At 47.7% G+C, this 55311-nt stretch overlaps 2 protein-coding genes across 9 annotated transcripts; both read right to left on the bottom strand.

The window, feature by feature from the left end:
* Positions 1-11001: 11001 nt before the first annotated feature.
* On the bottom strand, positions 11002-21740 carry LOC112629037 (putative alpha-1-antitrypsin-related protein). Its single transcript, XM_025392476.1, has 5 exons — positions 21606-21740; positions 15340-15992; positions 13646-13916; positions 12111-12258; positions 11002-11269 (listed from the first exon to the last, which is right to left on the bottom strand). Exons 2-5 carry the CDS (start codon positions 15986-15988, stop codon positions 11078-11080), a joined length of 1260 nt encoding a protein of 419 aa, XP_025248261.1. The 5' UTR covers positions 15989-15992; positions 21606-21740; the 3' UTR covers positions 11002-11077.
* A 5946-nt stretch (positions 21741-27686) lies between these two features.
* Positions 27687-40114, bottom strand: SERPINA1 (serpin family A member 1). Of its 8 annotated transcripts, none has more exons than XM_025392482.1 (7): positions 39651-40066; positions 38018-38208; positions 37759-37862; positions 31794-32443; positions 30195-30465; positions 28811-28958; positions 27687-27964 (listed from the first exon to the last, which is right to left on the bottom strand). In XM_025392482.1, the coding sequence occupies exons 4-7, from the start codon at positions 32437-32439 to the stop codon at positions 27773-27775; spliced, it is 1257 nt and encodes a 418-aa protein (XP_025248267.1). In that variant the 5' UTR covers positions 32440-32443; positions 37759-37862; positions 38018-38208; positions 39651-40066; the 3' UTR covers positions 27687-27772. The 8 variants fall into 8 exon arrangements, with proteins under 8 accessions (XP_025248267.1, XP_025248263.1, XP_025248266.1 ...); XM_025392478.1 differs by having other exon boundaries at positions 37759-37859; positions 39651-39875; XM_025392481.1 differs by having other exon boundaries at positions 37759-37859; positions 38000-38208; positions 39651-39875.
* Positions 40115-55311: the final 15197 nt, after the last annotated feature.

Consider the following 55311-nt stretch of genomic DNA (forward strand, 5'->3'; position numbering starts at 1 on the left):
TGCTCAGTGAAATAAAAGAGGACACAAACAAATGGAAGAACATACCATGCTCATGGATAGGAAGAATCAATATTGTGAAAATGGCCATACTGCCCAAGGTAATTTATAGATTCAATGCCATCCCCATCAAGCTACCAATGAGTTTCTTCACAGAATTGGAAAAAACTGCTTTAAAGTTCATATGGAACCAAAAAAGAGCCCGCATCTCCAAGACAATCCTAAGTCAAAAGAACAAAGCTGGAGGCATCACGCTACCTGACTTCAAACTATACTACAAGGCTACAGTAACCAAAACAGCATGGTACTGGTACCAAAACAGAGATATAGACCAATGGAACAGAACAGAGTCCTCAGAAATAATACCACACATCTACAGCCATCTGATCTTTGACAAACCTGAGAGAAACAAGAAATGGGGAAAGGATTCCCTATTTAATAAATGGTGCTGGGAAAATTGGCTAGCCATAAGTAGAAAGCTGAAACTGGATCCTTTCCTTACTCCTTATACGAAAATTAATTCAAGATGGATTAGAGACTTAAATGTTAGACCTAATACCATAAAAATCCTAGAGGAAAACCTAGGTAGTACCATTCAGGACATAGGCATGGGCAAAGACTTCATGTCTAAAACACCAAAAGCAACGGCAGCAAAAGCTAAAATTGACAAATGGGATCTAATTAAACTAAAGAGCTTCTGCACAGCAAAAGAAACTACCATCAGAGTGAACAGGCAACCTACAGAATGGGAGCAAATTTTTGCAATCTACTCATCTGACAAAGGGCTAATATCCAGAACCTACAAAGAACTCAAACAAATTTACAAGAAAAAAACAAACAACCCCATCAAAAAGTGGGCAAAGGATATGAACAGACATTTCTCAAAAGAAGACTTCATACAGCCAACAGACATATGAAAAAATGCTCATCATCACTGGCCATCAGAGAAATGCAAATCAAAACCACAATGAGATACCATCTCACACCAGTTAGAATGGCGATCATTAAAAAGTCAGGAAACAACAGGTGCTGGAGAGGATGTGGAGAAATAGGAACACTTTTACACTGTTGGTGGGATTGTAAACTAGTTCAACCATTATGGAAAACAGTATGGCGATTCCTCAAGGATCTAGAACTAGATGTACCATATGACCCAGCCATTCCATTACTGGGGATATACCCAAAGGATTATAAATTATGCTGCTATAAAGACACATGCACACGTATGTTTATTGCAGCACTATTCACAATAGCAAAGACTTGGAATCAACCCAAATGTCCATCAGTGACAGATTGGATTAAGAAAATGTGGCACATATACACCATGGAATACTATGCAGCCATAAAAAAGGATGAGTTTGTGTCCTTTGTAGGGACATGGATGCAGCTGGAAACTATCATTCTTAGCAAACTATCACAAGAACAGAAAACCAAACACCGCATGTTCTCACTCATAGGTGGGAACTGAACAATGAGATCACTTGGACTCAGGAAGGGGAACATCACACACCGGGGCCTATCATGGGGAGGGGGGAAGGGGGAGGGATTGCATTGGGAGTTATACCTGATGTAAATGACGAGTTGATGGGTGCAGTAGACCAACATGGCACAAGTATACATATGTAACAAACCTGCACGTTATGCACATGTACCCTACAACTTAAAGTATAATAATAATAAATAAATTTAAAAAAAAAAAAAAAAAGAAAGTACCATTAAAACCATAAGGATTATGAGTAATAGTAGTATGTCAGAAATTTGACTGGTTTATTTTGAAAATATTGGCTGTACAATTATTATTATGTTATTTAAAGATAATTTGTATTTACTTTTTTTAATCGTAGTAAAGTACACTTAGTATAAAAATTATCATCTTGACTATTTTTAAGTATATAGTTTAATTGTGTTAAGTACATTCATTGTTGTGCAATCAATCCCAGAACTATTTTCATCTTGCAAAACTCAAAATTCATATCCATTAAACAATTACTCATTCTCCCCTGCACCCAGTACGTGGCAATCACCATTCTACTTTCTGTCTGTATGAATTTGACTATTCCAGGTACCTCATATAAGTGGAATCATATGCTTTTTGTTGACTGATTGATTTCACATAGCATAATGTCCTTAAGGTTCATCTGTCTTGTAGCATATGTCAGAATTTCCTTCCTTTTCAATGCTGAATACTATTCCATTGCATGTATATACTATATTTTGTTTATTTATTCACCTGTTGATGAATTTGGGTTGTTGTACTTTTTACCCATTGTGAATAGTGTTTCTGTGAACCTGGGTGTACAAATACTTCATCAAGAGCCTGCTTTCACAGTTTGGAGATTTCTCAAACAACTTAAAATGTAATTCAATCTAGTAATACCATTACTGAGTATATACCCAAAGGAAAATAAGTTGTTCAACCCAAAAATACCCATGCACATGTATGTTCATTGCAGCACTATTCACAACAGCACAGACATGGACTCAATGTATGTGCCCATCAATGGTGGATTGGATAAAGAAAATATGGTACATGGAAGATTCTCCTTCTGCCATAATTGGAAGTTTCCTGAGGCCTCCCCAGAAGCTGAGCAGATGCCAGCATCATGCTTCCTGTACAGCTTGTGGAACTATGAGCTAATTAAACTTATTTTCTTTCTTGTGTGGAAACACAGCTGATTTTTGTGTGTTGATTTTGTATCCTGCAACTTTGCTGAATTTGTATGCAGTTTAACAGTTTGTGTGTGTGAATCTTTAGCGTTTGCTACGTATGAGACTATGTTGTCAGTGACCAGAGATAAATTTATTTCTTCCTTTCCCATGTGGATACCATTTTATTCTTTTTCTTGCCCAAGGGCCCTGGTTTGAACCTCCAGTTCTAAATAGAAGTGGTTAAAGCAATCATCCTTAGTGAACATTATTATGTTAGGATTGTACTTCTGCAGAAATTTGAAAACTAACAGGTACAAAGTGTAGAAAGGAAAATACAAAATAAAATTAATACTAACATGGCAACCCCAGTTTGCATAACGGACTTGAACTATGAACATAGGCTTAAGGGCAACTAATTGAATAAATGAAATGACCATGAGAAATTAGGTGAGACCAGTTCACCATGTGAACGGTTTTTCTTCATTTTCTGTATATGGGTCTTAACTTCCCAGAAGAGTTTATTCAGGTACAGCATATAGTATTAGCAATAGCACAGACATTTCCTCATTTAGCCAGTAGATACTAAAGGATCTCTTCGGTCAGGTTCTGTCAAGTTACCTACAGAAGCTACTTACTGATTGTGAAAGTTCAATTACGCCATTATTCTGTCAAAAGCAAAAAAGGTAGGCATAAAAAGGGAAAAATTAAAGGGCCAAGAGTTTCGTTATGACGGGTAGTCTTGTTTCTTTGTCTTGGGAAAATTGCCTACAGCATGAGCCCATCAACTTCTTTTCCTGGTTTGCAGTTTGAATGTCCCTGGTATGGTGTTAGGCAGTTTGGTGAACTCTCTGTGTGGCCCATACATCAGGCACAAGACTTGTCCCTTGAAATTTATACTAAATTGTCTGCTTTCAGGTTCTAGGGCTTTAGGAACAGAGCAATTCTTTTTCTTAGTTGGATAATTATAGCCAAATATTGAAGGAAATTAGGAAGTTAGGATCCAGTCCAATTTACAGGTAGATGACAAGAACTCAAAATGTTAGGAAAACAAGGCACAGAGCTACAATCTAATAACAGGTGTATTACAGGGATTTTGTCTCTAGAAACATAACTTTTTCTCTCTATAGTCATCCTGATTTTTACTAAAGATGGTCAGAGTAAGACGAATTTCTTTACATATAGTTTAATTTTGCTTGCAAATGTAGGGATTTGTCCACATACCAATCTCAGATTTAAAAACCTCATGAGGCTAGGAAGCCAAACCAAGGTAGACTACAAACATTGTTGGTAGTACCTATAACAATTTAAACATGACATTCCAGGCAAAACCTTGGTAATGTAATCAATGTTTCCAATTGTATTCTGTTATAAGGAAAGCAGATTCTTAATGACTTACGTAAATAATTATATTGTCATAAAAATAAGAATACTCAGGAATAGTTTCCGAAGTCTGGAGGGATCAGGCAGGAAGAAAAAATAAATGTTTTCACTTTTGTTCACAAATATATACTTTATCAAATTGCTGTAAACTATAATTTAAGACAAAAAGTATCCTTAAACCTGGAAATAATGTTTAAGAAAAGAACTAACAGTATTTCAAATAAAGAGGCTATACAAAGCCAAAATTACTTTTTATCAGTTCACTTGGTTTCAGTTCACTTAATTCTTGTTTTGCTTGATCTTGATTAGCAGTTTTATGAATTCATGTTTCTCCATTAGAATTCTGAAAATTTTTATTTAGCCCTTTTATCATAAAGTTATTAGAAGCCTGGAATAATCATGGTTAAAAATCTGATAAAAGTTCACCATAGCCAGAAATTCAGAAGGAAATTTGGTAATTTAGTGGTATATAACATGATAACTAGAATTATGACTAATAACATACTTGATTTCTAAGAGTTCTATACAATTTTAAAACATTCATATCAATATTATAATCATAAATGTAACTGAAAGAAGATCTAGCATTATTTATCATTTGAAAATGCTTCCCATACAAGTTACCAAATAAAGCTAATCATTTAGTATCTCTACAAGATGAGAGATACACCCACTGAAGCCCTCCAGGGGTTCAACTGGAAAATTTCAAAGATAATTTTAGGTCAGAAAAATTTAATTTAGAACTTAATCCTTAGGAAGCCTGTCAAAGATGTCAAAGGTTCAAAGCAATCAAAACAGAATCACAGTTTACCATGGAAATAATAGTCACTCATTTAACTAGAGTGATCATCAAAGACATCAAAAGCAATAAAGAAAGTTACATGGATGTGAAAAAAAAAAAGCCCTTCATCCTTTCAAAGCTCAGTTTCCCTAAGTAACTCAAAAACAAACAAACAAACAAACCAAAAACTAATAAAGACAACATGAAGGACTGGAAATGACGAAAGTATTTTTTCCTAGGCCAATTGCCAGTAGGTAAAAATAAACCTCTTGCAGTGTGATTGCTTCCCCTTACAAGAAGCTCATGTAGATAAACTGGAAGTCAAGCTTTATGAAAGGGTACTTGAATTTAGTCAGAAGAAGAATGTGTTCAAGGTTATGAGTATACACCATATCATAGAATAAGTAAACAAAAAAATCAGTACCTCAAGCAGGGGAATACATGGCTCTTAGAAAAAGTGAAAGCATATGAACTTGCCTGGTTACAGGAAACAATTCAGACACATCAAGAAAACCCAAGAATTCAGAATTGAATTATACTGGAGAGAAACATTGCTTTTCTAGACCTTCAAGACAAATATTTTCATGTCAGGCCACAACAGCAGGGTTCGAACCAGGGAAAATGATTATAGGAGAGAAGAGGAAGAGTGGAGAAAGAGGAAGAGTAGAAGTCAATGATGTATGGCAAATCCCAGACTTTAAGGTACAGCAAAAGTTGAACTGAGATATGAATCTGAGAAGCTTCAAGAGGAAAACTTTACCTTGAGAAAGGAAATTACCATTGTAAATGAAGATGACAACATTTCTCACCTGAAACCAGGAAATAAAATGAAGACTAAAAAAGAAAAAGTCTTCAGTTTAGAAGATTGCTGAAAATGTTCAGAATTCAAAATCAAAACCTCTTGCAAATTTTACTAAGATCAGATTGATCAGATCAATACTTCAAGATGATTTTGTTGCTCTAACATAGGTGACCAAAATCTTAGTTTTATATCTATCTATGTATCTCTATCTATCTATCTATCTATCTATCTATCTATCTATCTATCTTTCTATCTATCCATTTTATCAAAGCTCAATCTTTAGAAAGACTTATAATTTATTTTTAATGGTAGCCAACTTGATTGCATACAAAATTCCTTTCATAAATTCATCCTTTAAAAACCTTTCGCGACCAGCACAGACCTTTGATGACACACTTAATAGTTTAGTTTTATCCTATACTTCCTCTTTTTTTAAAAAATAGTCATTTTACTTTAGGACAAAAATTGATTTTTTTTCTCACTATTTTGAAAAGTTATTCTCTTCTCTTTTTAAAACTTTCTTACCAATAATGCATCTTTATACTTATAACTTTCTTCACATCTCTCTTCTACTTACTGGTTTCTTTCAACCCCGTTAATATTTCCTTTCCAAATCCATATTTAAAACAATCCTTAAATAACCTTTTTTCTCAATAAAGAGCATAGTTTTATGCCTGTCATAATTTTTCTCATCAAATACACATTTTACTTTTTTGTACATTTTGTATACAAAATTATATACGTTAATTAAAAATTTAACTCTTAGTAACTTTATTTCTAATGAAAACCTAGAAAGCAAGAAATTTGGAACTGTCTGTTACATATCAATATTTCGTAGATGAGAACCATTTTGTAATTTTAGAAATCTGTTTTCCCTTAACATGATTTTTTACATATATTAATAAACCCAAATATATTTAATCTTTCTATAGAACTTAAGAAGCTAAGAACAAGCTTATATTTGTGTTCAGAAATTTATGTTTCAGTATTTTATCTTATTTGAAAATAACCCAGACATTTCATAAATATCTATTACTTGATTTAACATAACTTTAAGATTTAAAATCACCAACAAGATTTTTGAAACTATGAAGTTTGTTTATAAGTGTTTATGTCATTTAAATTTACCTTATTTATTTTTTAATAATTATACCTAGATTCCTTATGAAAACTGATATATTAAACAAAGCCAGTTATTATTTCAAGCTATTTCTTTGTTAACCATTTTTATGGCCTATGAATATCAGGCATTCGTCTTCCAAGTTAGTACCTTGCAGATTAATTACCTGGGTATCTTGCCCAAAAACTGGGGATCCATAACACCTTTGTTATGGATCCTCATAGCCAAGGATAGTTATCTCAAAACATTTATGTAATCCTCCATATTTTGCCTTTAAAAATCCTTGTCTTCCTTTACCTTTCTGAATATGCACATAGCTTATGATTGTATTCCCATTGCAATGCCCATTCTTGAATACACACCACTTTCTTTTAGAGACTCTCCGTCTTTGTGTGTTATATAGGTTGGCATAACTGGAGTCAGAAGTGGGACCTGAAGCAAGATCACCTTCAGTGGGCCTCTGCGATTCCTGAGACTGGTGTTCAGTACTCACTTGAGCCCTCTGAACTCTGGTCTAAGGACTCCAGACCAGGAGTCACAGACTGGTGTGTCGTCTCTCAGGCAAAGCCTCCATTTTTGTAGAAGCTCTTTGACTTTACTTGAGATCTGATTCCAGTAAGGCCATCTTAAATAAAGAACCTCATATTCCTCCCAGGATGATAAGAGACTTTTTGGCATTTCTGACAAGCCTTTTCTGGTACAAAGACATTCATCTCTATGGTGAGTATACTCTTCTGGTTTCTATAGAACTTACATTCTGTGAGGCATGTCTTTCCGTGAATTCACTTTTGGTGAATTCTGCTTGCCTGATTTAAGGTTTTGTTTCATCTGCACACCTGGCTTAAAATTTGTGGGCAATCTGATTTTGGTCTCATTTTGGTTTGGTTATGCACATATATAAATAATTTAGATCTTTTACTTTTTTCCCCCCTCGCTTGTTTCTGAACATCTTCCAAGAGCAAAAATTAACATTCTAAATGGTAAGCATGAGACAGCAAATTAAAAGTCATTCAGGCAGTTGCCACCATCTAAAACAAACTCCTGACGTTACCTGGCAGGATTTACAGGACTTTCTTTGCTCTTGAGAGAGTAAAAGTAAATCAAATCTAATTCAGTTTGCATTTTATAAGGGTAAATATTATCAGTACTTGCTTTATGATTTTTGGGTTTTCTGCCTTCTTTAGAAAGGCTTTATCCACTTAAAAAATCAAGAAAATAAATCACCTCATACTTTCTTCCAGAACATTGATATTTCTGTTTTAATATTTGATATACCCAGAGGTCTCAACACCGTTATTTACCCTGGACTTTATCCCTTAACCCCTGAGCTCATTGTGGTCCACAAGAATACAGATCCCAAAGCTTTCTCCTCATTGTGTGGCCTCCCCAATTTACCCTTTTGTTACTCATGTCCTCTTTATTTATCTCTCCTAAAAAACTCTAAACACTCAATTAAGTGTTCTGACCCGCCTCCGGAAAGGTCTCTCTTTTGTCATTGCTGGCTCTATCTCTTAAATTTCCTCCTAGGAAATAACTACCTTTTATATCAGATGAGCTGTAGAGTTAGAGATACACGCCAGGGAAACAGCGAGGGCCCCAGTAGGTAAAGGATGGGGCCATGAACCCAGATAAGAGAGAGGGAGAAGGTGATGGAAAAGATCACCAGGTCATCTGAAGAGTTAATGAATACATATCTCCTTTTCAGGCCAGGAGTTCTAAACAAGAGATCAAAGGTAGAGTCCCCTTGGGACGGAAGGGTGGGGCCCAGAGAGCCGTGGGGAGAAGACAGAGTGTCCTCTGGAATCTGGGTAACAAGCTCTGAGGGGCCAGAGCTAAAAGGACACGCTTTCCTCCTCTGAGACCCTTAGGGTGGGGGGCATGGAGTCCACCGAGGTCTTGGACTCTGGGGTTTCTCAGGCTGGAGTTTCGAAGGAGTTGCATAAGAAAGAAGAAGCCTGAGGCAGTGGGGCCTGTTGCAGAGCTGGGCGGCATCCCCAAGGCTGAGTCCTTCCTGGCTCTGCAGGTGGAGACACAGGTGAACACCAGGACACCACAGGGGAGTCCCAGCCCGGGGAGGGCAGGAGAAGGGGAAAATCACACCCGACTGAGCCCCGCCCCCCAGCTGTTACCCTCTGTAGGGGCCCACCCTGTGCTGGGCACTTTGTGAGAGATGCAATTCCATCCCCCAACTCACTCTGCCCCTCAGGATCACCAAGGTTCAGACGCCTGGGTTCAGATCCTCGCTCTGGCCAAGAGGAGCTAAAACTCTGTGTGCCTCAGTTTCCTTCTATATTAAGTGCAGATAATAATCCAGGCAGGGAGGCTCATGGTGCTCTCTCCAGTGTCAGCTCTAGAGGAGGCTGAGGGAGAACTCCTCACCCAGCGCAGCCTGTGGGCTCTGCAGAGAGGCTCGCTGCGCTGCCTTGCACACAGGCCACCCCCACGCACTCTCAGGGCTTCTCGTGCTCATGGGCCAGTCTCGGGGGGCGTGGGGATGCTCAGTGCCTGTGTCCAGGAACCCCCAGTCCCAGAAATCAGCCTGGGGCTCCTCCAGCTCCTGCCATGCTGTTTTGTCTCCAGTGAGTCCGATCTCACCCGAGGGTCTTGCTGTTCTTCCCTGGATGGGCTCAGTCCAGCAGAACCAGCCTGTGCTGTGCAGCCATGTGGGAGTGTGGGTGGAAGGAAGCCCCATGGCCATCCAAGATCCGGGTTTCTCTCTCCTTGACACGCCCTCTGAGAAGTGAGGAGAGGAGTCAAGGAATTCGTACACGCTAGGGGCCTGGAACCGTGCCTGACCCTTGGAAGATGCCCAGTAATTGCCAGCTGCCTGAAGTCACCAGGCTTGTGTCTACCAAGACCCTGGCCTGGGAATCTCTCACCAGGAGCTGGAATTTATGTTGCTTGGGCTTCCTAGTCCATTTGTGTGGGCACTTAGGGTGGTGACACCAGCTGCCAAGCGCCACCCAAGGGCTCCTGGGTGTGACTGGGAAGGACTGGTTCTCTCCACCCCAGTGAGGGGTCCTTATTTCAGGATAAAGAGAGTTAGACCCCCTCATTCTCACTACATCTGCTTCTGTTTCATGTAACACACACAGTCACAGACGCACACCGACTCAGAGACACACAATCACAGAAACACACACACACACAGACGCACTCACAGCCGCAGACACATCTTCAGTCTAGATAGAAACACCTAGACACACAGGCACATCTAGACTCAGACACACACTCACACAAACAGAGAAACATCGTACACACAGCCTCACCCACAACCACCTACAAGCACACAGGAACACCTAGGGACCCTAACACACATAGACTCAGACACACAGACTTAGATTCATATTGACTCAGGGACACACGAACACACAAACGCACAGACACACACATACATATCCACAGCCATATGCAGACACACACAAAGACAGAAATACCTAGACACACAGACACAAACACACACACTCACAGACACTGACACACAGACACACATGGTCACACATACAGAGACACACGCACACAGACATACGCACACAGAGACACACACACACACACAGACATACCCACGCAACCACACACATACACACAGACAGGTGCACACACAGAGAGACGCACAGCCACACACAGAGACACACACATACACAGACACACAGACACACACAGAGACCCACACATAGACACAAACAGATATACCCACACAGAGACACACACACACAGAGACACACCCACGCAGCCACACACACACACAGACACACACAAACACACACACGGTGGAGCCCCTCTCACTCTGGGCCACACGGACGCCACCAAAGGCTGCACATCTGGCTTCCCCGACCCCTGGGTTAGGGCCTGGCGGGGAGGGAAGGTGTGGCAGTGGCCCCGCCGACACCTCTGACAGCCTGCTTTGCACTCACAGGGTGGGGGCGTTCTCTCCTCATGCTGCCTATGAGAACAGGAGGCTCAGCAATGTGGCTTCTCTGGGTCCCACAGTGCCACAGCGTTCTCCTAGCACTCAGGCCCAGGCCCGGCTCTCTCCGGGTGACCCACACTTGGCGGCCACTCCTGGTAGCCCCTTGCTCTTCCATAAGCTCCCAGGTCCAGGCCCTTAAACTGAGGATTCAGCCCCCTCCATCCTGGCCCAGCACGTGCCTGCCCAGCCAGGTGCTCCATGAACACAGTTGAGGGGGACCTGGAGTCCACACACGGCCTCAGCGCACAAAGGGAGACTCAGAAACAACAGGGGAGGGGTTTGCAATCACACGCAGGCAGGGGGCAGGTCAGCCTTTCTTTAATGTCATCCAGGGAGGAGGCCAGGGATGGAGGGGAGGGGCTGAGGCGTGACAGGCAGTTATTTTTGGGTGGGATTCACCACTTTTCCAATGAAGAGCAGAAAGTTGGTGATGTCATCCTTGATGATGACCAGGAAGGGCCGGTTGAACATGATTGTCTGATACTTAGACCAGGCCTTCTCTTCCAAATGGAGGGCTCCGGTGGCTTCGGTCCCTTTCTCATCAACTGTCAGCACAGCCACATGCACAGCCTGGAGCGGAGAGAAGCAGAGATATGTTCCGAGGCTGGGCTTTGCCCCAGCCCAGGCCTGGAGCAACGCCCATGTGGACAGCCGTATCCTGGGAGGTGAGGCACTCACTCCAGCCTTTCTCCACTCGGGTGGCCCTGACCCTCCACGTCCTCTCCCTCCCTGTCACACAGGCCTTGCTCCCCATCAAGGCTCTGGGTGATGGGGCTGGCTCCCCGCTGTCCACCTTCCCTACAAGTGCCTCTCCCCTGCTCAGGATGCACCCACAACTCCCCGCTGCACATCTGCCTCCAGGGCTCTCTCCTTTCTAGTACCCGGCTTTAAGCTCCTTGGGGACGTGGACTCTGACAGTGACCTTCACGGTGCCCAGACCCCGAAAAAATGCAGCCATTCACGGAACTGCAGTTGCTCTTTGGTCACCTTTAGTTTTCCTAAATTAGTGTCATCTTTTGCTCAAATCACTCATTGGTTCAGGCTTGGTGATGCACCAAAAACTCCAAATCTCACAGATGAGAGGGGCCAAAAAGGCTTTCAAAAGGACTGAGCCTAAGCTTTTTTGTATCAATACGGATAAATTAAGGCCCAGAACTAGAAGGTCCTGGGCAAAGGGTCAGTGACACAATAGCAGGCGAGGCCCTGAAAGTGGCAGCTGCACAGGAGGCACCTCCCCAGCTCCGCCGTCTGGCCGTGGCCCGTCTCGGTGAATCTCGGGCATCCTCAGGGCTCAGCCTGGGTCTTCATTTGTGTCTCTTAGCCCCTTCCTCAGCCTCAGGATGGAACTGTGACTGCCACACAATCTGCCAGCCGACACCAGGGGACGACACGGTCTTCTGGGTGACGTCACCTTGGAGAGCTTCAGGGGTGCCTCCTGACTGACTCCAGAGAGGTCGGCCTCGTTGCTGAAGATCTTGATGATGCCCAGATTCCTGAGGACTCTCTTGAGTTCGTAGGTTCCAGAAACGGACAGTTTGGGGAAATGTAGACTGACAGACCTGCCATGCAGGAAAGAGAATCAAGGCATGGAGCAGCATTTCTCCTGTTCTTCTGGAACCCACCACAGTACCAGCGCTTTCTTTCCTGACTGTTTCTACCGCTTAGTGCCGTGTCCTCACCCATATCAAGATCAGAAGTCAGAGGGAGAGGATCAGAGAAAATAACTATTGGGTACTATGCGTAGTACCTGGGTGACGAAATAATCTACACAACAAACCCCCAGGGTTTACCTATATAACAAACCTGCACATGGACCCCTGAACCTAAAAGAAAAATTAAAAAAAATAAAATAAAGCAATCGGAAGTTGACCTTGGTTTGTTTTTCTTTGAGCTCCTCTATACCCAGAATCAAAGAATGTTAATACCAAACTAATCATCTTGTTAAGGCAGTTTGAAATGCCACCTCCGTTGAGAAGCCCTCCAGGCAGATTCTAGGTGTCCTGGAAGCGTGTCTCATCCTGTAGTGTTGGGTCACCTGGCCCCCAGCCTGGAACATCCCCAGGGCCTCACACCCAGGGGAACATGGGGCTGGCAGCAGTACCCAGTGACATCCATTCAAGGTATGATAGAAGACTGACCACACCAGGCTGAGTGCTCCCCTCTTGTTTTCCATGGGGAGACAGAGCCGCCCCGGGCAGGGTCTGGTGTGACCGGGCAGCCTGGCTCTGGGCTCTGATCAGTTACTCTCTCAGCCTCCTTGTTCTTTCTCAACCCCTGAAGCAGGGACCTCAGGAGGCATTTGCATGGGACAGAGAAATTCCAGCCTCCATACTTGCTATGAACCTGAGACCTTTCGTATTTTCATCTTGGTTTTACAGCGTAAAAATAAAAATAAACCAGATCAAGAGGACATGGGCATAATTACGAATGCACAGATACACTAATGTGTGGCTTATGCTCAAGTATCGTTTACTACAGGGCACCCAGTCTAACAGCACCGATAAAGTGACAGAGAAACTCAAGCCTTCTGCTAACATGCCCTGGCTGTTCCAATTCCGACCCTTGCTTTTCTGGGTCTAGCCACACGGGCTCTTCCCCCATCCCCACAGGGACAGTCTACCCTTGAACTCCACACTCCGCTGCTGCCTTTGCCAGGAAGCCCATCTGTTCCTTCTTGGTTCTGCCAGAATGTGTAGTGGTGCTGCTGTCCCTGCCCTGGGCACTGGATATTGGGAAGGGAGAGTGTCCACGCTGGAGTGACAAGACCTTTACCTCCTCATGGACCATGGATGGCGCTACCTGAACTCAGTGGTGGCCTCTGTCGGCTGCAGTAGCTGTGACCCAGGGATGTGGGGTCCACCCTCCCCAGCCCTCTGGCCAGTCCTGATGGGCCTCACTCCTGACATGGCTCAAAGGTCTGAGCTCAGCCCCTGCACTGGAAATCACCTTATGTCAAAGGCTCTCTGGATATTTTCAAGGTGGCTGTAGGTCAGTCTCTCTTCCAAGTGCCACATCTTCTTTGGGTCGGGCAGGATGAAGAAGGCAGTGGCGTTCCCCACATAGTGCTGTGCCAGCACCCAGCTGGATAACTCCTTGTCCCGGTGGATCTCAAATCTGCCCAGGTGGTTTATCATAGGCACTTTGATGATGGTCTTATCATCCACATGGAAGCCCTCTATCGTAATGCGCTCAGCCTTGAATTTATCTTTCCATTTGCCTGGGAAGAAAAAGGAAGGTGGGCATCACCCAGGTATGCGATAAAAGGGTGGAAGTGTGTGAATGAAAGGAACCCTGAGCCCCTTTGACGAGACACTTCCCTCTGCTTCACCTTCATCCTCTGTAAAATGGGATTCAAATGAAACTATCCGGCTGCTGGAGAGCTTTTGTGAGAATCACCTGAAGATAAAGAAGAATCCAGAGTTTCTAAGCAGCATTTATATTTGACTCTGTTTATCCTATAGTGGCTTGGGAATGGTTAATGAAAGTTAATGAGGAAAACCGGAACTCCTTATGCCTTGCCACCTCTGCCTGGAGGCTTCCTGTCTCATGCAGAGGGCTGGCTCCCTCGAGATACAAGGACACATTCTGCTTACTACTCCTGAGGCCTTTCCCTAGAGCGGCAGGGGAAACGCAGGTGCCTAGGCAGCCTCCCCTCTGCCAAACCAAGAAAGCTTCACCATCGAGGCATGCCCAGTGGGCAGGCGCCTCAGGGACCCCTGATCCCAGCTTTCTCATTGGACAGAAGGAGGAGACTGGGGCTGGAGAGGGATGGGGGCCTGCCCTAAGGCCCCAGCGGAGCCAGGACCTCAGTTGTGCTGACTGCAGCCTGGCTGCTCTCTACTGCCCTCCTCTGCCTCAAGAGCAAGGGAGCCTCAGAGTGGAGGAAGCAGCCCCTGGCCCTGCCTCCCACCTCCCCTCCCCTGTGCTGTTTTCCTGGAACAGTGGGAACTGGCTTAGAATGCCCTGGGGCCCCCAGGACCCAGACATTTTAACCCTTCAGGGGTAGGAAGGCAGCCTGAGATACAGAAGAGTCTATCACCCGCTGTATGCCACACATTGTCCCCACGGTCTTTGTCACTTGTTTAATCCTTAAAACAACCTGACAACAAGGATGCTATTTTGTCCATGCTAAGATGGGAAATTAGCACCTCAGAGAGGTAGAATGCATTGTCCTTTATCAAAAGCTAGTAAGTGGTAGAGGCAGGGTTTGAACCCCAATATTTTAGACCACAAAGCTGACGCTGCTTCTGGGACACTAGAGCCGTCTACAGTGTTTCCATGGAACTATCCCTTTATGCATGTGCCACAAAACATTTTTCTGGCTTTAGCATGTGGGAAGCATTTCATATTCTGTTCCCTACCTGTTAGGGATTTCCAATGAGTATTAGGACAATAAAGGCTCTGACAAGGTCTGTAGGGAAGATGATGGTTTGGCTGTCTTGAACTCATCATTCTTCAATCTTATTTGATCATGGAAAGTATTTTACTGTTTGTGTTTGGAAAATTGCAGAATCCATGTTAAATGCCCTGCCCTGCCATATCTCATAGTACGTTGTCTAGGAAAGCTTAAGAACTAGTAGTTTGAGAATATGTTTGGATTATTTCAGTGGAACGGGCTTGGGCAGGTGGTGCCACCTTACCGTGAAAGGAAAGGTAATCCACCAGGGCAAGACTTGTGTTTTTTTTCAGATGTTTGACCAAATCCACTATTTTTCTTCCAGTTCTCTTCTCCACATAGTTGTTGATCTGCTCCTTGGCCTCCTCGGTGTCCCTGAAGTTGATGGAGGAGGCTTCTGAGTGGTACAGTTTCTTGATATCCTCCAAAAACGTGTCCACTAGCTTCACACTCTTGTTGACAAACAGGCTACTGCCGGTGGTCAGCTGGAGCCGGGTGTCTGGCCTGGCTTGGAGAACTTGCTGAAAGCATTCGTGGATCTTGGCCTCAGGCGTCTCCGTGAGATTGAAATTCAGGCCTTCCAGGATCTCCGTGCGAGTGCCAGCCTTACTCCCCAGGGAGAGCATTACAAAGGCCATAGCCACGCTCGTTGGGGCGACTAAGATATTGCTGGTTTGTGATAGATCAGCCAGCTCTTTGTACAAATCAAAGGCGAGGTCGATGATATTATAGGAGATCTTCCGGCAAGCAGGGTCCTCCCAGTCCCCTTGATCATGGTGGGATGTATTCGTCTTCTGGGCAGCATCTTCCTGGGGATCCTCAGCCGGGGAGCTGGGGACCAGGTAGCACAGGCCTGCCAGCAGGAGGACACCCCATGAGACAGAGAATGGCATTGTCCTGCAAGACAGAGACAGAAGGCCAGGCCCCAAGTCAGGGCACAGGATGACTCCCAGTGACCAGGGACTGACATCGTGTGAATGCAACCATGAATTATTAAACATCCACCATGCGCCCAGCCCGTTGCAAGCACTTTCCTACATCATCATCATTGAAAGAATCAGAAAGATAGCAAGCATGTAGAAGGTGCTTAGCATATGCCAAGAACTGTTCTAAGCACACACGTGTGTTAACTCATTGCTTTCTTGTAACAATCCTGTGAGGTGGTAATGCTACTATCCTCCTTTTACAGATGAGGAAACCAAAGCCCAGAGAGGTTAGGCTCATGCCCAAGGTCAGCAAACAGGAAAAGCCAGCATCCCTCAGCTTGGCCAGCTGGGTCTTGAGTCCTTGCTCTCTGCAGCTCCACTTAACTCTGTAATGACCTTGAGGTGCAAGTGCCACAGCCCCATTTTGTTTTATTTCATATTATTTCATTTTTTTGGAGGCAGAGTCTAGCTCTATCACCCAGGCTGGAGTGCAGTGGCATGACCTCGGCTCACTGAAACCTCCGCCTCCCGAGTTCAAGTGTTTCTCCTGCCTCGGTCTCCCAAGTAGCGGGGATTATAGGTGTGCACACCATGCCAGGCTAATTTTTTGTATTTTAATGGAGACAGGGTTTCGTCATGTTGCCCAGGCTGGTCTCAAACTCCTGACCTCAAGTGATCCTCCCTACTTGGCCTCCCAAAATGCTGGGATTAGAGGCATGAGCCACGGCGTCCAGCCCCCATTTTAGAAAAGAGGAAACGGGGGCACAGGAAGCATAAGGAACTTGCCCAGGGTTACTAAGGAAGTGGGTTAAGTCAGGATCAGCAATGACTTCCACACACCACAACAGTCCTTGGAGATCTCCATTAACCTCCCTTATTTAATGGACAAAGAAGCTCTGTCCCCAGAGGGACAGGATACTGTGCCGTGACACACCGCCAGGCTCAGAGGCGCTGTGTAAATCCAGCCTGCCTGATTTCTGTCTAGGCTCTCCCCAGGTTCCACACACTTCATGCCTCTCCCTCACCTCCCAACTGCAATAGCCTTCACCTTACAGGACCCTGGAGCCTGGTTTGATAATTGTCTGCGCCCTGTGGCATTCCTGGCCTGGGGAATGCTGCTGATTAAAGCACAGGACAGCCCTGTTTCTAGAGGCAATCGCAGACTTTGCCTTTCGTCTAAAGGTATGTCTTGTAATTTCTATTTTCATAGGATGGGAAAGGTGAACTCAGAGGGGTTCAGTAACTTGTTCATTTTCGTAGGATGGGAAAGGTAAACTCAGAGCGGTTCAGTAACTTGTTCAAGGCCACACAGCTGGTCAGGCAGAACCGGGAGCCGACAGGCCACCAACTGCTGGCCAAGTGCTCTGCGTAGAGCTGTAATACTGCCTCCTCAGAGGCTGGGACCTTGGATACTGCTCTTGGCCAGACCCGGAGGATGTCAGGGCTCCTGATCCTGGCCGTGTGGACATACTGGGCTGGGCAGTGCTATGCTGTGGGGGACTCTGCCATGCATCCTAGGATGTTTGACAACATTCTCAATAAAACCACAGTCATGTAGTGACCCTCAACTCACAGGGATGATGACAAACCATCCCGTGGCCTTGCTAATTGCCCCCTGTGGAGCTCCCCTGGGGTGGGGGCTCAGATCACCCTGGCTGTCTTGAAGGTCTCCTCTTGCCTGATTGGACAGAAGCTTCTCTCCTTTCAGACCGGACTTAAGTCAAGTGAGGCCCAGCTGAATCTGCCTGGGCCCAGGCCGTGTGGGATGTCCATTCCTCCGGGATGGGGGCCCTGTTTAGGGTCCCCAGGATTGCATTGCGCCTGCTGTCCCAGGTCTCAGGAACCTACAGCCACTCTCCTCACTGACATGATGGAGCTCTGACATCCATAAGGTTCCTCCTGGACCCAGGGCTTAACGACAGCCCCCAGGGAGAGTCAGGCGCTGTGCCCACAGAGGAACCTGTGCCCCAGCCCCTGCAGCCTGGCCTGGACTTGCCCCACTATGGGTCGGGGGTCCCTGCCACAAACATGGGCTGAGGAACCTGCTGTCAGCTCAGGGGAGACTAAGGTATTGCTGGTTCCAGCCCTGGGCCTAACAGCAATACAGGACCCGGAGAGGTTGTTCTCTCCAGAAAAACATGAGTGTGTGGGAGAGGAAGTGGTGACAACAGGCCTGGCTTCTCATCCAGGCTCCGTCACTCACCAACGATATGACCTCGGAAAAAGAATTCCACCTCTCCATCTTCCTTTTGAAATGGGAATATTGGGAGAATGAAGTGGAATCAATGTAAATATGAAGCTGGACAACGGGAAGGGACCTCAGACGGGGAGGAGAGGGCTGGGTTTTGAACCCGCAAAGGCTTCAGGACCTGTGAGGGCCCCAGCAGGTAGAGGAGCGGACCATGAACCAGGTAGGAGAGAGGGAAGAGGGGACTGAAACGGTCCTCAGGCCATCAGAGAAGTTAATGAATTCACCTCGCCCTTTCGGGCCAGAAGTTCTAACCAAGCGCTCAATGGCAGAGGCCCCTGGGGGAAGGAAGGTGGGGTCCAGAGAGCAGTGGGGAGAGGACACGGTGTCCTCTGGAATCTGGGTAACAAGCTCTGAAGGGCCAGAGCTAAAAGGGCACCCCTCCTCCTCTGAGACCCTTAGGGAGTGGCCGTGGGGTCCACCAGGGTCTCGGACTCTGACTCAGGCTGGAGGTTCGAAGGAGTAGGGTAAGAAAAAGAGAGCCTGGCTGGGCGCGTTGGCTTATGCCTGTAATCTCAGCACTTTGGGAGGCCAAGGTGGGTGGATCAGCTGAGGTCAGGAGTTCAAGACCAGCCTGACCAACATGGTGAAACCCGGTCTCTATTAAATAAAAAAAAAAAAAATTAGCTGGGCTTGGTGGCGCATGCCTGTAATGCCAGCTACCTGGGAGGCTGAGGCAGGAAAATCACTGGAGCCCGGGAGGTAGAGGCTATAGTGAGCCAAGATTGTGCCATTGCACTCCAGCCTGGACAACAGAGGGAAGCTCCATCTCAAAAAAAAAAAAAAAAAAAGGAAAAGAAAAAAGGAAAAAGGAGCCTGAGGCAGAGGGGCCTGTTGGAGAGCAAGGGGGCATCTCTAAGGCTGAATCCTTTCCGCCTCTACAGTTGGAGACACAGGTGAACACCAGGACTCCACAGGGGAGTCCCAGCCTGGGGAGGGCAGGAGAAGGGGAAAATCACACCTGACTGAGTCCCCCAGCTCTTACCCTCTGTAGGTGCCCACCCTGTGCTGGGCACTTTGTAAAAGACGCAGTTCCATCCCCCAACTCACTCTGCCCCTCAGGATCACCAAGGTTCAGACGCCTGGGTTCAGATCCTCGCTCTGGCCAAGAGGAGCTAAAACTCTGTGTGCCTCAGTTTCCTTCTATATTAAGTGCAGATAATAATCCAGGCAGGGAGGCTCACGGTGCTCTCTCCAGTGTCAGCTCCAGAGGAGGCTGAGGGAGAACTCCTCACCCAGCGCAGCCTGTGGGTTCTGCAGAGAGGCTCGCTGCGCTGCCTTGCACACAGGCCACCCCCACACACTCTCAGGGCTTCTCGTGCTCATGGGCCAGTCTCGGGGTGTGTGGGGATGCTCAGTGCCTGTGTCCAGGAACCCTCTGTCCTGGAAAACAGCCTGGGGCTCCTCCAGCTCCTGTCAAGGTGTTTGTCTCCAGTGAGTCCGATCTCACCCGAGGGTCTCGCTGTTCTTCCCTGGATGGGCTCAGTCCAGCAGAACCAGCCTGTGCTGTGCAGCCATGTGGGTGTGTGGGTGGAAGGAAGCCCCATGGCCATCCAAGATCCAGGTTCCTCTCTCCTTGACACGCCCTCTGAGAAGTGAGGAGAGGAGTCAAGGAATTCGTACACGCTAGGGGCCTGGAACCGTGCCCGACCCTTGGAAGATGCCCAGTAATTGCCAGCTGCCTGAAGTCACCAGGCTTGTGTCTACCAAGACCCTGGCCTGGGAATCTCTCACCAGGAGCTGGAATCCTTGCTGCTCTGGCTCCATAGCCCATTTGTGTGGGCACTTAGGGTGGTGACACCAGCTGCCAAGCGCCACCTGAGGGATCCTGGGTGTGACTGGGAAGGACTGGTTCTCTCCACCCCAGTGAGGGGTCCTTGTTTCAGGATAAAGAGAGTTAGACCCCCTCATTCTCACTACATCTGCTTCTGTTTCATGTAACACACACAGTCACAGACGCACACCGACTCAGAGACACACAATCACAGAAACACATAGACACACCCTCAGTCTAGATAGAAACACCTAGAGACAGAGACACGTGTGCACTCAGGCACACACACTCACAGACACACACACAAACAAGGAAAGACATTACAGTTATGCACCAACACACAGAGACACACACACACAAAGGCACATTGACATATAACATCACACAGAGACACAGATACTCAGATGCGCGCTCACACACGCGCGCGCGCACACACGCACACACACGGTGGAGCCCCTCTCTTCCTGGGCCATACAGACACCACAAAAGGCCACACACCTGACCTCCAGCACCTCAGGGCCCCTGACTTCCAGCACCTCAGGGCCCGGGCCTGGCAGGGAGGGAAGCTGTTGCCGTGACCCCGGCGGTCACCTGCAGACACCCTGTTCAGCAGGCCAAGGACAGTGATTCTCTGCTAACGAGAGCGGGAGGCTCAGGATGGTGGCTTGTCCATGTCACTCAGTGTCACAGCATTCCGCCTGCACTCAGGCTGGGGTGGGCCCTCCTGCGGTGACTGACGGCAGGCTACGTCTCCTAGCAGCTCTGTGAGCTCCCCAAATCACCGATTTCTCTGACCCTCTGTTGACCACCTGTAAGCGAACCTGATAATACCTGCCCTACCTCCCCTCATGGGGACATAGCTTCTAAGACAGTGCTTTGTGAGTTGTAAGAAACTGCAAACATTCTTAGCCACCTTGATGGAGAAGATAATGAGAACGAGCATCTGCCCCTTGGGAGGGGCTCCCAATAAGCCCGGGTCAGCCATGTTCACTTCAGTATAAGGCAGTCTGTTGTATTCCTTTCCCTGGGCTAAGAGAGAAATCGCAGCTGTGCCCCGGGGAAGGAATAGAATGAAACGTTGGTGGTGGGAGTGCTCGGGAGAAGGTGCCTGCTGTACAGAGAGACTCCAGGCTCAGCGAGGGGCCTGTCCTCCTGCTGCCCCTCCTCAGGAGGCCAAGGCCTGTCTCTGTCTGGAACAGGGGACATGGGACCCAGACACCGTTGCAGGGTGAGCTTACAAAGGCCACCTATATCCCGTTCCTGAGGCTACACACAGGTCACCTCTGAAGTCATTTTTGCTGCAGAATCTGCCTGATAGTCGGGGTTTTGCCCTCTTTTCCACTTTGCTCTCACCTGGAGAGGCTCCCTGTTGGAGGGGCTGTGAGTCTGCACCCCCCGGGGGCACACCCACCTCCAGATCTGGCCCTGGCCCTGCTGTGCCACTCCCTGAGAGAGCGACCCCACCATTTCTCTCCGTCCCCTGGCGGGGGAGTTTCTCCCTGGCTTGGAGCTTTGGTGCTGCTGGCCCTCCACCTCCAACCCTCTTCCTTCTCCTTCTGCACCTTGGCCCTTCCCGACATCCCGGTGCGGTCTGGGTTCGGCTTCACAGCTCTCCCTGGTGGCGCTTCCTTCACACTCATTTCATTCCTTCCCTCTTCCGGCCCCATCATCCCCTCACTGGTAAAGAAGGGCCTTCTACAGGCTCAACAGCGCCCCCCAGAGATATGTTACCATCTGTGGGAGAAACGTCCTTGCAGATGTCATTAAGGATCTTGATAGGAGAAGACAATCCAGGTGGGCCCTAAATGCTATTGCAGGTATCCTCCTGAGGGGAAGGGGGAGGGAGACCTGACAGAGATGGAGGAAGAGGGGGCAGTGTGACAACAGAGTCCGCCACTGGAGGGGCAACTAATCAAGCAACGCCGGCAGCCACCAGAAATTGCAAGAGGAGGAAGTGGCACATCCCCTAGAGCCTCCAAGGGCACTCGGCCTTCCTGACACTCTGACCTTGTCCTGGTGACACTGTTCTGGATTTCTGGCCTCCAGAACTGTAAGAGAATGCATTTCTATTGGAAACCACGGAGCTCGTGGTAATCAGCTACGGCAGCCACAGGGGCTCACACGGGGTCCTCACCTCTGCTGCTTCTGCCGCAGTCTCCACGCGTCGGTCTCAATGTGAGGTGTGATTTTTAAGAGCAGCCCGGGCCTTTTCCCTGTGCCTCCCCTGCCCCAGATCAGGCGTGGGCACAGGGCACACAGGTGAAAGGCTGACGTGGGGCCGGCCTGAAGCCCTTAGAGCTCTATAGACTGTCAGGACTCCAGGGACCTCAATGCTCACATTCTCTGGTGAGGAAACTGAGGCTCGGGGAGGGGATGTCCCCAGTGTCAGGTGGCACATTACTGGTAGACGTGGTAAAAGATCCCAGGCTGACTCCCAGCTCAGGATCACTGGCAACAAACGCGTGATTATCTGTAATTTATTCTTCTGTTAGTTCCTTGCCAGAGCATTGGGCATTGGAAGAAGGTAGCCGCACCACTCAACTAATACTTTTGGAATCTACAGTATTCATTAATGTTTGATGGTCATTTAAGTAGCAGCACTTTTTTAGGGTGACGCTTTGCACATTAATCCACAAAAGTAACCTAGGAGTTAGGTATTATTTTACCTGTCTTGCAGGTGAGGGCGCTGAGGCACAGACAGCTGTAACAGCCCACTCAGGATTGCATGCTAAGGAGACAGTGGAGTTGGGATTCCTGTGTTCTTTCAACTTTGCTAAGAAGCCCTTAGCAATTGCATCCTAATATTTTAATGCTGAAGGACACTTACTTGATCAATCAGAACATATTTTGAGGGTATTAACTGCCAATTAAAAGGAAAAAAAAGTTTTTTTACTTAATACACACTGCTGACTTTTTTTGCTCCCCATGCCCTCTGTCAAGGAAGCCCAACAGAGTTTAAACACAATTCTATTAGCCCTGATTGTTCATTCGCTTTTGCTGATGTTGTTCCTAAATCATCCCAAACAATGAGCACTTCAATTCTGGAAAATCAGCTTTGACTTCTGAGAGCAAATGCCCCGGAAGCTGTTGGCCAACACTGCGTGGGGTGGTGGCCGTCCCCTTGCTGGCTTGAGCCTCCATTAATCTCTCCTGTGTGGCTCAGCACTCACATCCCCACCCTTTCCTGCTCACCACCGGATCTGGGCTTATTTCTGCATGGCCTGTGCTGAGTACCTTGTAACTAGAACTTTCTAATGGAGTTTCCTTGTGGGAATTCCTTTAGCTTTCCTTGTGTTTTTCAGATCTTAGTCACCCTCCCAGGCTTGCATAGTAGTTGAAGACTTATTTGATGCATTTCACGAATTCTGGTTATATCAGTCAGGACGGGCAAGGATTGTGCTGCAGCAGTCAAGAAGCTCACAGCTCAGTTCTTCAACCCTTTAGCAAGGACTGATTCCACTCTATTTGTTCCATGTGGGATGAACAGAGGGGCTTTACCCACCCTGGGGACACAGCAACCAGGTTGAAGGAGGTTTCAGCTCCTCACTTCCCTGCTCCAGACCATGTGACTCTAGTTCCTTGCATCATTCCTGATGTCACGATTTCAATAGTAAGTGTGATACCAATGACAGTTATCAGAAAACTCCTAGCCTGCCATTGAAGCGTCTGCTGTCAGCATCTTCCCAGCTTGGCTAATCAGCCCCTCTGCCCTGCCCAAGTGCCACTCATTTAAGGAAAAGGACAAATGGATATGACATGTTATTTTTTTGTTTCTGACAAAGCTGATATTGGAGGGTGAGGCTTATGCCTGTTGGGATTTGGGCTTCTAAAACCTGACCTCTCATGCTGGTCAGCTTCACCATCTCCAGCAATGTGAGATTCAGGCCCGGTCTATCCTCGGCTCCACAACTAGGCCAGAGGAAGATTTCTAGGCTGCATGGGACAAGGACAAGGAACTTTAGAGAAATAAGTCATTTCATCAAGACCTCAAATTCGATTTACATTTTGCAGATGAGGAAACTATGGCACAGAGAAGTTGAGGAACTTCCCTGAGATCACACAGCCTGCCCTCTCCCATATGATGAAGAAGTGAGACTCCTGCTTTTTTGGGTTGCTGCTGGGTCCCTGCTGGGGAGGGAGTTTGCCTCAGTGAGGGTGCCCTTCTCTGACTTCTTTACTCAGGGTCGTTCCATTTGTCCTTTTAGAACTGAGCCGGGTTCCTGCAGAAGCTGTCCCTGGCTCTGAGTCCCGCCGCGTGCCTTGTTCACTCCACTGCCTGTGAATTTTCCAACCAAGAACAACACAAAGGCCTCAGCCTTTCAAGGAGCCCTTGGGGTGTTTGAGGTCATCTGCGGGTGTATACTGACCATTTCTCACGCCTCTGGAAAGGTCGCGGGCTGCACCCTGACCCTCTCCACCCAGATCCATGGACGCACGCCTCATTTATTCACCGTTCCCCACCGCCGTAGACCAGCACTCTCCCAGGGACGGACCTGGGTTTCATCTCTCTATCCCCCATACGCAGCTCCTGTTTGCTTGTTTGTTGTTTGAATAAATGCTGCCTGCTCGGATTTATGGGAGGATCAAGTTGCTCCTGGGAAGGAGATCAATGTATAATCTGTATTTCCCATTTCTGGTGTGAGAACCTAGAAGCTCCCTGACTATTGTCCTCTTAACAAATGGGGCTCACAGGGTGCCCCCTGTCTGGCAGAGCTTGCACTTCAAACCAAGGCTTCCTTTATTTAGGCTTAAAATCTAAAATTCGTGTGTCCTGTCCCCTGCAAACTCCTAGGTGGGGTAAAAGGTCATGACTCTGAGGTTCCCGGCTGAGCTCGAAGCTGTTTTCTGTGTTTCCCTCTCATCTGTTTCAGAGCGGGATGAGGTTCCTGCCTGCAGTGGGAAACTGACTCGGAACACCCAGGATGCCCCGCAGCTTGGTCTTCAGCTGCTGTTAGAGCACAGCAGGTTGACGCAGTGCGGTTCTGGAGGATGGAGTTTTTATCGTGATCCCATAGGGACTGAGGAAGTGTGTGCAGTTGGGGACAGCCAGGCCTAAGAGCGGAGAAGTCCTGCCTTCCAGGCCCACACTGGACAGAGCATTTGACCTGCTGGGCCTCAGTTTCCCCATGTGTACTTTGGGGATAATGATTCCTAGGCTGAGTCCTGCAGGAGCTGTCTGGAGGATCACATTAGACAGCGAATACATTTCTTAAAAAACTCTGGAAGGTACGGTGAAGCTGAGGTCTTACGGCTGTTGCCTCACGGACTTGTGACATGTATTTGTCTTCCTCCTGATGAGGTTGTCATGACGCTCTGCCCACCCCTGACTGATCCCTGTTGGTTCCCACGGGAGCTCGGGAATTCCTCTGGGAGCTTATGCTGGTTTGAATGGAGTCTCTCCCAACCGGACTGTCAACTCGTGTGTGACAGACGATTCTTCAAAGTAAAACGATGGTGTCTAAGGTGATGCCCTCAACACTGCAGCCTCCTTCCCTGTCCTGGCTGCTCCGGAAAGCCCACGTGTCTTTGACTCTGCCCCTGTTCTCCTACCAAATGCCAGTTAAATAAGAGGAGTCCTGTGGGTCACCCAAGGCCGCGGGCTGTGTCAACATCTGGTGGATGAGCTTCTGCTCACCACCTTCAGCTCAGGGCCTGCTCCACATTGGGTGGAGGGCGTTTTTCTCATGAAGCGTGCTAGGCGTCAGCTGTGGGCCACCAGCAACCCTTATGGTTTAAGGAGGAATTAGCTCTGCAGAAGTTTAGCATGACCCTCGAAGGGGAGAGTGTGGTGAGGTGGTGTGGTTCAGAGGAACGAGTAGCCCATCAAGCCAGCTTTGCCACTTATGAACTATGTGACATTGTGGGAGACCAGCAGCCTCTCTGAGCCTCAGTTTCCTCATATGTAGATTTGGAGTTTAAGAGCACAGCGGATCTACTCACACATCACAGTGCTGCTACAGTGATTAAATGAGAAATAGCCAGGGAGGTTCTTCACAGGGATGTCTGATTCACAGAAAGCTCATCAATGCAAGAAATGTAGCTCTATTTATTCTCTGCTCTAATAGGTGTAAACGTTGTTTTATTATCTGACTTGAACATCGTACCAACTCAAAGGCAGGTCTTACTGGCCATGGCTGTGGCTCAGAGAGGTTTGGCGACTTCACGAAGGTCACACAGCTGGCAGGGGGAAGAGTCAGAACTTGGATAGCGGTCTTCAGACTCTCAGGTCTGGTGTCATCCTAGGGGGCTTGGTGACGGTCATATCTTAAATGTATTTCTGGAGAGTGAAAGGCTGTCACTGAGTAAGCTTAAGAGAACAGGAGACTTGTGTGGGAAACAGTTGGTATCCATTGATTAGACTGAATCATGTTGAATTGCTAATTTCACCATTTTAAACTACAAAAATCACTATTTGGTATGACTCAACCTCATCCTTTAAGCACACATTCATGACAGTGAGTGGTTAGACAGGGATTCCAAGATTAGTTTGGGATGGGTCAGTGCCTTCCACAGGACAAGGCAATTCCTGGTAGAGACAGAGGGAGCAGCCTGTCCTTCAGCTGGGGGCTCAGGGGACCTCCTGGCTGCTGTGCCCTTTAGCAGAGCCTCGGAGGATGGAAGGACCCTCCTGGCCCTTACCACAAGGGCTATTCAGGAACAGCCTCCTTCCATGGCACTGGAGCTGCGGCTGCCCTCTGAAGACTGCAGGGACAGCAACAGGCACAAAGAAGTCAGGCTGCATGTGACCCCAGTCAGGACTCAGGGGAGAAAGAGAGGGGTTGCAGGGGTCAGTGGGTGCTGTGCTTCCTCTCCCATAGCTGGGGAATCCTTGCGATGGCCTTCGTGAGCCATCAGCAGGCCTATGGCCACATGACTAGGGAGGAGAAGGGATATAGGGTAATGGTCTTGTGGGGACTGCTGGGCCTCGTTGAGTCTGAGGAGGAGATAGAGAAAAAGAAGCAGAGACCCTCCTCTTCATCTGAGGAGAAGGGACCTGATTCTAAACTGAGACATGTGAGGCTTTACGGGGCAGCGATGGAAGGACAAGGGCAGAATAGGTGTCCTTGTCGCCCCATGGAGAATGGGCTTCAGGAGGAATCTGCTTCAGTCATTTTCCAGAAGTGCCCAAGAGGCGCAGGGCCCAAGCCTGGTTAGGTGACAGTGGGACAAGAAGAGGACACAGTCCTCTCTCTTTTGTTGTTGCAGATGCCACAAAACAGGGCTAGGGCATGATCAGGCAGTTCTCAGGCTCCCAGGAGGGCAGCCTTGGGGTGGGCACAGCCAGCCCTGGCAGGATGAGGAACTCTGGGTGGTGGGGAGTGGGGGATGAGCAGGGGGACATGAAGATGCTTGGAGGAGCCTGGGGTCATGGGCTGGTATCTGATTCCTCCCCTGTGATTCCTCATTAGGGACTCCAAGACAGGACAAGGAAGACTGGAGCTCTCCAGAAACAGATGGGCCCAGGTCCGTAAGCTGAGGATTCAGCCCCCTCCATCCTGGCCCAGCATATGCCTGCCCAGCCAGATGCTCCACGAACACAGTTGAGGGGGTCCGGAGAGAGCACTGTGACCTGGAGCCCACACACGGCCTCAGCAGGCAAAGGAAGACCCAGAGACAACACGGGAGGGGTTTGCAGTCACACCCAGGCAGGGACCAGCTCAACCCTTCTTTAATGTCATCCAGGGAGGGGGCCAGGGATGGAGGGGAGGGGCTGAGGAGCGACAGGCAGTTATTTCTGGGTGGGATTCACCACTTTTCCCATGAAGAGGGGAGATTTGGTATTTTGTTCAATCATTAAGAAGACAAAGGGTTTGTTGAACTTGACCTCGGGGGGAATAGACATGGGTATGGCCTCTAAAAACATGGCCCCAGCAGCTTCAGTCCCTTTCTCATCGATGGTCAGCACAGCCTTATGCACGGCCTGGAAGGGAGAGAAGCAGAGACATGTTCTAAGGCTGAGTTGTGCCCCAGCCCGGGCCTGGAGCAAGGCTCACGTGGACACCTCCCAGAAAGTGTTCACTCAGGCCTTTCTCCCGCTGCACAGCCCTGGCCCTGCACATCCTCTCCCTCCCTGTCACACAGGCCTTGCTCTTCCTCAAGGCTTTGGCTGACAGGGCTGGCTCCCCTCTGTCTATCTTCCCGACAAGCGCCTATGCCCCTGCTCAGGGTGCACCCACAACTCGGAACGGGGAAGAGCATCGCCACTCCACGCCTGCCTCCAGGGCTCTCTCCTTTCTAGCACACAGCTTGAGGCTCCTCGAGGACATGGACCCTGACAGTGACCTTCACAGTGCCCAGACCCCAAGACAACGCAGCCGTTCACGGAACTGCAGTTGTTCTTTGGTCACCTTTAGTTTTCCAAAGTAAGAGTCATCTTTAGCTGACATCATTCATTCATTCAGACACCAAATCTCACAGATCGAAGGATTCACAAAGTCCTTTGAAACAACTTAGCCCAAACCTTTCTGTGTCAATATGGATAAATCAAGGCCCAATGTCTAGAAGGTCCTGGGCAAAGATGAAATTCGGGGTCAGTGACACAACCTCAAGGGAGGCCCTGAAAGTGCCAGCGGCACAACAGGCCCCTGCCTGGCTTTGCCGTCTGACCACGTCCCGCGTCAGTGAATCACGGGCATCCTCAGGAGCTCAGCCTCGGTCTTCATTTGTTTCCCTTGGCCCCTTCCTCAGCCTCAGGACAGACCTGCAGCCCCCATACATTCTTCCCTACAGATCCCGGGGTGCAACAGGGTCATCAGGGTGATCTCACCTTGGAGAGCTTCAGGGGTGCGTCCTCCGTGACCCCCGAGAGGTCAGCCCCATTGCTGAAGACCTTAGTGATACCCAGGTGGCCCAGGACTGTCTTCAGATCATAGGTTCCAGTAATGGCCAGTTTGGGTAAATGTAAGTTGGCAGACCTGCCGTGCAGAAAAGAAATTCAGGACATGGCACAGCATTCCTCTTGTTCTTCTGGGACCCACCGCAGTGCAAGTGTTTTTTTTTCTGATTATTTCTGCCACTTACTCCTGTGTCCTCCACCCACTCTAACATGGGAACTTGGCTTTGGTTTGTTCTACTATTAGCTCTTCTACACTGAGTCAAAGAATGTGAACATCAAATGAATCATGAAAGCTTGAAATGCCACCTCCTCTGAGATTCTAGGTGTACTGGAAGCATGTCTCATCCTGCCCTGTAGTGTTTGGTCACTGGGCCCCCAGCCTGAAACATCCCCAGGGCCCTATACCCAGCGGAACATGGGCTGGTGGCAGTGCCCCCAGAAGACTGACCACACCAGGCTGAGTGCTCCCCTCTTGTTTTCCATGGGGAGACAGAGCCGCCCCGAGCAGGGTCTGGTGTGAGCGGGCAGCCTGGCTCTGGGCTCTCTGATCAGTTACCCTCTCAGCCTCCTTGTTCTTTCTCAACCCCTGGAGCAGGGACCTCAGGAGGTGCTGGTGTGAAACAGAAATTCCAGCCTCAATTCCTATTATGAACCCAACACCTTTTGTATTTTCATCTTGGTTTTACAGTGGACAAAATAAACTAGATAGGAGGGCATGGGCATAATTACGAATGCACACAGACACACTAATGTGTGACTCATATTCGAGTATCATTTACTACAGGGCACCCAGTCTAACAGCACCGATAAAGTGACAGAGAAACTCAAGCCTTTTGCTAACATGCCCTGGCTATTCCAATTTTGAACCTTGCTTTTCTGGGCCTAGCCACACAGGCTCTTCCCCCATCCCCGCAGGGACAGTCTACCCTTGAACTCCACACTCCACTACTGCCTTTGCCAGGAAGCCCATCTGTTCCTTTTTGGTTCTGCCAGAACGTGTGGTGGTGCTGCTGCTGTCCCTGTCCTGGGCACTGGATATTGGGAAGGGACAGTGTCCACGCTGGAGTGGGAAGTCCCCAAGGACGAGACCTTTACCTCCTCACCCCTGGGTACTGTCCTCCTCATGGAGCATGGCCGGTGCCACCTGAACTCAGTGGTGGCCTCATTCTGGAAGCCAAGTTTATGCAGAGTAGCAGTGACCCAGGGATGTGGTGTTCACCCTCTCCAACCCTCTGGTCAGTCCTGATGGGCCTCAGTCCCAACGTGGCTAAGAGTTGTGGGCAGCTTCTTGGTCACCCTCAGGTTGGGGAATCACCTTCTGTTTTCATTTTCCAGGAACTTGGTGATGATATCATGGGTGAGTTCATTTTCCAGGTGCTGCAGTTTCCCCTCATCAGGCAGGAAGAAGATGGCGGTGGCATTGCCCAGGTATTTCATCAGCAGCACCCAGCTGGACAGCTTCTCACAGTGGTAGATGTTAAACATGCCTAAACGCCTCATCATGGGCACCTTCACGGTGGTCGCCTGGTCCACGTGGAAGTCCTCTTCCTCGGTGGCCTCAACCTCAAAGGGTCTCTCCCATTTGCCTGGACAGAGAGGGTAAGGTGGGCATCAGTAGGGGTGGGTGAAGGTTTGGAAGAGTGTGGCAGAATAAAGGAGCCGTCAGTCCCCTCCCTGAGAAGCCCTGAACCCCCTTGACGACACACATCCCTCAAGCCTCAGCTTCATCATCTGCAAAAGGTGCTGAAACCAACCATCCAGACTGCCAAAAAGGTCTGTGTGGAGATAATTCAAAACTAGAGGAAGATGCAGAATTTCTACATCGCAGAGATGTAAGGCTAAGAGAGGCCATCCTGACTGTGCATTTTATTGGAATCGTATGTTTATTTGAGGGTGTCTTGGATATGACAAATAAAATGTTGGAGCATCAGGCATATTTGTTACCTCCCTGTCTAAGGCTCCCTGCCTCTTGTTAATTGGCAGCTCAGTTATTCATTCAGGGCAAACATTCTGCTTACTATTCCTGAGGGTTTTCTTTATCCCCTGGATTGGCAGGGGAAATGCAGATGCCGGAGCAGCCTCCCCTCTGCCATGCCAAGAGAGCTTCACCATCGAGGCATGCAGAGTGGACAGGGGCCTCAGGGACCCCGATCCCAGCTTTCTCATTGGACAGAAGGAGGAGACTGGGGCTGGAGAGGGACCAGGGCCTGCCCTAAGCCACAGCAGAGCCAGGACCCCAGTTGTGCTGACTGCAGCCTGGCTGCTCTCCACTGCTCTCCTTTGCCTCAAGAGCATTTTAACCCCTCAGGGGCAGGAAGGCAGCCTGAGATACAGAAGAGTCCACCACCTACTGTATGCCACACTTCTCCCAAGGTGTTTGTCACTTGTTTAATCCTAAAAAAAACCTGACAGCAAGGATGGTATTTTGTCCATGCTAAGATGGGAAATTAGCACCTCAAGGAGGTAGAATGCATTGTTCTTTGTCAAAAGCTAATAGTGGTAGAGGCAGGATTTGAACCCAGGTCTTTCAGACTGCAAAACTGATACTGATTCTGGGACACTAGAGTCGTCTAAAGTACGTTCCATGAAACTATCCCTTTATGCAGTATATTACAATTTGTTCTATAGTTCTAAGCATTATATATTCTACATATACAGTACACACAAGGACATTAAAGGCTCTGGAAAGTTCTGCAGAGCTGTCAGCGGTTTTGACAATTTAATCTATTATTCCCTCAAATTACTCAATGATGGAAAACATTTTAGTGTTTGTGTGTAGAAAATTGAAGAGCCCACACTGACATGCATTTCTATAGCCCATAATGCATTGCCAAGGAGAGTTCAAGAGATGATGGTTTGAGAATATTTTTGGTTGTTTCTATGGGAACAGCTCAGGCTGGTGTTGCAACCTTACCTTTAAAGAAGATGTAATTCACTAGAGCAAAAACTGTGTCTCTGTCAAGCTCCTTGACCAAATCCACAATTTTCCCTTGAGTTCCCTTCTCCACGTAATTGTTGATCTGTTTCTTGGCCTCTTCGGTGTCCTCAAAGTTGACAGAGAAGGCTTCTGAGTGGTACAGATTTTTGACATCCTCCAAAAACTTATCCACTACCTTCAGGCTCTTGTTGAGGAACAGGCCGTTGCCGGTGGTCAGCTGGAGCTGGCTGTCTGGCTTGTTGAGGGTACGGAGGAGTTCCTGGAAGCCTTCATGGACCTGAGCCTCCGGAGTCTCCGTGAGGTTGAAATTCAGGCCCTCCAGGATTTCACTGTGAGTGTCAGCCTTGGTCCCCAGGGAGAGCATTGCAAAGGCTGTAGCGATGCTCACTGGGGAGAAGAAGATATTGGTGCTGTTGGACTGGTGTGCCAGCTGGCGGTATAGGCTGAAGGCGAACTCAGCCAGGCTGGGGGTGATCTTGTTGAGGGTTGGGTGGTCCTGATCATGGGGGGGTGTATCCGTCTTCTGGGCAGCATCTCCCTGGGGATCTTCAGCCAGAGAGCCGGGGAGCAGGCAGCACAGGCCTGCCAGCAGGAGGACGCCCCATGAGACAGAAGATGGCATTGTCCTGCAAGACAGAGACGGGGGCCAGGCCCCGAGTCAGGGCACATGATGACTCCCAGTGACCCGGGATTGACACCACGTGGAAGTGCCTAAGGCTTATTAAACCAGCCTGTGCCAAGTACTTGCCGACATCAGTAACATGGAAAGAATCAGAAGAATAGCAAAATGTATGTAGTGCTTACCATATGCCAAGCACTGTTCTGTGTGCGCACATGTGTTAACTCACTGCTTTCTTGTAACAATCCTGTGAGGTGCTGATGCTACTATCCTTTTTCAGATGAAGAAACCAAAGCCAGAGAGATTAGGTCACCTATTCAATGTCACTGAGGAAGTAAAGTAGCAGAACCAGAATCCTACATCTAGGTCCTGCGCCCAGGCTCTGGACAGCTCCACTTACATCTGCAATGACCCTAAGATGCAAGTGGTACAGCCATTGTTTTACAAAAGAAGCAAATGAGGCATAAGAAGAGGAATGGGCCTGGCCACGATTATCCAGGAATCGGGCCAGATCAGAATGAAGAATCACGTCAAGCTAGAAGCCCTTGGAGGGCTTCTATCTAATCCCGCTGTTGAGTGGCCAGGGACACTGCTGCACAGAAGGGAAATGCATCTTGCACAATGGCACCAGCTAAAGCATGGTGGGGCTGTGATTAAATCCCCTGGGAGCTGTTCCCCCCCAACACTTACAAGGATCCTCAGCCCTTAGGGTTTTTTCCTAAGAGAGGGGGCTGTCCCCACAATGCTCTGTGGTCCCAGCCACAAGAATAGGCTGATGTCCCTGCAGTCAGCTCACCTGCCATCTGGATCACCAATGGTGTCCCAGTTCTGGGCTCTTGCTGTCAGGGACTTTAGAGAAGCTCATCTCTCCTTCAAAGCAGGGCTTTGTGCTGCTTTAAAGGAGACGGGGGTGGTGGGAAGTGAAAAAACATCTCTTTTAGCTTCAGATAGACCTGGGATCTAATCTGACTCTGTCACTTTCCAGGTGTATGAGCCAGGACAAGCCATTTATCTCCCTGGTCCTCATTTTGCCTCATACATAAAGTGAGGCTGTTGGAAGAATTTAGTGAAATAAGTCTAGACACCAAACCTTACATCAAAAGGATCTGAGAGGGCAACCCTTTTGAGGGAGGGGTTGACAGGTGTTGCAAATTCAAAGCCTTCAGGTGATAGTCCAGTGAGGAATACATGTTTCATAGCTGGGGCTGAGACAATAGGGAGTGGTGGGGCCTGTGGCTGAACCGGCGACAGCAGGCTCTGCTGAGCAATGGTCAAAGTCAGTGTCATCGGCAGCAACACAGAGCCTGCCCTGCCCCACAGTGCTCCTTCTACTCCAGATATTCCCAGACTTCGGACCACCAATCTGCAGCCCCCTAAGTAGAACCTGCTGTCTACACAGATGGGAAAACTGAGGTCCTAGCTGAGGAGAATATGCCTGGCAGCCACATAGTTAACTACTAGTCACAAAAGTAAAGTCATCATCTTAACAAAATACAAAGAAAAAGGTGTCCTTGAATTTGGGAAATGAAACACTGGAGAAAAAAGTTGGAAATAACAAATATTGAGATTCATTGACCCCCCTGGACTGTTAACAGTTTCTTTCCAGTAAAGCAACAAAATGAAGCCTAAAGCTGGTTTCTCTCTACCACCTTTCTCCTGGCCCTCTTGCCTCTAAGTAATCCAAATGGAACGGACCACACACTACATAATACATGTTTGTATTTTTCTTCAACTAGCTAGTGTTGTTAGAACTGAAGACGGTGCTAAAATTAGTGCTGTATATTTCCATCTCCCTTAGGTTTCTCTTTCACTTCCCAACTGGATTTTGTGCAGTCCTTCATGGTTTATGGAAATTCCCCCATCATTACAGGGCTCAGAGGTCAGGAGGGAGTTGGGCCTCTGCAGGGTGGGGACACTAAATACGCTGAGTGGCCTTAGGGCCAGAAGTTGTGGCTTCTAGTCCTGGCAGGGCCATCACTATCCATTTGGCCTTGAGTAAGCATCCCCTGGTCCTGGGGCCTCACTCTCCCCAGTTGTGCAAAGTGGGGCTGGGAGAAGACCTCACTGCGGTCCTCTGTACGCTAACATAGGATTTTTTTTTTTTTTTTTTTGAGACAGAGTCTTGCTTTATCCCCCAGGCTGGAGTGTAGTGGTGTGATCTTGGCTCACTGAAACCTCTGCCTCCCGGGTTCAAGCAGTTCTCCTGCCTCAGTTTCCCAAGTAGCTGGGATTACAGGCGCATGCCACCACGTCTGGCTAATTTTTGTATTTTTAGTAGAGATGAGATTTCACCATGTTGGCCAGACAGGTCTTGAACCCCTGACCTCTTGATCCGCCTGCCTCGGCCTCCCAAAGTGCTGGGGTTACAGGCGAGCGTCACTGCACCCAGCCAGGATTCTTGGTTAGAATGGCATCTGAGTTCGATGTAGCAAAACAGATGGAGAATTCCTGTGGCTAGGCATGAGGAGAGGCGCCCTCCTAGATGGGGCTCCTGGGCTCAGAGGAGGTGGCGAGGCTGGTGTAGGGAGGGTGGAGAGGGGGTGACAGCTGGGAGGAGCACAATTCCCCCACACCCATCCATTTTTCCTGGTGTCACATCACCTCCTCTGGTTTCCTCCTTTCACAGTGAAGAGTTTGAAGCCCAGAGAGGGTCAGGGCCTTGTCGAGGCCATACAGCAAGTCGGTGACAAAGCTGGAAGAAGTCTTGGCTCTCCCAGCACTCAGATCACTGACTGAGACAGCTGTGCCCTCAAATCTCAGATGATGAATGGCAGAATTGGGCTCTGACATTGGTCTCAAGCATCGTGTTGGGTTCATTATGCCTCCCAAGCTGTTCCTTATAGCATCAGGACTCCAAAACCTGCTCTCTCCTGGCCCTTGTATCAGAGGCAGCACCCTGCACCCTCAAAAGCTAGTGCCTGGGAGGGCGACTGGAGAGGAGAAAGTAGATGGTCAAGTACCCCATGGTGTATGGACACTGAGGCCAAGCTTTAAAACAAAAGAATGAAGACTTCATGGTGACATTTCTGGAACTGGGGCAGGTGGGAGCACCCTTTGCAGGGCCAGGGAGAGGGAAGCAAGCCACTTCCTGCCTAATCTCACACCATTTCTACCCGGGAGCATAATATGAGGGACCAAGAGCAACCAGGGTGCAGGGAAGAGAATCTCGCCTATGGTCAAACAACCTGTTGAAATAGACAGTAAATAAACCTAAGTGTGACCAGGCCCTGTCACTTACTGGCAGGGGGCCTGGGGTAAATGACTTCACTTCTGTGAGCATTGGCTTCAGCGCTGTACAGTGGAGAAAAGAATCCCTTAGACAGAGATGAGGAATAACTGACGTAATGCGCGAGTGGGCACCAGCTGCGGAAGCCCTCCCTGTGCCTGCACACAGGTTGAGCTCCTGCCCGAGAGATGGCAGATTTCTTCCTGGCCAGCTGCTGCACTCCCCAGGACCCATTTCAGCAGGAAGGGGCTCCTGCTCAGCAGTGAACAGCATCTGAGTTTGGCCAATTTTCCATTAAATTCTCCAAGTATTTGTTTACTGCCTGCTAGCTGCCTAACCTATGCTAAGCAAACATCAACCTCAGTGTCACCATCATTGCCACACTTACTAACACCAGGCGATTTACAGGCACTGTATCATCTAATCTGTCCTCAAAGCTTACCCTATGAGGTGCAAATGATTAACCCTATTTTATAGACAGAAAAATTGAGGCCCAAAGAGGATTAAATAACTCACTAAAAATCACAGAGCTACTTGCTTACAAAACTGAGATTTAATCCCAGATGTTTTGTCTGGGATTAAACAGATTTGACTGCAAAACCTGACATTTAATCGTCTCTGTGTACAAAGCTGGAGCCAGAAGTCTTGAACCAGAAGATTTCAGAGGTGGCCTGGCTAAATGAAGAGGGGCAGCCTCAGTTTGTGGCTAGAATTAGAGGCTCTCAGGCCAGATTGCTCCAGATCAACTTGCTATTAACTGTGTGACGTTGGACACGTTACTTAACCTCTCTGAACCTCAGTTTCCTGGAGATGAGAAAGGTGGACTTTGTCATAGAGTTATTGTGAAATTAAATATGCACAAAATACCAAAAAGTGCCTGGTGCACAGTAAGTTCTCAAGAATACCAGTTCTTGCTGCTAGTGCTGCAGGTCTTTTAGAGGCGTTCTATGGGAAACTGGCCAGCTTGGCCTTGGTCAGCTTTTTGATCCCTGTCTCCAAACTCAGTGCAGGAAAAATTAAATTCTTCCAACACTCCAGAGATCAAGGTCGGGTGGGGTGAGGGGAGGGGACAGAGATCAAAGGTTATCATGTTTTGCCCAAGAGAACAGAGAGGTTGAGCAACTGTCTGAAGTCACCGAGCATCAGAGAGGCCTCAAGTCCAGCCCAGGCTTCCTGTTCCCCATCCAGCGCCTGAGACCCGAGAGAAACGGTGAGCACTAGGGCCAGGCTCAGGATTTCGGGGCCTGGACCCAGGTGCCTGAGCCCAAATTATGGATGGTGTGTGATTTGGGGCCAGTTATTAACCACTCGGTCTCCAACTTCCTCATCTGTAAAATGGGAATCACCCTGGTAACTGCCTTGGAGGGTTATGAGGCTTAATCGTGCACTGAGCTTAGCCGTGGCCTGGCACAGAGCGATTATTCAGGAATGCCAGCTTGAACCCTGGGTGACGGTGCCCCTCACAGCTTCCTGTCCTCCACTGGGACAGGAGGGCCCAGAGGTCCACAGTGCATGGGGAGACCCATCTTGATGTAAGACTGAGACCTGGCACAGGTCTGTTCCTGGCCATATCTGGAGGGGATGGAGAATGTGAGCCGGCGTTCCTCCCCACCCCTCCCTGAACCTTAACCTCCTCATCCATAGAAGGGGAAAAAGATGCGCGTCCAACTAGTAGGAGAGGTGGTGAGGCTTACAGGAGACAACAGATAGGAACCCCCTGACAGACACAGGAGCTGCACAAACAGAAAGAAATGGCTGCGCTTCCTTGCTGTTGCTGTATCTTGGCTGGTGCTCCCCTCCTGGGGTGCCAGGACCGCGGAGCTAGACACCCTCATGCACTTCTGCTTGCAAAAGCCAGTGTATCCACCAGTAGGTACTGAGTGGGGACCGGGCAGGACTGGGAAGCAGGACACAACCTTCATGGCTGCTGTTATTACAACAATAGGAGCCCAGCTGCAGCCCCTCCATCTGCCCGGCACCTCAGCGGGCGGATACCCGCTCCACAACCCCCCTCCTGCCCCAGACCTGCTGCCTGCCTGGGCCGTGGGGGACTCAGAAGCCTCTCCAGAACCTCTCGCAGTGAAAGGCGTACTTACGATTCACCGTCCCAGGTCAGTGGTGGTGCCTGAGGCTGAGGAGACAGAGCCCTGTCCTTGTCCGTATTTAAGCAGTGGATGCAGAGGGGCAACGGGGGAGGCTGCTGGTGAATATTAACCAAGATCACCCCAGTTACCGGAGGAGCAAACAGGGACTAAGTTCACAGGCTGGGCTCTGAGTCGCCCGCCCACGCTGTCCGGACGCTCTGCCTGAGCAGCATACAGCCTCCACTGCACGTACCAAAAGGAGTCATTGTACCTGGCTCAGAAACCACAGCGTCCTGTGTCCAAGGTGGAGGGGGTGGCGTGAGTCAGCCAGTCGCTGGGAGAGTACCACTTTGCTGGCCCTTTGCTCTCACTGCAGAATCCTTAGCGGCTGTTCCACTGGTAGCAAGATCTACCATTTACTAATTCACCCCGAAATGCCTGATGCTGAAGACTGATGCCGCCCTGGGAGATCAGAGTGGGTTAGAGCCCATTTGACAGATAAGGAAACTGAGGCTCAGAGCAGAGAGGCCGCTCATCCAAAGTTACCCAGTCAGCCTTAGACACAAAAACCCTCTTGATTGTCCGGATGGAAAAATGGAGCATGACTGAGGCAGACACAAGCGTCAGGCTGGCATGGGGGACCATGAGACAGGGTAGAGGTGGGAGAGCAAATCTGTAAAGAAGAGTGATGCTGTCTCAGGCAGGCCGCTTCACCTGTTTGAACCAGGAAGTGTTTCACCTGCATCCTAGAGAGTTGGAAGTCTCATTCCCAAGCATGCTTGTGAAGTGCCTTGGGTGAAGTGCCTGGCACACAGTAGACTCTTTATGTGGGTCTGCACAGCCCTCTGCTTAGCCTGCCCTGCAGGCTGCTCAGAGCAGGAGGAGGTTCAATTCTGACCAGCCTCAGGCCTGTTTCTGTTTCTGCTCCTGGAAAATCAGTGTGATGCATATACAGCTTGGATTTTCTTTGGGAACACGGCCCCCATCCTGGGGTTGATGGAGGTCTTTGGAGACTACTGGGGATGGAAGGGAGGGGTGGTACAGGGTTGAGGCCAGTGGGGCCCCGCTTGATTGCAATCCCTTTAAAAGCCTAAATCAGATTGCATCACCCTTTGTGCAATGTGCAAACTTGCTTGGGAGCTGGCGTACATGCCGTGGATACTTCCAGAATGAATGGATGAGTGCTTTTTTTGCCCCTTCTGTCATTCACCAGTCCCACTTATGCCTCCACCTTGGGGCTCTACCAGGCGAGTGACCCACAGGATCCTCCAGCACACATATTCAGACCAGGGAACCCACTTACTGGCTGTGAGGCCTCAGGTGAGTTGTTTAACTGCTCTGAGCCTCAATTTCCCCATCTGTAAAATGGGGACGGTGACGGTATGTACCTTGTTGAGCTGCTGTGAGGATTAAAATGCAACAGTTCAAGGACAGATCAGAGCTGGGTGCTGGGTGTGCCCGGAAAGTCCCTTCTGATGCTGTCCTCCCTCCCCCATGTCAGGGGTCACTGGGGTGGGGTGGGCCACATTTGAAGAGCTTTCCTCCAGGCAGTTTCATTCAGTTACCCTGTGAGGGGAGTAGGTACCACCCTCTTTTCAGGCAGTGGGAAACTGAGCTCAGACTCCCCTCCCCTTCTCTCTGAGCTCTCTTCCCTGCCAGCTCCATGCCCTGGCTTCAGGGCCCCTGTCCTTCCCCTGAGCTGGCTGAATGGATATTCTGCTACTCTACGTCTACTCACAGCTCCAGTGCTGGGCTGTGGTTGAGGTCGCCTGCCCTCGGTACCTCCTGGGCATTTCTTCCCCTCTCTGAGCCTTCGTTTTCCCATCTGTGCCATGACCCCCACTCCAAGCCCCACTGTCCCTCCCATCTGTGGAATGGAGTGAGCAGCAGCAGCATTGTCCCACCTTTCCTGCTCTCCTCAAGCTCTGTCTCCTCTGGCAGGCACAGGAGAGTGGCCTGGGGGCTGGCAGAAGGTTGCCGCCCCTCCTACCTGGAATTCCTGGCAGCAGCAGTGGCTAGGCTTTCCTCAGAGTGCCGATCCCCTCTTCCTCCTTGGCTCAGCTCAGTACTCTGAGGGTTGCTGCGTGGAGGCAGTGCACGCCCTGGGCACAGGGCCCAGTTCCTGCCCACCCAGGAAGTCGGCCTCGGGTGGCGGGTGTCGGAGGCAATAGGTTGGGGAGGGGCGGGGAGCTTGGGCAGGAAGGGGCCTTGCCCATTGCCAGGCAGACACAAGACTGGGCCCTCATAAACTCAGAGAGCCCTGCATGTCACCTGTTCTACCCGCCCTGTCAGCTCTGTGACCCAGGACGAGTCACCCTCTTCCTTTGAGCTGCCATAAAAGGTGCAGTCACACTGCCCAGAGGATTACTAGAAATGACAGGCCTTGCCTTCCTGGCACAGACCTGGCACCAACATCTGGCAGGTTTCTGGGGCCAGTTGCAGAGGGAGGAGGACTGAGCCACCTATGATGTGCCCAGTGGGCAGCCCTGCAGCTGGGCAGGTCTGTGTGCATTGGGGAGGTGTGTGTCATAGGACCTGGCTGGGTGCAGAAGGGATTGCAGTGGGGAGCTGGGGCATTTGGAGGAGGAATGAAGAAAGCATGGGTGGGAGCATGTGGGGCAAGTAAGGGGCTCAGAATTTGGGGTCCTGTTCTTTTGGTTTCAGGGCTCTAGGCTCAGCCCCTGCCCTGCTCTGGACATCCATCCTGGGAGGAAGGGCTGGGATGATCTGGGAAAATGCACCAGAACAAAACCCCAGGGGGTAGGGAGAGGTGGGAGCACTCAGTGGCCATTCACAAAGACACTGTGACCACAGGAACCCCAGGACACGGTGGGGAAAGTCTTGTCCACTCGGTTACTTCCAGAATTGTCTATTGCAGCATCTGGGCTGATCCCCTCGGAGGAAATACATCATGGGAAGATCCCGTGAGCTGGTAATGAATAAGGGGCATCTGGGGAGGCCCTGCCCCATCACAGGGCCCTGCCTGGAGATGGGAGCCTCATGGTATAGGCTGGATAGGGATGTGGGAGTCAAGATTTGGAGTCTGCAGCAAGGAAGCGGGTAAGGGGGTAAGCCTGGCCACCATGTTGGCCAGGCTGGTGCCAGTGGCCTTGGGCCAAGTAAATCCAGACTGAGTGACTGGTCAGGAGAACAACAGTGGACTTCAGGGGAGCTGAACTCATTGGCAAAGTGCCCCGAAGAGTGCTGGCCACCCCACAAACACACACATGCACCATGCACACCCTCGCTGTGCACCCTCCCTCCCAGGCACCAGCTTCCTTCTTTGGGCGGCAGTGCAGGTCACTGGTTAAAGCATGGGCTCAGGATCTAACATCTGGGGTCAAGCCTTAGCTCCGCCGCTCTTTCTGTGAGCTCTTGGACAAGCCACTTAACCTCTCTGTGCCTCGGTTCCCTCATCTGTGAGATAGGGAGACTCTAAGAAGAGTCACTTCCGTTAGGATTGTGAAGATCAAATGAGGTAATAACATTTAAGCACTTCGGGCAGCCTCTGGCATGTGATGGGCCCCAAGTCAATGCTAACCACCAGAGGCCATGACCTTTGGGGATGTGTCCTCGCTCTGAAAAACCTTATAGACAGGTCTCAGGGGTCTAAGTGGGAGAACAGCTGCTGCGTTTGGCCCCAGACTTGGTGAGCAGCACCTGTTGTTGAGGGACACCTCCTCAGATTCAAACTTCCATTTTTTCCAGAAAGAGGCCGTCAATCCGCTCTTTAGGGGCTCTGCTCATTTTGGCTTCCTGAAGGTGCATCTGCATCTTTCTGAGCACCTGTGACATGCAGAGGACGTGGGGTGACTGGAGCTAAGCGGATTTGGATCTGGGGGAGGGCCTCAGTTCTCTGAGCGTTGGTTCCCTTATCTGTAAAATGGGGATAAAAGTCTCTTTCCCACATAGTTGTGAGGCTTAAATGAGGCGATGCTGGTGGGGTATTTAACACAGAGCTCTGTTAGCATAATTGACACTTGTGTCTGTCTTCCTATAACTCATTTAATTGGTGGGGTTAGTTGGGTGTTCGAAGTTTATCTTCCAGGAGATGAATGAATGAAGTTTGCACCATTTGTTTACCTCCTTGAGGGATCTTTCAAATTAACCAACTTGCAAAACCCCAGCAGACACACTTTCCTTCTCTGTGTAACCTCCTGAGCCGCTTCCTGTGTGTCGGGGGGGTGGTGGATTTCTGCTTTTTCTGGAACTATTTGGCCTACTCACAACTTCTTGTTTTTATTCTTCTTTTTTTGAGACAGAGTCTCATTCAGTCACCCAGGCTGGAGTTACAGTGGCGCAATCTTGGCTTACTGCAAACTCCACCTCCTGACTTCCGGGATTACAAGCGATTCTCGTGCCTCAGCCTCCAGAGTAGCTGGCATTACAGGCATGCGCTACCACTTCCAACTAATTTTTATATTTTTAGTAGTGGTGAGATTTCATCATGTTGGCCACGCTGGTCTCAAACTCCTGGCCTCAAGTGATCCTCCTGCCTTGGCCTCCCAAAGCACTGGAATTACAGGTGTGAGCCACCGTGCCCGGCCTTTACTCTTTATCCTTACTCAGAGAAAAATAAGGCAAAGCTGTACATTGTAAGGGGCAACATAGTTAAAAGAAGGAATAAAAATGCATCTATAGCTTCATCCCCTTCTTGTTAAAATTAATAAAACTAATGTTTTATTGCAACTAACCTTTTCTGAACTTTATTTTAACTTTACTCTTTTGAGGTTATGGGCCATGATGGTCATTATGGATTGGAAGATTTAAGAGACGAAATGTGTCCTATTGAACTATAATTATGATTTGATTTTAGATGGTCAACTTGTCTCATTTTGGTCAGTAGGAACCCTTTTAAGCTATCTCTTTATCCCTTTGACAACCTCTGCTGATGTTTCAGCAACACACACCTGCTTTCTGACAAGGCCACCATGTTCATGTTCCAGGTCTGTCTTCATTTTCTCTTGCCCCGAGACACGGCACTGGGGTATCTTCCCTGGGAGAGGAAATGAGCAGGCAGTGACAGAGGCCTTCCGGGAACCACAGGCAGGGCTGAGCGTGCAGGATTCACTCTTGCATGGGGACTGTGGGAGACCCAGCAGGACTTTAGGGCTTATTATTCAGAAATACATGCCCTACGTGGGTGGCTTAGATAACAGAGAGCAATAGGGCTCTTAATTTGCCCAACTCTGGCCTTGGCTTCAAATGGTTCGATTTACCCTGCTGACTCCTTCATGTTGACTTTGAGCATTTCTATTTGCTTGATTTTAACAGGCCTCTTGCTTCCATTTTATAATATAAATCTCCAAATACTCCAACGGTGGTATGCCACCCCCTGAATCGTGGCTAAGAGTCCTTGCACACGTGGCCTCTGCCAGGCCCTGTCTTAAACACTTCATCTGCACAGTTCACTCTATCCTGTGCAGTGGGCACCACTGTTATCTCCTTATAACAGATGAGGAAACCAAGGCAGAGTGTTACCCTAATGCTGAAACGGGTACCTCCCTCTCTCCCTTCCTCTCTTTCTCCCTGCTTGTTGCTTCCACAACACTTCGTACACATTCCTTTGTAACATTAGCATATAACTAACAGTGAGCACATGGCTCATGCCAGAGCCCTTCCAAGCATTTGTTACAGATTAACTCCTCGTCCTCACATCAAGCCTATGAAGTCAATATTTCTGTTATCTCATTTTATAGATGAGGAAACTGAGGTTTATAGACGTCAAGCACCTAGCCCCAGCTCACAGAGCTGGCAAGTGGTGGAGGGCAGATTCTAACCAGGCTGTGAGACTCACGACCCCAAAGCTTGGTGGCATCACCAGGCTGCAAGTGACCTGAGGGCAGGGATTGTGTTTTTTCCATCTCGGTGGCTTTGTACTGAGCACAAAATAGGTGATGGAAAGTTGCTTCATGACCTGAGTTAATCAAGGATCATGGAAATGGAGCGTTTCTTTCATCTGATGGCTAAGGTGTCTTGCCAGGGTGAAAGTGTGAAACCTTTGCATATGCTAAAAATTTGTGTGAGGTGTGCAACTTCTTAGGTAAAACAAAACACAAAACCAGTCGCTTTGTTATTCAAGCTGGAGTCTAACACTGAGGAGGGAGAGGTTAGCAGGCTGCCAATGCCTCCCAGCCAGGACCTAGAACCTGATGCCAAGCCTGGGCTTCCACCTCCACCCAAGCTGCTTTTCCACCCGCCTCCTCTGTCTGCCCATGAGAAAAGGACAGCAGTCTGGGGGAGGACAGCAGAGCGAGGACTGAGCTGTCATGATGAAATCCACTGATGGGAAAGGAGGTTGCATCACGTCCCTGCCGTCCCTCTTTCCATTCTCCTTGTGGCCCCTACTGAGCTCATCAGCAGAATCCCAGCCAAAGCCACCCATTCGCTGATTGGTTACTAGAGGCCAAGGCCTCTGTCAGAAATTTGTGCTCACAAACGTTCATTTCCCCAACAGCTCTGCAAGGAAGGCTTTATTATACCTAGTTTGCAAGTAAGGATTGAAGAGAATATATAAGATGACACTATAAAGCCACTCCTGAATCCTCCAGCCTCTCCGCATCCCCCCTGTGCCGCCACCCCTTCCCTGTCTTTATTGATTTACTTTTTATGGAGGTGTTACTTGCATGTAGTAAAACAGTAACTCCTAAATACATAGCTCAATACATTTTTACATGTGTGTGCATCTGTGTAACCACCCCTCTGAGCAAGACAGCAAATTCTTTCATCCGTGAAGTCCCCTTTCTATCAATGCCTCCTGAAGGTAACTTCTGTTCTGATTTCTGTCTCCATAGACTGGTTTTTCCTCTTCCAGAAGAGCTTGTAAATGGGATAATACACTACCTATGTTTCTGTGTCTGGCTTCTTTAGTTCAACATCATGCTTTCGAGATTGATCTACGTTGTCACCAATATCAGCAGTGTGCTTATGCTTCTTGCTGAGTCCTATTCCATCAACATCGTGTGGACGGACCACAATGACCCCGTTTACTGACAGATGTCTGGGTGGTGTCCACTTTAGTCTGTTATGGATGAAGCTTCTATGGGCATTCATGTAGAAGTCTTTGTATTTTCATTTTTTTGGGTGGAATGGCTAGTTGTAGACTCTGTTAAACTATATTAAAAAAGTCTTTTCTCTCCCCTCCACCTTCCCCTTTCCTTACTGTCTTGGAAAGATTTCAGGAATTAAGTGGAAAAGAAGTCAGACATAGTTCAAATTCCAGATCTGCCATTAACCACCAAGAACCCAGAGCCAGTGACTTCATCTCTTTTATCTGTGGAATGGAGATGATAGTCCTGACATGGTGGGACTGCAGAGGGGATTACAGAAAGTGGCTGGTCGAATACATAGTATTTCCTTGTTCTTTCACCCTTGGGACTGTGTGCCTGTTGTTTTGACGGCAGGCAAATAGAAGTTTAATTCAGTGAAATGACTGGGAACAAAAAACAAAGTTGTTTCAGGAATTTAGTGAAAAATCAATTATTTCCATTCTACTTAAACTGGTTCTTGGGGCCTGGTGTTTGGCTCTCCCCCTCAGAGAGCATTGGGCAAGGAGAGCAAACACAACCTGGGTCAACATCAGCCCTCCTAGCAAACAATGAGGACGTGTGTGTTCTGGAATTCGCTGCCCTCTTCCCTCTACCTCTGTTCTCCAGCGGGGCTACGTGGGAAGCAGATAGGGAAGACTCTATGAAGCAACTTAAGCTCAGATACTGGAAGCTGTGTGGATGGGATTCAGGGAGCTGAGGACACACTTGGAGAAGTGCCCTGCTCTCTCGGGCTGGAGCCCTCAGGTTTACCAGGGAGGGCAGGGCAAGGCACTCAAGGTGCTGAAGACAAACAACTTGAACACGTGTGCACACACACACTAACATCCCCACATAAGACTTTTGGGGGTCTCCTTCCTTATTTAAAGGGCTCTGGAAAAAAATGATGGCCCTGACACCACCTGAAATAGTGTAGACTATGGCAAGATTTTGAGATTTGGGAGAGTTAGAGCTAGGCTCAGTTTACTGTGAACAAGTTACTTAACTCCTTGTGGCTTCACTGTCCATATGTGTAAGTGGAGATTATAGTTCCAAGGTCTTAGAGTTGGTTGTTAAGACAAAATAAATGAGTACACAGAGAGGACCAGCATAGAGAAGACACTTTATAATGTCAGAGGTGTTTGAATGAGAGTGACTCCATCGTGAATAGGGACTGGTTAAAATGAGGCTGAGACTTACTGGGATGCATTCCTAGATGGTTAAGAGATTCTAAGTCACAGGGTGAGAGAGGAGGTCAGCACAAGGTCATAAAGATCTTGCCGATAAAACAGATTGCAGTAAAGAAGCCGGCCAAAACCTACCAAAATCAAGATGGCCACAAGAGTGACCTCTGGTTGTCTTCACTGCCACATTTTCACCAGCGCCTGACAGTTCACGAATACCATGGCAATGTCAGGAATTTACTCTATGTGGTCTAAAAAGGGAAGGCATGAACAACCCACCCCTTGTTTAGCATACCATCAAGAAATAACCATAAAAATGGGCAACCAGCAGCCCTCAGGGCTGCTCTGTCTATGGAGTAGCCGTTCTTTTATTCCTCTGCTTTCTTAATAAGCTTGCTTTCACTTTACTCTATGGACTGAATTGTTTCTTGTGCGAGATCCAAGAACCCTCTCCTGGAGTCTGGATCGGGACCCCTTTCTGGTAACAATAATATTGATTCCCTTTCTTTTCCTTTCTGAAAAAAAATTGCGCAGTCCCCAAACCAGAATATGTTCAGAGAGACTCCTCCTCTTTTTATTTTCCTCTTCTCTTTTGGTCTTTTGTTTTGGTTGGAAGTAAGAGAACAAGGCCATGTACAATACATTGTGTAGGGTAAGAGTCTATGCGTATATAGAGAAACTAAAGGAGACTCATGGACGCCTCTGAGACACAGCCCAGTGACTCTCCTGGAATGCAGATTTACCAGCTGGGACAATGACTTCTACTTTGTTCTTTATCTTTCTGTGTGTTTATGTTTTCACAAGAATAGGTTGTCTTTATAAGGAAGCATGCCTTTAATTCCTTTTAACTTAAACAAACGGAAACATTGTGTTCAAATACATGACAGTTTCTTTCAGGGTCTCCAAAAAGGTGACTTTCCCAGGGGTTCTCCTTCACCGTTTTGGCTTTGCTCCAAATGCCCTAACCCTCAGAAGGCAGTCTGATGGAGTGGAAGAGCTTCTGTGGTGAAGTCGGACAACATGGGGCTGAAATCCTAATCTGTTGCTTATTAGCTGTGGGAATTTAGGAAATTATGTAATCTCTCATTGAGCCCAGGAATAAACCTGGGAATGTACTTACTTTGGCGTGTTTTGGAGATGGCTGATGTAGTAACAATATATGGTCCAAGCATATAGAAGCTCCTTGAGGAGCAGCAGTTTTGTGACTGTCCAGTGGGTTCACCTTGCCCGTTGCCTAGACAGAGCCGATTTATCAAGATGGAGCAACTGCAATGAAGAAAGAGTAATTCACACAGAGCCTGCTGTGCGGAGACTGGAGTTCTATTATTTCTCAAAGCAGTCTCCCCAGGCATTCAGGGATTGGAGTTTTTAAAGATAATTTGGCAGGTAGGGGCTTGGGAAGTGGGGAGTGCCGACTGGTCAGGTTGGAGGTAGAATCATAGCGGGGTTGAAGTGAGTTTTCTCGCTGTCTTCTGTTCCTGGGTGGTTTGGCAGAACTGATTGAGCCAGATTATTGGTCTGGGTGGTGTCAGCTGATCCATCGAGTGTAGGGTCTGTAAAATATCTCAAGCACTGAGCCTAGGTTTCACAATAAGTGATGTTATCCCCAGGAGAAATTTGGAGACATTCAGACTCTTGAAACTAGATGTTGCATGACCCATGAACTGTAATATTGAATCCGTAGCTAATTTGTTAGTCCTGCAAACTGGTTCTCAGGGAAGAAGGAGATCTTTTCGGGAAAGGACTATTATCAATTTTGTTTCAGAGTCAAAACCATGAACTGAATTCCCTCCCAAAGTTAATTCGGCCTATGCCCAGGAATGAATGATGACAGCTTAAAGGTTAGAAGCAAGATGGAGTAGGTTAGGTCTGATTTCTTTCACTGTCACAATTTCCCGAGTTATAATTTTTTCAGTGGTGGTTTCAGTCTCCTTCCCTGTGTGTTAGTTCAGTCTGCAAGGATATGACCTCCAGCAATGCTGTGCCATAGTCCCTGCATGCTGTCATCTCACTCTGCAGATGAGCAACCAAAACTCAGAGAATTTAAGTGACTTGTTGAGTCGTGCCCTGGAAAACCAGCATTGTTGCTTGTTCTTGGTGTTTACATTACAATAGGTGTTCTCTATGCATTATCGCCATGCCATATTTTGGCTTTGACCCTGGTACCTGAAGAGGTCATTAAATCTGTGTTTGTCCTTCACTTATCCTTGCATTTTGCACGAGGGGTGTATTCTCCAAGTGCAGTCTGGAGGCTTCCCTGGGGATGGGATCCCATGACCTGGATTTCAAGTCTCATGACATTAGCCTCATTAGCATGGAAAGACCCTGGGGAATACAGTATTTTTGTCCCTAAAGAACATTTTTCTGATGTAAAAGCAGTACCCCCAGCCTCCCTGTGTGGATCCTTTGACTTAATAGTTCATCATGTTAGTCATCTGGTCACCTAAGGTAGAACTCTTCTGCAAGTGATCATTGAGGATTTGTAGTTCTCCTGAGCTCAGGGCAGTTCTGAAATAGGTCTCCAAGCACGGTTTTTAAAATCCTGATTCCAAACTAAGTGTGAAAACATGAATTAATCAACAAAAATGATGTTGGTATTTCCCCCCTGCAACTTCAAGCTCAGCATATTAAAACATCACATCAGGCGCACACCTGTTATCCCGGCTACGCGGGAGATTGAGGCAGAAGAATTGCTTGATCCCAGGAGGCAGAGGGTGCAGTGAGCCAAGATCGCGCCACTGCACTCCAGCCTGGTGACAGAGCGAGACTCCGTCTCAAAAAAACCCCCAAAACCCAAAAACCAAAAAACCAAACCCATCACGTCAGGAAGGAACTACATGCTGTGAGCTACTGGGATTCTTAGTCGGATGGCTCTCTCGGAGCTCTGGGATTACAAAGCTTTAATCCAAGGAAGTTACTGAGTAAATATCTTAATTTCACAATTTATAATTTTCCATACTTTGTTTCAACTTCTTTCCTCTTTCACTTAAATTTGGCATTAGTGAGGACCCTAGCAGGAAGCCAGTTTGTAATTTTGATCACTTGTCTGCCACACTGTGCAATAAATCTACTTAGTAAATCTCTTGCATATCGATATTTCCTGATACATTTTCCCATGGAGGCCAGAGCACTATCTTTGATTTTATGATTTATGTCAGCTGTCCCTCATCTTTTCGGTACCAGGGGTCAGTTTCCTAAAAGTCAGTTTCCACAGATGGAGGTCGGGGCAATGGTTTTGGGATGAAACTGTTCCACCTGAGCTCATCCTTAGATTCTCATAAGGAGCGTGCAACCTAGATCCTTTGCATGTGCAGTTCACAGTAGGGTTTGCACTCCTGTGGGAATCTAATGCCACCACTGATCTAACAGGAGAGCACTGATCTCACCCACTGCTCCCCTCCTGCTCTGTAGCTGGGTTCCTAACAGGCCAAGAACTGGTACCGGTCCACAGCCTGGGGATTGAAGACTCCTGATTTACGTGAACTTTTGAAATCTCCATTTCCCATTAGGTTTATGGATTAGTCTCATCCAAAAAATGGGCTGTAAAACATTACAGCAAATTTCATATGCTTAGCATGTGTGTTATGTACACATACACCTGCAGAAGTTTAGCACTTCACATTTAAATGCCTTGGATATCACATCTATCTTGCCATTGTAGCTAGGGAAAATGAGCCTGCTTCTCAGTAGGGGCTGCAGGGAGCTGTGCAATGGAAGAAAAATAACAGTGACATGTTGTTCTTCCAAATTCCTTATGTCTGGTTTGAATGCCAATAAGCTTAGCAAGTGACAACAGCCAACTCCAGAATTCCCCTGTTTCCTAGGCCCAGCCAACAGTTGACTTTACACCTTCCTTGCCTGCTAACAATTGGAGGAATGCAAATATCAAACATTTGCACTGAGCAGTGTCTGCAGGACTGGGACATTTGAAGTAGCAGTCTCCCTGACAGAGACTACAAACTGACCCTAAAGAAGAAATGATTGGCACCCACTATCAGAGCACCAGCATGTTTTGGGGAGTGTTCCAGAAGCCATATGCCAGGCCACAGATGGCTGCATAGAAACTTTCAAAAGGAAGGCTAAGTTGAGTGTGAGAGACATCACTAACGCTTGCCAATATCTGATTCTCTTTTTCCTCTGGGCATATAGAAGACAACAATTTCCAGCCAAGTTGCAGGTGGATGGGTCTGTGTTCTAGCCAAAAATAATGCTAGAATAAATGCTACATATCACATCTGGACAGAAGCAGGGAAAGGCCTTTGAGTGATTCTCCAGTCTGTCTTTCCTTACTATGGTCAAGATGAGGGCTCACGCTGAGATTGGAAGCTGTGAGAATGGACACCTTGATCACTGCATCGATTCAGACATGATGCCTTGAAGAACAGTTGGTCTGAGAGTTGTTGAAACCCATACCCAATTTGCATGAGAGAGAGATTTTATCCTGAAGCCACTGAGATTGTTGGAGTTGGATGCTACTGCAGCATAACCTAATCCTCCCTGACTAATACAATAAGATATTGGTATTTTGCTGATGCCACCTCATGTTACAGCTTGCTCACAACCATAACCATAGAATTGCTGTTATAAAAAGTGTCATTTCTATCTTTGGCAACATAGCAAAACCCCATATCTACAAAAATAAAAAAAAATTAGATGGGCATGGTGGTGTGCGCCTGTAGCCTCAGCTACTTGGGAAGCTGAGGTGGGAGAATAGCTTGAGCCTGGGAGTCTGAGGCTGCAGTGAGCTGTGAGCTGTGATTGCACCACTGCACTCCAGCCTGAGCAACAGTATGAGGCCCTATCTCAAAAAAAAATCATTTTAGTTATAATAATAAATCTCTTATTTGCCTTGAAGTGACGGAGGTTATTACTTTGGTTTTTAGCAAGCCAAAAATAGGAATAATGATTCCATGTGGTTGATATAAGATTAGATTCTATCTTAGTCCATTTATGGACATAAGAATTCAAATCTTTCATTTTTAGATAAAATTTCTAAAATTATTGTAACTGCATATGAGATGGTTCTACTTTCCTGTGTACTGGCATATTAAGTAATTTACTTAAAAAAAATCTCAGGCACATCATAGTTGAGATTAAGTGGCTTCTGTGAAAGTCACGTAGAATGTATTTTAACAGTTCCCCAAGTGAGCCTGATTGCAGTGCGTCTGGACCATGAACAAATATTTGGAAACAAATAATCTAAGCAGTGTGAGTGGCTGGCTCAAATTTCTTTCTTTCTTTCTTTCTTTCTTTCTTTCTTTCTTTCTTTCTTTCTTTCTTTCTTTCTTTCTTCCTTCCTTCCTTCCTTCCTTCCTTCCTTCCTTCCTTTCCCTTCCTTCCTTTCTTCCTTCCTTCCTTCCTTTCCCTTCCTTCGTTTCTTCCTTTCTTTCTTTTTCTTTCTTTCTTTCTTCCTTCCTTCCTTCCTTCCTTCCTTCCTTCCTTCCTTCCTTCCTTCCTTCCTTCCTCTCCCTTCCTTCCTTTCTTCCTTTCTTTCCTTCTCTTTCTTTCTTTCTTTCTTTCTTTCTTTCTTTCTTTCTTTCTTTCTTTCTTTCTTTCTTTCTTTCTTTCTTTCTTTCTTTCTTTCTTTCTTTCTTTCTTTTTCTCTCCTTCTCCTCCTCCTCTGCCTCCTCCTCCTCCTCCTCTTCCTCCTCCTTCTTCTTCTTTCTCTTCTTCTTCTTTTTTCTTCTTCTTTTTCTTCTCTTTCTTTTTCTTCTTCCTTTCTTTTTTTTTTTGACAAAGTCTTTCTCTTTCACCCTGGCTGGTGTGCAGTGCTGCAATCTCAGCTCACTGCAACATCTACCTCCCGGGTTCAAGTAATTCTCCTGCCCCAGCTTCCTGAATAGTTGGGACTACAGGTGTATGCCACCATGCTCAGTTAACTTTTGTATTTTTAGTAGAGACGGGGTTTCACCATGTTGGCCAGGTTGGCCTTGAACTCCTGACCTCAGGTGATCTGCCTGCCTTGGCCTCCCAAAGTGCTGGGATTACAGCCTTGAGCACCATGCCCAGCCTTCAAATTTCAAATGAATAATTCCAGATTTATCCTCCAGTTCTGTTGATCTCATATCTCTGTCAACTATTTCTTCCTTCTTTCTTTCCTATTTTTGTGAACAATGTCACTGATATTTAACAGCTAACCCCTTATATACTTCCTATGTACATGTTGAATTATGCTAGTCATGGGCCCAAGTTGATTCTTAAGTAATCCTATTAGATATGTAGTTTAGAGTTCTTTATCAGTTTTCTCAATTATTTTACAAGTACTGACTAAGGGGCTACAAACCAACATCCACAACTAGACATCTGCTTGTGAGCTGGCATCATTTCAGTAGGGATGATCCTTGATGGAATCTGCCTGCAGGTTCTAGCCACCCAGTTGCACTCTGGACTGGAGTGATCAAGCAACTCAGATGTGCACAGAAAACACATCATGGCTGGAACTGTGTTACACTGAATGATAAATAACTAAGACGACTCAATGTCAATCAGCAAAATATATGTCTCAAACTCAAGTGAGGCTTGAAGAGTATTGCAATGTTTGTATTCCATTGGCCAAGGACCCTAATCAAAGACTGGGTAGCAGTTGTGGTGGAGGAAAAAGTAAACAGTGGTTGACTCCAATCCCTGTCCTGAGACATGGCCGGAACTTCAAGGATTCCAACTGCTCAACTGACCTTCCTTCCTTTCTTTCCCCTGGAACTGTTCTAGTTGATGGCCACATTGTCCCCAGAAGTCATTAATGCCCTGGAACAGCATTAGTGCTTCTTTCCTCTGCTTCAGTCTAGAGCAACGCCTCTTTGGCATCCTCTTCTGCTCAGATTCCATGCTGACTCCTCCATAATTCCTCATCTAGAACTCATTATGCTGGTTTCTGAAATCCCAGAGTAATTTCATTCTATGTTATTTTACATGTAAACCGATTTCATGGACAAGATGTGGTACCACTCCCCTGGCGTATTACCAACGTTAGCCCCATCTCTTCCTGGTCATTATTACTTGAGTCTGCACTCAGGGATCACTGTGTGCCCACACTCTGGAAGTCCACTGATGAGACTGGTCCCCTATATAGCTGAGCAGGCTCACTTTCCCTGTGGGGAACCTCCAGTTGAGCCATGTTGAAGACCTTGAGGAGGGAACAATGGTCAGGAGAGGTCAGAGAATGGATTGCTCAAGACTTTCTTGCTATCTCTTCCTTGTTTCAACTTGTGACTGCACTGAGCTCCCAAACCCCACCTCCCATCATCCCATGAAGAAAACAGTGGGCTGCCTTGTCTCATATCAGAAATTACATTATCAGTACATATCGGGAAAGGGTAACTTCTAGAACTTGTTTATCAACATTTGTGCATCTTAGGGCACCTCCCACAGGGTCTGGCAGAAATAAACTGTGTTTGTTAGCAGAGGAGGATGACTAAGTAGAGACGAAGGAATTGATGGTATGGGAGTAGGAGGGATTGCTGCTAAGCCTTGTCTTAGGACTGGTGAAGGAGGTAGATCTAGTGCACAAGTGGATTGGCCTTGGCTGAAAGCATAGACACTTCACCCAAATACAGAAGAGAAAGAAGAACATGGGAGCATATTTTCAGGAATGTAGAAGAATGTTGAGCTGGAAGCGTGTTCTCTAATGATTGCTTTAATTTTCTCAGTGCAGCAAGAAATAATGTCATTGGCTTAGAATCAGAATGGAGAGGGAGGTTTTGGAACTCTGAGGAAAGAGAGGAAAGCATGAAATAGTCACCTAGGAGAATGGAAAAGAATTAATTAGAGAATTTATTAGAATGGATTATCGCAGAGAATGGATTTGAGAAATACAGTGTGATTGCTAGGTAGCATTAGGAGTCCTTGGTGATTGTGGTGATTGTACAGTGAAAACATGACCAATCACGGTGGATGTGCTGCCCTCCCATGTCTTTCAGCTCTACAGAAGCACACATGGAGTATACGCACAGGAGGCTTTAATCAGGCTTTGGTTTTGCTAGTATGATAAGGGAAAGAGGAGTATAGTAGTTGAGTGATAATAATGCTGGGTCACACAGCATTGGCAATTACAAGATCAAGGCCGTGATCATAGGAGTGAGTGTCTCAGGTAGAGTGAAGGGAAACATTATGAGAGGACAGGGGGAGATCCAGGAATGAGGAAGTCCTATTTTTGTGAATATTGACATTGCTGAGAATTAAGAAAGGAGAAAGGTTGGAAAGTATGACAATGAGCCAGCAGCAAAAAATCTTCAAGGAAGAGATACCAATAAATAATATAAATGTTAAGTTGCGTTATAGAGGAAATCAGTAAGAGGCAGAGATAGAAGATAAGGATGTATATGGAAGCCTGCTTTAGGTAGGGTGGTTAGGGAAATTATCTGTGAAGAGGTGAACTAAGGTTGATACCTACAGAATGAAAATGAAGGATGTAAACATGGCAGGCAGAGGAAACAATTGCATATGTTGCCTCAGGTCCTGAGCTAGGAAAGAGCTTATTCCAGGACTTACAGAAAGATTCTTGTGGCTGAAACATAATGACACGTGGGAAAATAATGGGAGATATTTGTTAGATAGAGGTGTCTGCCTAACTAACAGACAAAGCAAGGCTCTCTAGAGGACAGTGGATTTGTTCGGGAATGGGCACTGCAATGGGAACAAGCAGGCCATAGTAAACTATGTGCGTGTTCGGTGAGGTAAAGGAAGGCAAAGTGGTTTGCAGGAAAAATGAAGAAAATTACATAACTGTTTCAACATAATTATCCTTGGTTACAAGGATCAGAAACAAGGGTGGTGCCACTCTGAGGGTGGATAGACATTTGCCAGGTAGATGTCCTCACAAGAGTATCTTTCCATGTAAAGTTGTGATGGCCTTTGTGCAAGGTGGTGGTTTTTGCCATCTTTTGTGATAGTCCTTGTTATCGGGCATATGTTCACAAGAAGCTTTTCTTCATGGCCTTCTCTGGCTCCATTTGTCAGGGATTTAACACAAGTGACTCCATTTTGATTCTGACAACTTCTACACTTCCCTTTTTGTTCAAGATCTTTCTTCCAAAGCACTGCTGATCAGTCATTCTGTAGTTAAGTTTTGGTTTTTTGTTTGTTTGTTTGTTTTTGAGACAGGGTCTCGCTCTGTCACCCAGGCTGAAGGGCAATCTTGGCTTACTGCAACCTCCTCCTCCTAGGTTCAAGTGATTCTCCTGCCTCAGCCTCCCGAGTAGCTGGGACTACAGGCACCCGCCACCATGCCTGGCTAATTTTTTTATTTTTAGTGGAGATGGGGTTTCGCCATGTTGGCCAGGCTGATCTTGAACTCCTGAGCTCAAGTGATTAGCCCACCTTGGCCTCCCAAAGGGAGGTTACAGGTGTGAGCCACCGCA

The sequence above is a fragment of the Theropithecus gelada genome, chromosome 7b, assembly GCF_003255815.1.
Source record: "Theropithecus gelada isolate Dixy chromosome 7b, Tgel_1.0, whole genome shotgun sequence".
NCBI lineage: Eukaryota > Metazoa > Chordata > Mammalia > Primates > Cercopithecidae > Theropithecus > Theropithecus gelada.

Excerpts from the sequence above, each read along its gene's own strand:
- LOC112629037 (XM_025392476.1), bottom strand. The coding sequence starts at position 15,988 with ATGCCATTCTCTGTCTCATGGGGTGTCCTCCTGCTGGCAGGCCTGTGC. Across the intron at positions 13,917-15,339 it reads GGATTACCTTTCCTTTCACG|GCAAATGGAAAGATAAATTC; the intron begins GTAAGGTGGCAC and ends TTTTCTTCCCAG. Across the intron at positions 11,270-12,110 it reads CACCCCTGAAGCTCTCCAAG|GCTGTGCATGTGGCTGTGCT; the intron begins GTGACGTCACCC and ends TCTCCGCTCCAG.
- SERPINA1 (XM_025392477.1), bottom strand. The coding sequence starts at position 32,439 with ATGCCATCTTCTGTCTCATGGGGCGTCCTCCTGCTGGCAGGCCTGTGC. Across the intron at positions 28,959-30,194 it reads CTGGAAAATGAAAACAGAAG|GTCTGCCAACTTACATTTAC; the intron begins GTGATTCCCCAA and ends TCTGCACGGCAG. Across the intron at positions 27,965-28,810 it reads CACCCCTGAAGCTCTCCAAG|GCCGTGCATAAGGCTGTGCT; the intron begins GTGAGATCACCC and ends TCTCCCTTCCAG.